The following is a 57993-nucleotide window of genomic DNA, read 5'->3' as shown; positions in this document are numbered from 1 at the left end:
TGCGACTGAGCCCGAACGTGCGGAAAAAGAGGGCTTTGAGGCCTTCGTATTTACCGAGTGCCAGCGGGTCTTGAAGGAACGGCAGCAGCCGCGAAGCTGTCTCCTGTGTGAGCGTGCTGATGACATGGAACTATTTGGTGTAATCTACCACGATGTTGCGGAGATGGAATTGCGCTTCTACGTGGGCGAACCAAATCTGTTGCTGTTCGGCCCAGACCACGGGTAGTTTGAGGCCAACGGCATTCTACTGCGTGTTGGGAACGGCGGCAGCTTGCATTCTTGGCGTCCAATATACGAGTGGATGCGTTGGGGTCACCAGTTTGGTGAGTCGAGACAGTGAGTGAATTCAAAGGATTTTATTTTGAAACAGTAAAACAATGAATAAACTCTGGTCGATAAGACAGCCAACAAAAACAATGTTACTTCCACAAGAATGACAGTTATGGACATTTACAGCAAAAACAAGCTGCCAATAGAACACCCGCGCTCATGAGGCTCCTTCAGCCAACCCAGAGGGTTCGATTACCACAAGGCACCACTAGGTGCCCCTACAGTCAGTTTGTCCATTTCCCTCCCCAGATGCTGCCTGACCCGGTGAGTTCCTCCAGAACCTTTTTTTAGGTTAAGGTTCCAACATCTGCAGTTTCTTGGTCTCCCACCCCTTCCCCTTTGAAATAACAACCACTCTCGATATCTTAAATTCCCATTCTTTGATCCTTCCCTCCTATCAGTAGTTCTTCTGGTCTCCACCCCAGCAGTTACACTGCCCCCCTATTTTCTCCAGATTTTCATTGCAGTATATTGTCTGCTCCCAGACGACCTGTTGAAAGTTAACCTCGCCTTAATTAAAATGATTTTAATTGCGATTATACATACATACATATTACAGTTATTGGTGTGTTTTTTGCCCCACCACTTCCTTTCACTTCTCTTTACCAACAGTTTTAACCTAAAGTTTTAAAAGTTTGTCGACTATTGAATTGTCCTTTTCAATCGACAGACTTTTAAAATTTTTGGTTAAAGTGTTGATAATGAGAAGTGGAGGGAAGAGGTGGGGCAAAAACAAACAGGTAATTCCACCTCTCGCATGGCAGTTTGTGCTCCACCCTTCCCCCTCACCTCTCTTTACCAGCTTTCCTCACTCTGTTCGAACAGTCTGAAGAAAGATCCCGACCTTTGTCTCTCCATTCCCTCCACAGATGCTGCCCAACCCGTTGAGTTTCTCCAGCGCTTTGCGTTTTGCTCCAGATCTCCGCATCTACGGCTCCTCGTGTCCCCTCTTTCACTTTGTTGCACACGTAAGTGGATGTTTAAAAAAAAATCTAATCTAACATTCCCGGTGGAGGCTGCGGAGTAGCGGGCGGGCTCCCGTCACTCGGACCAGCTCCAGTAGATACAGATGGTGTAAGCACTTGGACCGGACGAGGTTGGCGAACAGGGGAGTCGCGCTTGTCATGAGAGGCTGAGCAGTCGTTTATTCCAATGTCTGAGGATTGACTCTCGCGTAGACAGGGCTGCTGAAGGAATCACTTGCCTGGGAGCAATAGCGGTGTGGACCTACACATATTTCATGAAAGGGAAATGAGGGCGGGTGAAAGTTTTATAGGGTTAAAGGGGGGCTGGCTGGACAAAAGAGAACTAGACAGGAATAGGGGTTTAAACCAAAGACCCTCGTATCTTTATCTTTGTCCTCTAGTATCTTTGGTTTAAACGGCGCGGTTGGCTTTCCCTGGCAGAGTCAAATCTAATTTTACAACCGGTTAATCAGTCAATTGTTATAAATCCAGGAAAATGGATTCGATGGAAATAAAGTGAAACTGCGGCGATAGAGCGCGATAGGATCCTAGTCGCAACCTCACATTCCGCTTGAGTAGCCCGGAATTTACCAGTTTCAGGTAACCCAGTCCTCCCTGCTCGCAATAATCCATCTCTTTCGAGGCAAAAGTGACTGCGAATGCTGGAATCTGTAGCTAAAAAAAAGCAGAGCAGCTGGTGGAACTCAGTGGGACTGGCGGCATCAGTAGAGGGAATCAGGCAGTGGACATTTCAACTTCAGACATTTCATCTGCACTGGTATTCTTTTGTTTACTCTTTCCATCTCCACGTCCCACCGGCACACTTGTATACATTGGGTATACAAGCAAATCATTTCACTGTGCCTAGTATTCCTATTCCACTTCCACCCACCTATCCATTATCTAGACTCATCACTGTCCCGCACCCGATTACAACTATCCATCACCCAAAAACCTCCCTTGCCGGGCCGGCCCGAGGCCGATTGGACCGATTTTTTCAAATTGGGCCCCGCACCCTAGGGGGGGGGGGGGGGGCGTTAATTTTCCGTATTTCATATGAAAATACAAATTCGCTTTGTTAAATATAGATTTTTTAAAAAATATTTGCCATACGGTTTTGTTACAAAACTTATATGGTTTTGCACATGGAATACAAGCGCTGTACGGCTATCAGACACAAACGATGTGTTAACGACTGTAGCACTTGCGTTAACAGCCAGTTGTGTATGCGTCATCAATGCAGCGATCCACATTCCTCAGTAAATGTATAATTGTGTTTTAGAAGAGGTATTTCTTTACCTGGCATTCCTATTGGGATTACTACTGCCTCCTTCCAGCTTTGCGGTAATTTCCCACCCTCCCACACTTTATTATAAAATTCTAACAACAAATCTTTGGATGTTTCACTGAGATGGTTTAACATGGTGTAACAAATCTGACCTTTACTGCTGACATCTTGGTTTTTCTAAGAGCTCGGTTGAATTCTGTCTTTGTGAATGGTTTGTTGAGTACATCGTTAGTGTCTTCCTCATGTCGTATTAGTCTCCTGCATCCTTCCTGCATCTAGCCTGTCCAACCCCTTAAGAATTTTGTACGTTTCTATAAGATCCCCCCTCAATCTTCTAAGTTCTAGCGAGTACAAGCCGAGTCTATCCAGTCTTTCTTCATATGAAAGTCCTGACAGCCCAGGAATCAGTCTGGTGAACCTTCTCTGTACTGCCTCTAATGGCAAGAATGTCTTTCCTCAGATTAGGAGACCAAAACTGTACCCAATACTTCAGGTGTGGTCTCACCAAGACCCTGTACAATGCAGTAGAACCTCCCTGCTCCTGTACTCAAATCCTTTTGCTATGAATGCTAACTTACCATTCGCTTTCTTCACTGCCTGCTGCACCTCCATGCCTACTTTCAATGACTGGTGTACCATGACACCCAGGTCTCGTTGCATCTCCCCATTTCCTATTCGGCCACCATTCAGATAATCGTCTACTTTCCTGTAACTGATTTATTTATTTTGTAAAGGTCTGCAATTATATTTTGAGCGCTGTTGCTGGTAAAAATTTAAACATTTTTATTTATTTAATGAATACTGGTGACTAAAAAATAAAGATTCGGAGGAACACAAAAATGCTGGAGAAACTCAGCGGGCGCAGCAGCATCTATGGAGCGAAGAAAATAGGCAACGTTTCGGGCCGAAACCCTTCTTCAGACTGATGGGGGGGGGGGGGGGGGGGGGGGAAGAAGAAAGGAAAAAGGAGGAGGAGCCCGAGGGCTGAGGAAGGGGAGGAGACAGCAAGGGCTAACAAAATTGGGAGAATTCAATGTTCAGGATGCAGACTCCCCAAGTGGAATATGAGGTGCTGTTACTCCAATTTCCAGTGTTGCTAGCTCTGGCCATGGAGGAGACCCAGGACAGAGAGGTCGGATACGGAATGGGAGGGGGAGTTGAAGTGCTGAGCCACAGGGAGGTCAGGTTGGTTATTGCGGACCGAGCGGTGGTGTTCGGCGAAACGATCGCCAAGCCTCCGCTTGGTCTCACCAATGTAGATCAGCTGACAACTAGAGCAGCGGATGCAATAGATGAGGTTGGAGGAGATACAGGTGAACCTCTGTCGTGTTTTGTGTACCTCTGTTCTGCGTACCTTCGATTTTCCAGCATCTGCAGTTTCTTCTTAAACAAAGATTTGGAGGACTCTTTTAAAGCTGATTCTTAGCTTTATCACCATTTTATTTTTGCTCTTTATGCCCCTAATTATAAAACCCGGGTGCTGTGTTTTCTGGCATGTGAGTAATATACCTGCATGTGTAAACGATTGGCAAATATATTTTAGGTTGTGAGCAGTAATTGCTGGAGCATCACAGGGATCAGTGCCGGGGCCTCAACTATTTACAATCTTTATTAATGACTTTTGATAAAAGGTCTGAAGGTTATAGTTATAGAACATGGAAATGGCCTTTTTGGCCCAATTCATCCATGACGACCGTATTGTTGATATGACCTTTTGTCAGCATTTGGTCCACATCCCTCTAAATCTTTCCTATACGTGTATCTGTCCAAATCGTTTTTAAACATTGTAATTGTACTAACCTCTACCACTCTACGCTGGATGCTCGCTCCATATATGCACCACTTTCTGTGTGGAAAACTTTGCCCCACAAGTCCCTTTTAAATACTTCCCCTCTCATCTTAAACCTATGTATTCTAGTTTTAGATCCCCTTTCCCTGAGCAAAAAAACATGACTGTTCACGTTATATCTTTCTGTCGTGATTTTATCAACCTCAAAAATATCAGTTTCCTGTCCCAGCTGATCATGACCCTCCTTATAATTCAAACCCTACTGACTTGGTGACATTCTCTTGAATCTTTTCTGCACCCTCTCCACCTTATGGCATCCTTCATTTAGTGGTCATGAGGTCATAAGCGATAGGAGTAGAATTAGGCCATTTGGCCTATCAAGTCTATTCCACCGTTCAATCATGGCTGATCTGTCTCCCCCTCCTAACCCCATTTTCCTGCCTTCTCCCCATAACCCCTGACACCTGTGCTAATCAAAAATCTACCTATCTCTGCCTTAAGAATATCCACTGATGTGACCACTACAGCCTTCTGCAGTAAAGAATTCCACAGATTCGCCACCCTCTGACTAGGTAAATTTCTCCTCATGTCCTTCCTAAAAGGACATTCCTTAATTCTGAGGCTATGACCTCTAGTCCTGGACTCCCATTAGGGTGTTTACCTCTGCATATCCACTCCATCCAACCCTTTCACTAGTCTGTATATTTCATTGAGGTCCCCCACTGAATCTTCTAAACTCCAGCGAGTACAAGGCCAGTGCCAATAAACGCTCATCATAAGATAATCTATCTATTCCTGGGATCATCTTTGTAAACCTCCTCTGGACCCTCTCGAGAGCCAGCACATCCTTCCACAGATATGGTGCCCAAAATTGCTCAAAATATTCCAAATGTGGCCTTACCAGCGCCTTATAGAGAGAGCCTCAGCATTACATTCCTGTTTTTGTATACAAGCCCTCTTGAAATAAATGCGAGCATTGAGTGCTTTCTTTACTACTGATTCGATTTTCAGATTAACTTTTTGGGAATCCTGCATACCAAGTCCCATTGCATCTCCGATTTCTGGATTCTCTCCCCAATTAGAAAATAGTTTACACCTTTATTCCTACTACATTCAAGAGAGCTAAATAGGGTTCTTAAAGATAGCGGAATCAGGGGATATGGGGAGAAGGCAGGAACGGGGTACTGATTAGGGATGATTAGCCATGATCACATTGAATGGCCGAAGGGCCGAATGGTCCACTCCTGCACCTATTGTCTATTGTCTACTACCCAAATGCATGACGCCACACTTTGCAACATTTTATTCCATCTGACACTTCTCTGCCCACACTCCCAACCTCTCCTTCTGAAGGGTCTCTGACTTCTCTACACTACCTGCCCATCCACCTATTTTCATATCTTCTGCAAACTTGGCCACAAAGCCTTTAATCCACTCGGCCAAATCATTTATATACAACGTGAAGAGTAGCGACCCCAGCAACGAATCTTGTGGAACTCCGCAAGTCAGTGACAGCCAACCAGAAAAAGCCTTTCTAAAAACCTTATTGCTTCTCTTTGTCTTCTGCCATCCAGCCAACCTGCCATCCAGCCAACCTGGTATCCATGCTCGTATCTGCCCTTCGATTCCATGGGCTGCCATCTTCTTTTGCAGCGTCATGTGTGTCACCTTATCAAAGGCTTTCTGAAAATCAAAGTAAACATCTGCTGACTCCGATTTGTCAGTCCTGCTATTTAGTTCAAAGATTTCCCGCAAATATGTCAAGTGACATCCACTTCATAAAGCCATGCTGACTTCAGTCCATCAACCCATCCCCACCCCTTTCCGCCTTCTGCAGAGACTGTTCCCTTCACAACTTCCTGGTTAACTCATCCCTTCCCACCCAACCACCCCCTCTCCAGGTACCTTGCCCAGCAACCGCAGAAGACGCAACACCTGTCCCCATTCTTCCTCCCTCGACTCTGTCCAGGGACCCCAACAGTCCTTTCAGGTTAGGCAGAGGTTCACTTGCACTTCCTCAAAACTCATCTATTGTTTTCATTGTTCAAGATGTGATGTAGACTCGCCGATCATTTCGATGAACACCTTCACACAGACCGCCTGAACCTACCTGATCTCCCGGTTGCACAACACTTTAATTCTCCTTCCTATTCCTACACAGACCTTTCTGTTCAACGTCTCCTCCATTGTCAGAGTGAGGCTAAATGCAAATTGGAGGAACAGCATCTCATATTTCGTTTGGGCAGCTTAGTGGTATGATTTTGATTTCTGCGGCACTCCTTCTCTCTCTATCCATCCCCCACCCAAATCGCACTAGCATCTCATTCTCACCTAACAAACAGCTAACAATGACCAGTCACCTTTATCATCATTACTTTTTTGCATATCTTTCGTTCATTGTTCTTTCTATCTCTACATCATCGCCTATATCTCTTGTTTCCCTTATCCCTAACCAGTCTGAAGAAGGGTTTTGACCAAAAATGTCACCCATTCCTTCTCTCCAGAGATGCTGCCTGTCCCGCTGAGTTACTCCAGCTTTTGTGTCTATTTATGGTTTAAACCAGCATCTGCAGTTCCTTCCTACACACAACATTGCCACTGTTGATGTGGTATAATTATAATCAGAATCAGAATCACACTTTATTCACCAAGTATGTTTTGCAACATACGAGGAATTTAATTGGCCAGATCAGTCATATAATTAAAAGTACCAGGTCACTTCAAAAACACATTTTAACATGAACATCCACCACAGTGATTCCTACACATTCCCCACTGTGATGGAAGGCGAAATAAAGTTCAAGTCCTTCCCTTAGTTCTTCCTCGGTCGTGGGCCTCGAGCCCCTGTTGACAGGATGATCTTAACTCCCGTAGCCGGTGGCATTCGGGCCATCTGCGTCGAGGCGATCTGCTCGACGACAGGGCAGCCATCGCCCCGGCGTCCCTGGTGATCAAGTCAATTTTGTAATTGGCAATTGGTAAACTGGTAATTTTGGGGAATGCGGATAAAAGTAGGTTTGTGCCGACACAGAACTATTTCCATCATGACTCCATGCTACAGAGGCATTTAATATGTGCTCTTGGAGCAAGTAGAGCCAGTTTGTCTTGTTTGAATTCTTAAACCCGTCTCAGGTGCGAGTCCACCCACGAGTGATCCCGAGTTTAAAACAAATCAAACTCGTGGTAATCAAGTAGAATTATCGTAGCGGGAACATCGGAACTCGTGGACATAACTTAGCGACTCGTAACGCTAACGCAGGTCCTCGGGAAACTTGTTAACTCGTGAAAATCTTTCAACATGTTGAAAGATTTCCACGAGTCAAATTTACTCTTGAAGTAAAAATTTTTAACTTTTAAACTCGTTGTAAGAATATACTAGCCCGTGAGTTTACCGTAGTGAATCGTGAATCTACCGTGGGCACTCTTTAACTCAGCGGGACAGGCAGCATCTCTGGACAGAAGGAATGGGTGACGGTATGATGTTTCCAAAATTCTGCTACGTCTTTGTGTTACTCCAGCACCGTGTGTTCGCTTTTTGTCAACCAGCATCTGCCCTTTCTTGTGTATGACATTATTTGTATCCGTGGCAGTTTATTGTCGTTCCCTTCAGTTTCCCAGGGGGTCAGGACGGGACTGGAGTTCAGAGGGAAAAGTGGGAGGGGGGGGGGGGGGTGAGGAGGGGGGGGGGTGGGGGGGTGAGGAGGGGGGGGGGGGGGTACGGGGTTGGGATGACTTGGTACGGGAGACAAGTGTAGGAGAGGTGTACTGACTGTGGGCAGACACTTTGGTAGTGATTGCCCACGGGGTTCACTGTCGAGGACTTCATAATGCAGAGAGCATTATAAACAGTGGAGCGATTAACCCTGGAAAGGCAGGAGACATTTCTCAGAGTTGGAAACAGGAAACTGAAGAGGCTCACTTAGACTTAATATTTCCTTGAGGTTATTAACGACAGATACATGGATGGGAAGGGTTTAGAGGGCTCAGGGCCACATGCAGGCAAATAGGACTACCCCAAGACGCCAACTTGGACGGCACGGCCAAGCTGGGCTGAAGGACCTGTTTCCGTGTTGTACAGCAATATGACTAAGGCCTATCCAGGGGGATTGACATGTTTTGTCTTTTTCCTTTCTAAAGATGCAGTGTATTTTGGTGACTATTGCACACTGCAGACCAGAAGCTCCTTCAATACCCAGAGAGAAGGGATGGGCGGGTTAGGTGAACAGGAGAGTGGGGTTGTTTGCAGTTGCAGAGGGAGGGGGCAAGGGCGGTACAGTTCCCAGTCTCAGCTCCTGTTCTACCGAGCGTGTGGACGTGGACGGGTTGCTTGATTGGCCGCGGACCATGGTGTGGTAGAGCCGGCGTACCTGCTGACTCCCACCCCCCCTCTCGGTCTGGGGCTACGCTGGGAGAGAGCCCCCGAGCACCTGCAGGGAATTCCCACATATATGAAGCAGAGAGAAACATGAGTTCTACACGGCTCTGTCCGACTTTTGAGAATGGATTCGGTGGTTTGTACCCACTCCTCCTCCCTGCCGCCCCCCACCAACCAGGCCAGCAAGCCGGACCCCTCCTCGTTACAGCGGCGGAAGCGACATTTCCGAGAATGGGGCAGAGAGCTGGGACAGGGCTGGGATGGGAGCAGGGCAGATGAGGCACACCAAAGGAACAAACAAGTTGATGGCTGCAAGGGGCAGGCGGCAGAGGTCTTGTGCCCCCGCGAGGTAGACCGCTCTTCCCCCTGCTAGTGCACACACAGAAAGAGAGATGAGCAGAGAATGATCCCAGCCTAACCCAAGAGCCTTGTCACACCAGACAGATTAATGATGCCTGCGCATCCCCCCCGCTCCCCCACCCCAACCTCCCTCCACCTCAACTCGTGTCTGGGCACCAAAGCAGCTCAGGAGGCGAACCCTGAGCTTGGTCTCCCAACAATCTGATGTGCAACTGATGTGAAAGAACAGCGGCTGCGGCCGGCCGGCACCCGACATGGACCTCTCACACCCTCACACACGAAAGTTGTGTGCGAATAAACAAAAACAAGGAATAAGACCAAAGCCCGGCTTGAAAGGCAACTAAAAATATATTCCGCTTGGAACGAGCAGGCGCGGAGACATCCGTCCACATTCAAACATTTCATCTCCCGTCTCCTGTGTAGACCTGGCAGTAAATTCAATTAAAATATATTGCAAACCTCCGCCCGCTGGTCTTCTAACTACGTGATGTGTGTTTCAAACAAATCATAAGTATAACTGCTCTGGCACTGGACGGTGCGCATTTTCCCTTTGTAGGTCACATCAATAGATGCGGCCGCACTGAATTCTATATTAAACTCAAAGCCGCAGGATGGAGCTGTCTTCATTAACACTGTTGGTTCGCCGCCACCGCCTCGTTGCTGCACAATGGCAGCGAGTGCGGGGCCGAGATCCTGCTTAGTTTTTTTAAGTTCTGAAATTGAATAACCTTTAATACTGCATCTGAATCTACTTACTGAATGAGATGCTGTCCAGCTCTTCTATTTGATAGTTAAAACAGACCTTCATTCACGGTTGGCTCAACAATACTTCGGGAGAGGAACATGGTACATCGCAGAAATTAGAAGTAAACGGCAAACTTGGACATACACGTGGGAACTCGTTTAAACTCGTGAACATAAACTTGGAATCTCGTAGACAACCACGAGTGTGATTTTTTTTCTTTCACTCGGGATCACTCGTGGGTGGACTTGCACCATGAGACAGGGCCATTACCTGCCCTTTTAAGTAAATGTTAAGCACTTTCTCGACACAGCCAACAAAAAGTAGGAGTTGGCTACGACCCACAAGCCTGCCCAATCATAATTTCTGATTGAATTCAACAAGTAAATGCTACTTTATTGTCACATGTACCAGGTACAGTGAAATAGCTTGTTTTGCATACAAACCGGTAAAATCACACCGCAGCAGATCTCTGCTAGACAGTACACAAGTGTTGCCATGTTTCTGGCACTGACAAATGTTGCAAAGGTTTACGGAATGTTCCTATCTACTGAATGCCGCAGCACATGACACCAGCCTCCAACCCCCCCACACCTGCCATGACCCCCTTCATTCATGGCCACCCCTTCGCCGCGACTCCCCTTCATTCTCGACATGATTTCAACCTAGGGCGTTGTTTACATATGTTTTACATATTAGGTGGAGGTTCCAAAAGCAGGAAACACTTTGCATGATAAAATACTCCCCTTGCAGATGGGTCAAGTCTTTGTTCCTTTTATGAGCTGGTCTCTATTATTAATATTCATCCAACAGATGAAGATAGGCTCTGGAGAAAGTGATGGAGATTGGGACACGTTGAATTGAGTTGAATTCAATTGAAAGATATTTGGAAACATGCCCTTCGACCCACCGGGTCAATGCTGATCATAGATGACCCATTCACACTAGTTCTATGTTTTCAAGAAGGAACTGCAGATGCTGGAAGATCGAAGGTACACAAAATTGCTGGAGAAACTCAGCGGGTGCAGCAGCATCTATGGAGCAAAGAAAATAGGCGACGTTTCGGGCCGAAACCCTTTTTCAGACTGATGGGGGGTGGGAGGGGAGAAGGAAGGAAAAAGGGACGAGGAGGAGCCCGTGGGCAGGGGGATGGGAGGAGACAGCTCGAGGGTTAAGGAAGGGGAGGAGACAGCAAAGGCTAGCAAAATTGGGAGAATTCAACATTCATGCCATCAGGATGCAAGCTGCCCAGGCGGAATATGAGGTGCTGTTCCTCCAATTTCTGGTGTTGCTCACTCTGGCAATGGAGGAGACCCAGGACCGAGAGGTCGGATTCGGAATGGGAGGGGGAGTTGAAGTGCTGAGCCACCGGGAGTTCGGGTAGGTTATTGCGGACTGAGCGGAGGTGCTTAGTCTCACTGATGTAAATCAGCTGACATCTAGAGCAGCGGATGCAGTAGATGAGGTTGGAGGAGATACAGGTGAACCTTTGTCGCACCTGGAACGACTGCTTGGGACCTTGAATGGAGTCGAGGGGGGAGGTGAAGGGACAGGTGTTTTCATTTCTTGCGGTTGCAACAGAAAGTGCCCGGGGAGGGGATGGTACGGGGGGGGAAGGGAAGAATTGACAAGGGAGTTACGGAGGGAGTGGTCTTTGCGGAAGGCAGACATAGGGGGAGATGGGAAGATGTGGCGAGTGGTGGGGTCACGTTGGAGGTGGCGGAAATGGCGGAGGATTGTGTGTTGTATTTGCCGGCTGGTGGGGTGAAAGGTGAGGACCAGGGGGACTCTGCCCTTGTTGCGAGTGCAGGGATGGGGAGAGAGAGCAGTGTTGCGGGATATGGATGAGACCCTGGTGCGAGCCTCATCTATGGTGGCGGAGGGGAATCCCCGTTCCCTGAAGAACGAGGACATTTCCGATGCCCTGGTATGGAATGTCTCATCCTGGGAATAGATGTGGCACAGACGGAGGAATTGGGAGTAGATCGATGGAGTCTTTACAGGGGGCAGGGCGGGAAGACGTGTAATCCAGATAGCCATGTGAGTCAGTTGGTTTGTAGTGTATGTCGGTCAGAAGTCTGTCCCCTGCGATGGAGATGGTGAGGTCAAGGAATGGTAGGGAAGTGTCGGAAATGGTCCAGGTGTATTGGAGTGCCGGATGGAAGTTGGTGGTGAAGTGGATGAAGTCAGTCAGTTGTGTGTAGGTGCAGGAGGTGGCCCCAAAGCAGTCGTCAATGTAACGGAGGTAGAGGTCGGGGATGGGGCCCTGGTACGTATTGAACAAGGATTGTTCAACGTACCCGACAAAGAGGCAGGCGTAGCTGGGGCCCATGCGTGTGCCCATAGCTACGACTTGTGTTTGGAGGAAATGAGAGGAGTCAAACGTAAAGTTGTTGAGGGTGAGGACCAACTCCGCTAGGCAGAGGAGAGGTGTCAGTGGCTGGGTATAGGTTGCTCCTCTGGTCAAGGAAGAACCGGAGGGCTTTGAGGCCATCCTGGTGGGGGATGGAGGTGTAGAGTGACTGGACATCCATGGTGAAGATGAGGGGGTGGGGGCCTAGAGAGTGGAATGCGTGGAGGCAGCGGAGAGTGTCTGAGGTGTCTAGAACATAGGTGGGAAGGGATTTGACCAAGGCGGATAGTATGGAAGATGAGTTCGGTGGGGCACGAACACGCAGAGACAATGGGTCTGCCGGGAGAGCTGGGTTCACACTAGTTCTATGTTTTCCCATTATCTCAACCACTCACTGCATGCAAAGGGCTGATTAACCTATAAACCCGCACATCTTTGGGATGTGGGAGAAAACAGGAGCACCTGGAGGAAACCCACTTGGCCACAGGGAGAACATGCCAACCCAATACAGACAGAACCCTAGATCAGGATTGAACCCAAGGGCTGAGTAAATTGATGTTATTCAAGGCAGTTCGGGGAGCAACTGGAAAGATGTTTCTCTGAAGTCTCAAGCATCAGGGCATCGCTGTCTCACTATCATTTAGTGTATGATCTTGAATAGGATCCTTCTGGGTCATATATCTGTGCTAGCCGAACATGTGGTGAGCGCAGAGTCTCCTGCACTCGCCTAAAAAGTTGCCTAAGTGGGACAGGCCCATAAACCTATGTCCCCTGGTCCTTGACTCCTCTACTTTTGGTACATTTACCCTATCGATTCCCCCTCATGAACGTATATACCTCTATAGGAACATACATCATCTGCCTGCAATCCAAGAAATTAAATCCTAGTCTGCCCAACATCTCCCTGTAGCTCAGGCCCTCAAGTCCTGACAATATCCACATGAATCTTCTCTGTGCTCTTTCCAGCTTAACAACATCTTTCCTATAGCAGGGTGACCAAAACTGAACACAATACTCCAAATCCAAATCCCAACTTTTACTCAATACCCTGATTGATTTAGACCAATGTACCAAAACCCTTCATGACCACCCCATTGTTCTTTAAGTGTGCCACATTTAAAGAACTATGTACCTGCACTCCTAGATCCCTCTGCTCAACAACACTCCCCAGGGCCACTGTGAGTCGTGCCCTGGTTTGACTTCCCAAATTAAAACATCTCGCAGTTATTGCGTTAAATTCCATTAACAATTCCTAAATTCACTTTGCCCAACTGCTAAAGATACAGCTGTAATTTTTAATAATTATCTTCGCAATCTATGATACCACGCACTTGTTAGTTAGTAAGCTCTTCAAAATTACTACTTATGCCTTCTACATTCTTATCCAAATCATTGATTGACAAACAACAAAGGGCCCAGCACCAATCTCTGAACCACACCACTAGTCACAGGAAGTTACAAGAAACCACAAAATACTGGAAATACTCAGCAGGTTAGGCAGCATCCTGGAGAGAAAAGAGAACTTTCCGAGTCACTGATATGTCATTCAGAATGCCAACCTTAGTACAATGTGCATTGTAAGTTTTTGAAATGTTCCTTCCTTGCTTTAAACGCCAAGACTAGACTCGACATGAGCTACATTTTTGACCATATTCGTGTTTGTCTTGGGTTTAAGAAGATATGATCTTATTAAGGATTTAAGTGCTGATGTAAATGCAGGTCACTAAGTTAGACCTTCCACAGAGATATGAATGCACGTACAACACAACAGGATGTCTCTTTTTAGAAATATTTTTGACACAACCTGTGCACATGGAAATATTCCCTTCGAAGCACCATCTGGTGTAATAATTCTTTGCCTAGTTTATTGTTAATATTTGTGAATGTACCTATAATGATGTGTCACAATCTACCTGCAATCTATTTGTAAAACATGTTTTCTCTTCTTCCCTAGATGATTACAACTTGAAAATGGCAGGCAAACGATCAGTAATATGTGTGGTCAAGTTTCTCTGTGGAGTTGGATTAGGATATTATATCTGCTATGTCCTGATTAATGGAATTGGCACACTATTAATTCAGTTCTTGAATGATGCACATGGAGCCATAAGTGATTCTGACAACCACCAACGCCGATATCTTGAAGGAACGATTTCATTTAACACCAGGCAACACAAAGGTGCCTTTTTCATATGGCAATGTGGTTATAAAGTTATATTGTTCTATCATGATGCATAATGGTGAATTATAAAGTAGTTGATGGCTTCAGGTAACAATATAAATTAGAGTAATAAACGTCACCCATTCCTTCTACCCAGAGATGCTGCCTGTCCCGTTGAGTTACTCCAGCTTTTTGAGTCAATCTCTTTTGATCTCATTGATCAACCTTAATGTATTTTTGTTTATTCTTTTAAGCAATGTTGGAGCCTGTAACAAGTCCAATCGCTCCCTAGATGCTGCCTCACCCGCTGAGTTTCTCCAGCATTTTTGTCTACCTACTCCTTATTCTTAAATTGTGATCTCTGGTTCTGGACTCTCCCAACATTGGTAACATTTTTCCTGCATCTAGCCTTTCCAATCCAAGAATTTACAAGAAACCTTTCCCTCTCATCTTTCTAAGTTCCAATGAATACAAGCCCATCATACAGTGTATTCAGAAAGTATTCAGACCCCTTCACTTTTTCCACATTTTGTTACATTACAGCATTATTAAATGGATTAAATTCATTTTTTATCATCAATCTACACACAATACGCCAGAATGAAGAGCAAAAACAGGTGTTTAGAATTGTTTGCACATGGTATTGTCTCTTGTGTGGGACCATGTCAAAGGCTTTCTAAAAGTCCAGGTTAACCACATCCACTGGCTCTCCCTTATCCATTCTACTTGTTACATCCTCAAAAAATTCCTAAAGATTAGTCAAGCATGAATCCATGGTGACTTTGACCGATGTTTTCCAAATGCGCTGCTATAACAATCGACTCCAGCATCTTTCCCACTACCGATGTAAGGCTAACTGATTTATAATTCCCTGTTTTCTCTCTCCTTCCTTTCTTAAAAAGTAGGGTAACATTGGCTACTCTCCAGTCCACAGGAACTGATCCAGAATCGAGAGAACATTGGAAAATGATCACCAATGCATCCATGATTTCTAGGGCCACCTCTTTGAGTACTCTGGGATGCAGACCATCAGGCCCTGGAGATTTATCTGCCTTCAGTCCCAACAGTTTACCTAACACCATTTCCTGACTAATGTGGATTCCCTTAATTTCCCTCTCCCACTAGGTCCTGGGTCCCATAGTATTTCTGGGAAATTGTTTCTTTTTTATTTATCTAAAGAAGCTTATAGAGTCAGGTTTTATATTCCCCACAAGCTTTCTTTCATGCTCTTTTTTCACCCTCTTAATTAATCCCTTTATCCTCCTCTGCTGAGTTCCAAATTTCTCCCTGTCCTCCGGTTTGCTACTTCCTCTGGACAAGTTATACACCTTTTCCTTAGATTTAGCATTATCCTTGATTTTCCTTGTTTGCCATGGTTGAGCCGCATTCTGTTTAATTTTTTTGCAGACAAAAATGAACAATTTTTGGAGTTCATCTTTAAATCTTTGCCATTGCATCTCCACCGTCAACCCTTTAGGTATAATTTGCCCGTCTATCCTAGCTAATTTCCGTCTCATAGCTTCAAAGTCTCCTTTCTTTAAGTTCAGGACATTAGCCTCTGAACTAACCATGTCACTTTCTATCCTAATGCAGAATTCCACCATGTTATGGTCCCAGTTTCCCAAGGGGCCTTGCACAACAAGATCCCTAACTAATCCATCCTCATTACACAAGACCCAGTCTCAGATGGCCTGTCCTCTAGTCAGTTCTTGTACATATTGGTTTAAACAACCATCCCGTATACATTCCAGGAAATTCTCCTCATCAGGGCTGGTTGGTCCAAACTATATGTAGATTAAATATGTAGATTAAAGGTCCAATCTATATGTAGATTAAGAAAAAAGTCACTCATGATAACTGCAATATCTTTGCTAAATGCATCTCTGCATCGATTTCCTGCTTGATGCTCTCCCCAACCTCCCTGCTGCTATTTAGTGGTCTGTATACAGCTCTGCACTTGGCTATTTGGCAGTTCTACCCATACTGATTCTACAGCATCCAAGCTAATGTCTCTCCTTGCTATTGCATCAATCTCCTCTTTAACCAGCAATGCCACCCCACCTCTTCATCCTTTCTGTATATTCTTCCTGAATATCGAATACCCCTGCATGTTTAGCTCCCAGCCTTGGTCAACCTGGAGCCATGTCTGTAATTCCAACTATATCATTTTCCTTAACTACTAACTGCATATTCAATTCATCCTCCTTATTACAAATTCTCCTCACATTAAGACACAAAGCTTTCAGGTTTGTTTTTCTCATCTTCCTTCTCCCTTTTGCTTCTGTCCCTTAATGACCATGTGTCTCATTGCATTGGGTCCCATCCCCCTGCCCTGTTTGTTTAAACGTGACCTTTCCTACACTCTCTTTCCCGTTAACTGCACGCATACGCTTCCACGTTGTTGACTGTTCAGTTTAAACCCACCCGTGTAGCACTAGCAAACCTGCCTGCCAGAATGTCGGTCCCTCTCCACTGAAGGTGCAACCAGTCTCTTTTGTACAGATCACTCTTGCCCCAGAAGAGATCACAGTGATCTAGAAATCTCAATCCCTGCCCCCTGCACAAACTACTCGCCATACATTCTCTCTGTTCCTAATCTCACTAGCACGAGGTACTGGAAGCAACCCAGAGATAACCACCCTAGAAGTCCTGCTTTTTAGCCTCCCTAGTTCTCTATACTAGCGTTGCAGAACCTCCTTCCTCTACCGTGTAATCAGTGCATTGACTACAGATGTGTTTTTCCAAAGTAACCTATTTTACGGATATTTTAAGTGAAGTAGTATGGGCACTGAATGTAGAAGCCCAGCTGATAACTTTAGACTGTTCGTCAATAATATTTTGTCATTGTTTTTAAATGAAATGCATGAATCTTCTCTCTCCAGATGAAAGCAGAAGCCTTGCTGATGATTTGTATAAGAGAGTGCGAATCCTGTGCTGGGTGATGACTCGGCCCCAGAATCTGGAAAATAAGACCAAACATGTCAAAGCCACCTGGGTTAAACATTGTAACTCTGTGCTTTATATGAGTTCTGAAGAAAACAAAGATTTTCCTACAGTGGGACTGGATGTTATAGAAGGCAGAGATGAGCTGAACTGGAAAACTGTCAAAGCATTCAGATATATTTCTGACCATCACTTGAATGAAGCTGATTGGTTCTTGAAAGCAGATGATGACACATACGTTATAGTTGAAAATCTGCGTTGGCTATTATCAAAGTACTCTCCAGATCAACCCATATTCTTTGGAAGAAAATTTAAGCCATTTGTGAAGCAAGGATTCATGAGTGGTGGAGCTGGATATGTACTGAGCAAGGAAGCAGTGAAAAGATATGTTGATATCTGCAAGACTGGTAAATGCAGTTATTCTACAGTTCAAGAAGATGTGGCCATTTCAAAGTGTTTGGCGGGTCTTAATGTATCAGCTGGCGACTCCAGGGACACAAATAAAAGGGAAACCTTTCATCCTCTTCCGCCAGAACATCATTTGATAAAAAAATATATACCACGATCATCCTGGTACAGAAAGTATTGCTTTTATCCCATTACAGAGGTGAGACATTAAATATGTGAACTTAAAATATTCTTTTTAGTCTTTTGTCTGTAATCCTAAAAGATCTCTCAGACCATTTCCCTTTCCCAACCTCCAAATTGACCTCCAAGGCATGCCCACACATTGCCTCCTATTTAATTGACTAGAAGAATTTTACACTGAGGAAATGGTTGACATATAAAGTTTCTATGGGGATAAGAAGCAATTAGGAATTCAAATCCTTGGCAAAAATGTTGAAGTGTACACAGATTATTGAGAGTTGAAATCTGCAGGGTGAGATGGCTTTTGCTCCATTACCTTTCACCATCATGGGAACGTTAGCCCTGAAAATTCATTATCTTTCTATTTTTTTAAATCTCCCACTTATTGGCTATGCAAATAGTTATTCCTTGCCGGTTTTCATGAAGTCCTGTCCTGTGTGTTGAAAATGTTCCTCTCTCAATTTACGTCCCAATTTGCATATCATCTTTATCCCTCTCCATAACCACCTAGAAACATGCAGAATTATGATCAGTGTTCCCAAATGTTGAATCACTGAGACTTCCACCTCTTGTCCAGCTTCATTCCCTGAGATTATATCCAGTAGAGCCTTTTGTCCAGTATGACAATCTACTTATTGCCCTAAATACTCTTCTGGATGCACTTCACAAACTCCTCTCTATCAAAGCCCTTTGCACGAGACACGACCACTAAATCTTTGGTAGGTTCAAGTTCCTCACAACTATCACCCTATTGCTCTTGCATCTTTCTGTGATTTATCCACATATCTGTTCCTCTATTCCCCACTTATGTTTGGAAAGCATTTAATTAACCCAAGCAAAGTACTCACACTCCTCTTATTTCAAAGTTCTACCCATGTACCCTCGCTGGAAGAACCAGGTATTCTTAGTATATGAACTACATTTTGTGAAGAGCCCGGCTACATGCACAACTAGATGAACCAATTTATATCTTGGAAAAAAAGATTTTGTCCAAGATGTTGGTAAGAAGAGTTTTGTGCCCTTCTTTTGCTACATTGATGACTGCATTGAGGCTGCCTCCTGCATCCATGCAGAACATCAATGTCATCAACTCCACCACCATCTTCAATACTGCCCTCAAATCTCCTTGGGTCATCTTTTACAGATCTGTCGTCTTTCTTGACCTCTCTGTCTCCTTTTTGGGATACACCATACCCACAGATATATATTACAAACCCACTAACTAGACAACACCTTCTCCCACCCTGTCTCTTCTCTGGAAGCAGGCCTTTCTCAGAGATTCTCTGTCCATGGAGTCTTCTCTCAAGGTAAGATTTTCTACTCAAGACATCTGAAATGTGCTCTGTCATCGGGAAACGTTTCCCCCACCACCGGCCCCCACAGTTGTGGATGGAGCCCTCACCTATCTCCTCCATTCCCAATAGTTCTGTTCTTTCACCCCTCACTCCTGACGCAGAAAAGGGATGGAGTTCCTCTGTTCCCACCCTTCACCCCACCAGCCTCCGAATCCAACACATCATTCTCTGACATGTCCACCAGCATCAATGCAATCCCACCACCAAACACATCTATCTCTCCTCCTATCCACTGAGTCTTTCTCTCCATAACTCCCTGGTTTGCTCATCCTCCTCCACACACCTCTCTCAAGCACTTTCCCCTGCAACTGTAGGAAGAACATGTCTCCCTACACAACTTCTCTCACCCCCATTTGGAGATCTCACCAGTCGCTCCAGGTGAGGCAGTGGTTTACATGCCTCCTCCCTTGCACCAACCCTATTTGTCACGTATCCATGTTCTCTAGAGATGCTGCCTGACACACTGAGTTACTCCCACACTTTGCTTTCTATGAAGTGCTAGCCACCCAAAATCCATAATTCATAATTCTTATGGGAATAATGTGGGGATCGACTGTACTTGGCATGAGACTTGCATAAATTTGGATGTTTCTTTAATGCAGTTTATTTTCTCTTTAGGGGCCTGGATGTTGTTCTGATCTGACAGTGTCATTCCACTATGTCGATCCTGTGAACATGTATCTTTTAGAGTACTTGACTTATTGTCTCCGACCATACGGCTACAAGTATAGATATTATCCAGAGTCTGCAGCAAAGGAATTGAAGGAGACATAGATTTCTGTGAAACGTCTGTTCAAATTTATGTGTTAGAAATGAATGGTCATCAAAAATGTTTTGGAGATTTGAGTTTTGCGCAAATTACACTGGAAAACACAGCAACAGAAATAATTATATGGCATAGTTGTAAACAATTACATATGGATATCAGTGGGATTTTTCTTTCTTTTACTACTGGCGAAAACAAGCAATTACATTTGTATCATGATAAATAAAATATGTGTGTATTCATTCATGACTCCATGGGAACAACTGTACATAGTCTTGGCTGCATTGATGTTTAAATGAGGATAAGAAGGGCCTGTATTAAAGCTTTATTTTTGGATTTGCTGCATTCTTTCAGCAACAGCCTGACAACATTATATCTGGTCTCATTGATGCTTGTTAGAAGTAAAACTATTTAAAGTTGTTGCTTACTATCTTGCTGAAAGATATGATTATTGGGTACAAACATGATTCGACTTTCCTGTAAGCCTTTACTGTATGGATTCACACTCTAGACACTTCCGCCCCCCCCCCCCAAAATGAATGGAGACCTGTAACAGTTACAGAATGGGACCACAAGCAGATATTGCAATACATATTAGGAGAGCAACTTGTTTTAAGAACCATAAAAAAATTGTTGCCATTGCACGAGTGGCCCAAGGAGATAAAGAAATCCATGGTATACATAAAACAATTTGATTTAAAGTTTAGGATTAATTATGGGGGAAGATGTAATTTGTGGAATATAAAGGTGAATTTAAGTAAGGGAAGTGTAAATTGGGGAGATATCTGCAGTGAGTTTCTCATTCACTGTCATTCATTTCACACTATTGGGCGAAGTGATTACAGTTTGCTATTCCTAACAATACAACACCAGGTTATCAATTTTATTAATACTCATGGTTGATCTTTATGATAACTAAATCATGAACTCATTTTTATCCATTATGTATCTAGATTTGGTATGGAATTTTTCTTTCCAAAGAAATAAGACTTGGGGAAATGCAATAGCAAGAATTGTACATTTATATAAATATACTAGACTAAGTGGGACCCATTGGGTCCCATGTTCACACGGGAGGGCTGGTCCCCTGACGCTATATTCAACATCTCCACCAATTCCAATATTGGTGGCAGGTGTGGGGGCTTTCTGGAGCGCTGGTATGGGTTCTTGGGGTGGGAGCTCAGTCCCTCAAGCCTGATCTGCTGGCAGCTCACGGCTGGTGGGCTGGCAGTTGACTCATGGCTAATCCTTGAAATTCCATTTCAAGGAGGGTGCAAGGCCACCAAATTCAAATCCTTTTTCCTACCATTTCAAGCAGGGTGCAAGGCCACTGAATTCAAGTGCAGTTTCATACCACTTTGAGCAGGGTGCAAGGCCACTAAATTCAAGTGCAGTTTCCTACCATTTAATGAAACCACCATAAAACCACACAAAATTCCAAACTCACAGTTCAGTAGCCATTCAGTGGGTTCAGTTGATTCACAGCTCAGACAGATTGATGACCTCTCCCTCCCCCATCATGTAGAGACTGAGCCACACCCACACTTCCATTTTATAACCCCTCCCCCTCCCACTGGAAAAGGTGTGGCCTTCATGGCGTGATAGACAGGAGAGAGATTCTCAACATTTTTTAAACACTAATAATACTTTTATTTTTCATTGATGGGAAGAATTCTCTGTACCTGCTGAGCAGAGGGGGACTGAGTAAGATGGCCAAAAATCACAGCCGCAAGTGGTAGCGTTTTATCTAAAATCAATATACAGTGCAAACAGGAAGTAAGTGCATTTGCAGTAGTGCCTTTTAACCTCAAGCCAAAGCACCCAAGCCACCATTTGCAGTAAGTAGTGCCTTTCAATTTCAAGCCAAAGCACCCAAGCCACCATTTGCAGTAAGTAGTGCCTTTCAACTTCAAGCCAAAGCACCCAAGCCACCATTTGCAGTGTAGTGACTTTCAACTTCAAGAGAAAGCACCGAAGCCACCATTTGCAGTAAGTAGTGTCTTTCAACTTCAAGCCAAACCACCCAAGCCACCATTTGCAGTAAGTAGTGCCTTTCAACTTCAAGCCAAAGCACCCAAGCCACCATTTGCAGTAATAGTGCCTTTTAACTTCAAGCCAAAGCACCCAAGCCACCATTTGCAGTAAGTAGTGTATTTTAACATCGCCAAAACTCCCAAACAACCATTTGCAGGCAGTGCCTTTTACTTCAAACAAACCATATTTTTATTTTCAAACTACATTACGGGGACTCACAGTTGAGTAGACATGTGTTCAGTGTTATTCAGAGCTCAGAGAGATGTGACCCTTTGGCTTCATCCATCTTGCAGAGACTGAGTGAGGCACACCACTTCCTGGTTTTATAGTCCCTCCCCCTCCCTCCAGCAGGGGCAGCAGAGAGAATGGTGAATTTAAAATAAACATTAATATCTCTCTGATTTGTCATTGATGGGAAAAATCCTCCAGTCCAGGAAGGCGGAGGGGGGCTCTGAGCGAGGTGGCCAAAAATGACAGCCGTAGTTGGCGGCGTTCTCTCGGAAATCACACACAGTGGGCCAAAAGCGGTCAAGATCAGACTTTTAGTAATATAGATTATTAGAAACATAGAAATTAGGTGCAGGAGTAGGCCATTCGGCCCTTCGAGCCTGCACCGCCATTCAATATGATCATGGCTGATCATCCAACTCAGTATCCCGTACCTGCCTTCTCTCCATACCCCCTGATCCCCTTAGCCGCAAGGGCCACATCTAACTCCCTCTTAAATATAGCCATATTGAATATCTTGTGCCATGTAAACCTATTTACTTGGTTTGAATAAAATAAACAAGTCCATGGTTACAGCATTTATTGATGATATATTTTTTAGTATAGGTTCACTATCCAATTTCCTGCATCCTTGGTTCCAGAGCTTTGCTGTATTATCAGTTTTGCCAGGCCTTCCGAGGTCACAAAGGCAGGGATGGGGAGGGGCCAATATGCCGGCTCTCATAGTCAGCAAGCATGTCAGCTATGTGAACAGCTGGTTCCAGAACCCCGGCCGCAGCCAGCAAAACAACCTGCCAAACCCGCAGAAGTTGGCTCTAGCTGGGCTGGAGTTCCACAGCCCTGGCTGCCCTGGGGCAAATTCAACACACCATTTGGGCCTTACCATTGTCTGTACCCGAATACTTAAGTGATTCCTTTACAGCAAAATCAAAGAAGGATCTTGTTTAAAGTACACGGCCTCACCCGACCTAGGCACCACATTTTCCACAGATTAAAGTAGAGAGATTGGTGCTGGACCTGTATATACTCTCTGCCTTTGAATCACCATGTAAATAGATGGCTGAAGTGGAAAATTAACACTCAAGTCTCACGGATAAAAGAGACCATTTTGTACAAGTGCACCACATAAGTTCTCTTTTTTAATGAAAAAATAATAATTTTATTAGAAGCAATGTACATACATAATAATCATGGTATATAACATAATACATTTCATGTACAACTTCTTTATTTTTTATTTTGTTATTTTTGATAGAAAAGAAAGAATGAAAAGAGAGAAGCTTTTAAATAGCTTGCGGCCTTAGAAGTGTAGAAAAAAAAAAGCCCCGAGAATAAAAGGGTCTTAAGAAAAGAAAGGAAGTTAGAAGAAATACAAAAAAGATAGAACTAAACAGAAAAGAAAGGGAATGTGCCTAAATGGCCTGTCCCACGAGCATGCGACCTGCATGAGGCAAGCGCGACCAAACCAGAAGCGGGGGCCTCACGGAGGTCGAGTGATCCCCATACAGGGCAGGTCCCATCAGCATGCGCCTGCATTAGATTAGATTAGATTAGATGAGCATGCGGCGAGCGCGACCAAACTGGAAGCGGGGGCTGCGCGGAGGCCGAGTGAGTGACGTGAAGTTCGAGCGATGTCCGGTGTCTATCTTCAGTGTAAACCAGCACCTGCACTTCCATCCTACACACCATTGACTGACTCTTGGCAAACCTGTGCTGAAATCAGATTTAAAATAAACAGTGAATAATTTTTGGTACATTGCAGAATCTTTAAAGAGGAGACCCTTTGGTTGGATAAATCATACCATCTCTCCAGTTAGTCCATCATCCTTTCAGATACTAATTCAGCTCCTTTTTGAATGCTAAAGTTGAATTTCCCTCCATTGTTACAGCAGGACAGTGGAATACAAATAAGGTGCACTTATTTCAAAAGATTTTTCTTCTTCATTTTTGGGTAAATTTGCGAATCATAATTCTATGGCTCACCAATGGGAACTGATTTCCTCTATCTGCTCTGTCTGTACCATTCATGATTTTAAATATCTCAATGCGATCCCGTTGCACCCTCATGTTACAATATGAATAGTCTCAGCGTCTCCATTCTATCAATATAATGAGTCGCCCATCCCTGGAATCATTTGGTAAATCACTTCTGTACCCCTGCCCAAGCCTTTACCCATTTCACTTAATATAACACTCCAAATGTGGATAAAACAGTGTTTCATGAACGTTCACCTCTTTAAGTAATTTAGACATAAATCCAGGGTCATAATTTATTTACCTCATTCTCAACATTCTCTACAATTTTCACGTTTGTTTTTCACGCATGTATCCAAATCTCTGTTCTTGCACCCTGTTTAGAATTCTGCCCTCTAATTTATGTTGTATCTTAATCTTTCAACCAGTGTGTAATTCTTCACGTTTCTTAGCATGAAATTCAACAACACTTATTTGTTCTTCAACCAGCCTATCCAAATCTTCTTGACATCTATCACTATCCTCCTCACAGTGCACTACATCTCCATTTTTTTTTGTCATCTGCATATTTGGAAATAGTGCCCTTTGATCCTTAATCCGTCACTGTATTATGAAAGGCGGTCTCAGCACCAACCCCTGGGGAACTCCACCATATGTTTCTTGCATGTACAAAAACACAAGTTTCACTCCTGGAGATACAGTAGGTATCTTCTCCAATCTTGTCTATTGCATTCGGTGCTCTTGATGTGCCTCCTCCATATCGGTCTTGTGAGAATTTTACAAAATTGAGAACCAGTAACTGGTTACCAATTTTACCAAATTGAGAACCAGTAACCAGTAGAGATCAGGATGGTTATAGATTGATGAAATGTTTCCAACATTATTTGAATTGCTTATTTCTGTAAGGATAAAATTATATATTGCTTTCAATCTGTGGCAAAATACCGATAAAATTGGGTAATTTTAACTTTTTGATTTATGTAATGATTGTACATTCTTTATCATGAATCTTTCTGTGAATCACTATAAAAGTTTCAATTCTAATAAAATGAAGCAATATTTAGCAATTATGATTTGCTTCAGAGTCATTACTCTCTCTGATGGAGCTGTTTATTCCAGGATTTCCAGTTATTTGTGAAGGTTCTAAGGAAGGAGAAGGGAAATCATAGAAACCATCTTGCCCTATCTGTGTTTTTTATTATTTCTTCCTTTGAAATTATTTTGGGAGAGAGATCTGGATTCTGCACTGGCCAAGTGGAATCCAGGTGTTAGACACAAAACACTGGAGTAACTCAGCGGGACAGACAGCATCTCTGGAGAGAAGGAATGTGATGTATCGGGTCGAGACCCTTCTTCAAACTGGTTAGGGATAAGGAAAACAAGAGATATAGACGATGATGTAGAGAGATAAAGAACAATGAATAAAAGATGTGCAAAAAAGTAATGTTTAAGAAAGAATTGCGGATTCTGGAAAAATCAAAGGTAGACTAAAATGCTGGAGACTCAGCAGGTGAGGCAGCATCTACGGTGAGAGGAAATAGGTGACATTACAGGTTGAGACCCTTCTTCCGACTGATGTCGGGGGGATGCGGGAAAAAGAAAAGAAGACAGTAGGCTATGGGAGAGCTGGGAAGGGGAGGGGAAGGAGGAAGAAAGCAAGGATTATCTGAAATTGGAGAAGTCAATGGTCATACCGCTGGGGTGTAAACTAACCAAGCAAAATATGAGGTGCTGTTCCACCAATTTGCCCTGGGCCTCACTCTGGCAATGGAGGAGGCCCAGGACAGAAAGGTCAGGTTTGGCATGGGAGGGGGAGTTGAAGTGCTGAGCCACAGGGAGATCAGGTTGGTTATTGCAAACTGAGCGGAGGTGTTGGGCGAAGCGATCGCCAAACCTGTGCTTGATCTCGCCGATGTGGAGAAGTTGACACCTGGAACAGCGGATGTAGTAGATGAGGTTGGAGGAGGTGCAGGTGAACCTCTGCCTCACCTGGAAAGACTGATTGGGTCCTTGGATGGAGTCAAGGGGGGAGGTAAAGCAACAAGTGTAGCATTTCCTGCAGTACTTCCCCTGCTTATCAGTGCTTATTCCCTGCATATTACTTTCCCAACTTATTTCCTGCCAGTCTTTGTCCTACCCCTCCTTACTTCCAACTTCCTTTCCCCCCCTCTACAATCACTGAAGAATGGTTCTGTGCTGACATCATCTATCCAAATTATTCAGAAATGTTGTCTGACCTGCTGAGCTATTTTGTGTCTTATCTCTCATGTGTGATCTGATCAATTACATCTACATCCCGCTGTTTCCATGACAAGTGTAAACTTGGAAACCATACAGTCAAGTCAAGTCACCTTTATTTGTCACATACACATACAAGATGTACAATGAAATGAATGTGGCAATGCTTGAGTGATTGTGCAAAACAACAGAACAGAACAGAACCAGTATTTACATTAAAAAATGAAGACACACCCTGGTGAGATCAGACTTTACAGTCCTGATGGCCTGTGGGAAGAAATTCCGTCTCATCTTCTCTGTTTTCGCAGCACTTGCCTGACTGTAGCAGCTGGAACAGTCTGTTGCTGGTGTGGGAGGGGTCCTTCATGATCTTGCTGGCTCTGGATCTGCACCTCCTGGTGTATAGGTCCTGCAGTGGGGCGAGTGTAGTTCGGCCGAACGCACTACTCTCTGCAGAGCCTCCTGTCCTGGGCAGAGCTGTTGCCAAACCAGAAGGAGATGTTTCCGGTCAGGATACTTTCCATAGCACCAGAGTAGGATTGAAGGATCCTCAGAGAGACTCTGAATTTCCTCAGCTGCCTGAGGTGGTAAAGGCACTGCCTTGCCTTTCTCACCAGTGCGGCAGTGTGTGTTGTCCATGTCAGGTCCTCTGTGATGTGGACTCTCAGGTATTTAAAGCTGCTCACCCTATCCACAATAGTCCCATTTATTGCCAGTGGTGTGTACATCCTCGGTTGTTGTGCCCTTCTAAAGTCAACAATCAGCTCCATAGTTTTAGTGACATTCAAGAGGAGGCTGTTGTTCTGACACCAGAGTGCCAGATCAGCCACCTCCTCCAGGTAGGCCTTCTCATCATTGTCTGAGATCAAGCCCACCACCACAGTGTCATCAGCAAACTTGATGATGGAGTTGGAGCTGAACCTGGCCACACAGTCTTGTGTGTACAGGGAGTACAGTAGGGGGCTGAGGACGCAACCCTTGGGCGATCCTGTGTTCTGGGTGAGGGGGCTGGAGGTATGTCTCCCCATCTTGACCACCTGGGGTCTGGCGATGAGAAAGTCCAGGACCCAGGCACAGAGGGGGGTGTTCAGTCCCAGTTCCAGCAGCTTATCAGCAATTCTGGTGGGGACTATTGTGTTGAAAGCTGAACTGAAATCAATGAACAGCATCCTCACATTGCCTCCCTTCTGGCTGTCAAGGTGAGAGGGAGTGGTGTGCAAAACCTGGGAGGCCACATCATCTGAGGATCGTATTGGACGGTATGTGAACTGCAGCGGAACCAGAGTGTGTGGGAGGATGGCGCATACAGTTTCAACAATGCCCTATTAATTAGTAGCATAAGTAACACCCAGTTCTTATGTGTGCTAACTGGGAATATTTGATAATGTACCAACATCATATATAATTGCTTGTTATAAGTGCATGTTCAGTTTCATAAACCAGCACTCTCAGGTGCCATTGCATCATTTTGTAAATTCTTAATTAACTAATGTTAAAGTAGAATAGGATCCACAACAAAACGGCCATATTATCACACACAACCTGGACAGACAGCATGATGGCTAACAATGTTGATCAAGATTGAAGTCCTTGGATACATCCTGGCCAGGCTTGGCAGGAATCGTCCCTGATTTGTAAGAGATCAAGCTCGAGCCATCACTGATCCATCCTTAATCTGATATTAAAAAGTTAGGCATAGCAAATTCAGGCTCCTCTTAGTTTCAAATATCTAATTCCTCGCCACAGATGTGGCCCCAGAGGATTGGAGAATAGCCAATGTTGTTCGTCTACTTATAAAGGAAAGTAGGACTCATTCAGGAAATCATTAGCTGGTGAGCTTCACATCTGCAGTAGGGAAGCTATAGGAGAGGATTCATGGGATTAAGATTTACTCATGTTTGGAAGAGAATGGGTCTTTTAGAAACCAACCATGTCAAGTCGTACAAACTTGATTGAGCTTTTTGAAGAGGTGTGAAAAGTGATTGGTGAGGAGCCTAAACTTGTTTAGGTTGCATTTGGAGTAATGTGTGCAGTTCAGGTCACCCCATTGCTGGAAGATGTGAAGGTTTTGGTGAGGGTGTAGAAGAGGTTTACCAGACTCTGCCAGGATTAGAGGGTATTGGATATAAGGAAGGTTGGATTGTTTTTTCTGGAACACCGCAGGCTGAAAGGAGGCCTCAGGGACGTGTACAAAAATTATGAGACACATGGATAGGGTAGACGGTCAGAACCTTTTCCCAGGCTGGGAAGGTCAAATTCTAGAGAGAAATAGCTTTAAGATCAGAGGGGAAAGTTTATAGAAGATGTACAGAGGCTGCAAGTGTGCAGGTGGAAGCAGTTGGTATAATGCAGTTGTAGAGGTTTTTAGATAAACACATGGATATGCAGAATATATAGTGGTATGGAGCATGTGCAGGCAGAAGTGATTCATTTAAAATGGTAACATGATTGGTACAGACATTGTGGGCTGAGCAGCCTGTCCTTTGTACTGTTGTATATACTGCTCTGTTCTCAACGCCCAATCGTTTTACACCTATCAGCGAACATTGTTTCCCCCTCACAGTCATGAGATTTTACTTCGGAGTCACGTGAGTGACTACGTGAAGAGCCCGCTCAGCACGCATGCGCGGTATTGCGTTCAGCAGTGCAACAGCGGCCGCATCGGGAGTCAGGCGCTCCCGCTACAGGGTGAAAGAACGGACCGTCAGGTAAGTACCCTGAGGTCGTTTTTTCTTTCACAGGGAGCCTTCTGCTTTCAGTCAGAGAAGAAAGGCTCTTGGACAAACCTGTCCCCCGCTCGACTCCAACGGAGGAGCGTTCCATCTGGGGGGGGGGGCAGCAACAGGCAGTAGGACAGCTTACCCGGCGCTCCGCTATTCCCCGACACCGCGCTGAGCCCAGCCCGCTAGCGCCTGAAAGTAAAGCTGCCGAAGAAGCGTCCGGCCGGTGGTTTCCGACTTATCGGACGGGGACGTCTCTCCACCCGCACGGGGAGGGGAGACAGCCGCCTGAGCCGCATGGAGCGGCTCCTGGAGCAGGAGCTCCAGCGAGACGCGCTTCGTGAGGGGCGCTCTCGCAGGGGGAGTGCAGGCACTCCCTCCACAGTGTCTTGTGCACTGTCCATTGCTTCCTCCTTATCCGAGGGTAGCTTTGGTGACCAGGACTGGGCTGGTCAAGAAGAGGGGATGTTGGCTGAAGATGTCAGGAGTATGCAAGGGGTGCAGGAACAGGAAGAGCTGCTGGGTGTGGTGGACCGCTACGTGGCAACCCCACGTGCAGGAGGCCATTAAAGGCCAAACTAGCGGCCAGCATTAACCACCTCTCCAACAGGCCCCTACAGGAGCAGGTGGTCAATGAGGCCTTAGAAACGTATACAGCTCCAGAGAACTGTGAGTCCCTTAAAGTGCCGGCTGTAAACAGCCAAAACTGGGGGCACGTTGGGGCAAACATTAGGAACCAGGAGCTAAAACTGCAGCGGATCCTCAGGCTCCTGGCGTCAGCCATCACATCGTTTGCTTGTTCCGTGGACAAATACGGAGATGACCACAACCTTCGTAAACAAATCATAAGACCTGCCATAAAATCCAAAATTTGCGGGGTTGTGCAAAACCCCAGCCACTGTGCCAGACCCACTGCTCTTTGGCAAAAACCTCACAAAGCATATGAAGGATATGGAAGAGGCCTTAAAAAACTTTCGGTCTCATGAGGGCAGGCCCCGGGACGAGCAAACCAAAAACAATAATTCCCAAGCAGCAGCACCCCATCGCGTCCATCAGTCGACGTCCACCATATGGGACTGGTGAAAGCTCGGGGTCCGCATTCTATCACCGGAAGTCTTCATTAGACCAGGGCCCAGAGCGGACCCCATGGAAAATGCGCCACCCCCCAACATCACCGCCATGTCAGACAACGTGCAAGACTCGTTGGACTGGCAGGAAACAGAAGAAATACCCATAACCATGGAGGTAGGTGGGTCTGGTTCCTACCAGCATATAGAGAATAGGGGCTTAATACTAACAGGGGGGAGATTACACCTGTTTAAAGAAGCACGGGAGTCTATCACTAGTGATCAGTATATACTCAATGGCATTAGTGGATATAAAATACAATTCATACTAGAAAAATTGCCACCAGTTCAGCATTCACCCCAGAGGGTATTTTCCCTCTCAGTTAAAGAAAAACGAGAGGGACAAGCTGAACTGGTGAGACTAATTACAAAGGGTATCATTGGGAAAAACAAAACATGAACCCTTGGAATTCGTAGCAAATATATTCACTAAACCCAAAAAAGATGGTGGATGTCGCATCATCATTGACTTAACTTCACTAAATATGTTTGTTAAGTATATACATTTCAAAATGGAAACGGTTGTTACTGCCAAACAACTAATTTACAAAGGATACTTCATGGCAAGCATTGATCTTAAAGATGTTTACTATTCAGTACCATTAATAAGGATCATTGCAGATACCTGAAATTTACCTGGATGGGGCAGCAATGGCAGTTTAAAGCGTTTCCCAATGTATTCACATCAGCCCAAGATTATTTACCAAGATACCAAAACCAGCTCTGGCAATATTAAGAAGACAAAAACATATTGTCATGGCATATCTTGATGATATCTTAATAGTAGGCAAGACCATGGAATTGACTATGTCAGCTGTATCAGCTACCAAACAGTTGTTCGAAACCCTGGGATTGTCTTACATCCGGATAAATCTGTTGAAGCCATCCACTATCATGGACTACTTGGGCTTCACAATTAATTCAGTCTACGTGACTGTAACATTGCCAAGCGACAAAACAGTTGAATAGGCACAATCATGCAACAATTTAATGGTCAACGAACGGCCAACTATTTGACAAGTAGCTAATCGGGAAAATGGTAGCAGCATTTCCGGCTACACAATTCGGACCTTTGCACTATCAAAACTTACAAAGAGCAAAGGTACAGGTACCAAAACGACATAAAGTTACCCACTGAAGCAATATCAGAACTACAGTGGTGGGCAAAAAACGTTTGGCATAGTTTCAGCCCTATTATCATCACTAACCCTACGTTAGTTATCCAAACAGATGCCAGTACTCAAGGCTGGGGAGCAACTAACTCCATATCCAGCACAGGTGGTAGATGGACTAACCCAGAGTCACCATTACCACTTACACTGGGCATTAATTATCTAGAGATGTTGGGTGACTTTTATGGTTTAAAAGCATATGCATCAAATATGCATCACTTGCATGTACGGTTACAAATAGATAATACTACGGTGGTGGCCTACATTAACCATATGGGCGGCATAAAATCGTTATCATGCGACAAGTTGGTCAACACAATTTGGCAATGGTGTGTCGAAAGACATATTTGGCAACCAGCAACTTACCTGCCAGGTAAGCTAAATACAGTGGCAGACACCAGGTCACGTAAATTTAATGACAACATCGAATAGATGTTAAACCCAAAGAATTTGCAAAAGTTATCAAGCAATATGGCACGCCAGATATCGATTTATTTGCATCAAGGCTAAATCACCAGGTACCTATGTATGTTGCTTGGGAACCAGACCCTGAGGCAGCAGCGGTAGATACGTTCGCGCTGGATTGGGGAAATTCTTCTTCTATGCATTTCCTCCCTTCTGCCTCATCAGTCAGGTACTACGCACAATACAAATGGACTCTGCTTCAGGCATTTTGATAGTACCCGACTGGCCTACGCAGCCATGGTTCCCAATACTCCATGACATGGTTGTTGAAACTCCGATGGTATTCCCCAGTGACCCAGAGTTATTAACACCCAGTGTCGGGCACAAGCCACCCATGCCATGAAAAAAAAATAAAAAAATAAACTCCTGGGTTGCAGATTCTGCACAAACCACTTCTGGGACTGGGATTATCAGAACAAAGAACAAACCGTCGACACCATGTCAGCATCCCTCCGAACATCCACTAAAAAACAGCACTTGTCCAGCATCAAAAAATGGGAGAAGTACTGCTTGGATACAGGGACCACCTACTCAACCGCTACAGTTACCAACGTACTGGAATTCCTGGCGAACCTTCACCACGATGAAGGACTCAGCTACAGAGCCATCAACACAGCTAGAAGTGCCCTGACTGTCTATTTAAAACAAGCTCCAGGACAACAGGCCATGGGGTCCCACCCGCTGGTGGTCAAACTAATGAAGGGTATTTACAACTCTAACCCCCTAGACCAAGGTACACCCATATATGGGATGTCAGTGTGGTCCTGACATACCTCAGGGGATGGCCACCAGCCAGATCCCTCAATCTGGAACAATCTATGCTCAAAACACTCATGTTGATGGCACTTGTATCTGCACAGAGGGTCCAATCACTACACCTATTGCGACTGGACAGCATGCTCACAGCTCCAGATCAGATCTCTGTCGTTATCCAGGGACTGATCAAACAGAGCAGACCAGGAACACCTAATCCAGTCGTGGAATTCCGGTCTTACCCGCCAGAACCACGGTTATGTGCCATGACCCACCTACTGTCCTACATAGACACAACCAAAAATATTCGAGGGAGATGAAAAGCCTTGTGGGTCAGTCATAAAAAACCTTATGGTCGGGTGACTAGCCAAACCATTTAGAGATGGCTCAAGCAGGTGCTAAAAGCTGCTGGGATAAACACTAACATGTACAAATCTCACTCCACCAGGGCAGCATCCACGTCAATGGCCAAAAGAATGGACGTGCCTATAGACCACATCCTGACTACAGCAGGATGGTCGGGGGAAAGACCGTTCATGAATTTTATAATAAGCCGTTTGGCAAAACCTGCTTTATTTGCAGAAAATTTATTACAGACTGCAAATATTTAATTTAAGCCCAGGGGAGCAATTTAATTTCTTTGTTGTTATTGTTAAAAAATACCATTGTGTTTTTCTACAAACAAATTCATTGGTTGATCATGATAACATAGAAACATAGAAACATAGAAATTAGGTGCAGGAGTAGGCCATTCGGCCCTTCGAGCCTGCACCGCCATTCAATATGATCATGGCTGATCATCCAACTCAGATCATAACACACTTCCTCCCTCAAGGACTTCGGCAGTGAGTGAAGTAATAACTGTTACAATGTTTGAAATCACAGAGCTTTGAAGTCTTCACGTAGTTACTCACGTGACTCCGAAGTAAAATAGTAAGATTAAATGAGAACTTACCAGTTTGAAGTTTGATCTGTATTTTATGAGGAGTTACGATGAGGGATTACGTGCCCTCCGCTCCCACCCTCAATAATATGGGTCAAACTGATAACTGATGTCTCCTTTTCTTTACTATGTTTATTTGAATAACAGTGTCTATCATTGCTTCCACACCGCTGCTTTGAAGTATGCCGCACATGCGTGCTGAGCGGGCTCTTCACGTAATCCCTCATCGTAACTCCTCATAAAATGCAGGTCAAACTTCAAACTGGTAAGTTCTCGTTTAATCTTACTATTTGACTACATTGTCAACAATTATGTTCTGAGATACTGAAAAATATATATTTGCAGCAACTGGCACCAGATTGCACAAGCGTTTCTTCATCTATGGATTGTCATAGAGCAACCTGCATTCCCACAATTTGTCTGAAAGTTTGGATTTGATTGAAATGAGTGTCCTCGCTCTTGGACAACTTGATTACAACTTAGTTAAAGCTGACAAATTAATTGATGCTCACCAATCTGGAGCGCAGCAACCCGGTGATATCGGCAGAAACTGTATGAAGCTGTTCGTGCCAGGATTAGGCTGAGAAGAAACCCAGGCATTTCAGGACTTCTCGTACGCGACTATTCAATGAATTTTGAACTCTGCCTGAAACTCCCGACTTGTGTTCCCACCAACAAATGATCTTGGTCAAAATTGTAAGAGATGTTTACACGTGGCTGTTCTCAAACAAAGACGATGAATTATTTGATGACGGTGATGAAGAAGTTAATGATCAAGCTGAGCCCACGTTTCTGTAAGTGTTTCAAACCTGTCTATAGTCCTTCTCTTATGATGCACAAAATAGTGCGAAGATCGTCCTCTGACAAAGTTGCCATTCCTCTCTGCCCCCTGGCTTTATTGGTGACCACTGATCAGTGGTCCTGCAGCAACTCTCTGTTCAGCTCATCTCTGGACTCCATTCTGATGTGGGTCCTCATCTTCTCCAGTGTGGGCGCTGCCTCGATCAGTGTCTTGAAGGCCTTAACTCCGGAATCTAGGAAGATCCTGAGCTGCGCCGGGAATGGAGACTTGGCTCTGATATTCTTCTCCCGCAGTTGCTGTCATACCTCCTTGCGCCTTCTCTGGACATCTGGCGAGTAATCTTGGTCAAAATAAACTCTGTCCCCCTCGTATGTTATCTTTCGTTGCTTCCAAGCCTGTTGCAACACAACATCTCTCGTGTAATAGTCCAAAAATCTGACTATTATGGATCTTGGTGGGGCTTGCTCCGCTCTCGGTCTGTCTGCGATGGACCAGTGTGCTCTCTCAATATGGATAGTTAAATCTTCTGGGAGTTCTAGGGAGTTCCTCAGCAGTTCAGTTACAAACCGGAGCATGTCCTTTTTTTCCTTTCCCTCCGTATATCCGCAAATTCTTACGTCTCGCTCGATTTTCCAGGTCCGAGCATTTCTCCGCTAGCTTAGCGTCTCTGTGTAGCAGGTATTTGATAGCCCTCTCATGTCGCATTCCACTGTCTTCTGTTGAACTTACTCTGTCCTCCATTTCCTTCAATTTCCCCTCCAGCTTTTCAATTCGAACCGTTAAGTCCTTCATATTATCCTCCACTCTTGCAAGTCTCTGTTTAGTGTCTTCTGAAGCCTCTTTGCGTTCTTTTCTCAGCTCTCGCAGTTCACAGAGAATTAGCGAGCCTTCCTTGTCAGACTCACCATCATCATGCGGGGAGTCAGTCAACTTTTGTCCTTTATTTTTTCCTTTTCCCCTGCGCTCGGACGTTTTATGTCGGCCCATCATGGTCGGGTAGTCGCTGACACACCTATATCAGCATATGCCTCAATATTTGTTTTATTTATGGCTGGTTTGAAGAGGGCCTCTCAGAGAGCAAGTCGGCTACACAGCCCTCGTTATCATGGTGTCACCGGAAGTTGACTACATGAGGTTTAACAGCCTGATAGATATAGGGAAGAACCTGTTCCTGAACCTGGACGTTGTGGTTTTCAGGCTCCTCTACCTTGTTCTTTACTCCTGTACTCAAATCTTCTCGTTATACTGCATTCCTATTCCCATTGCAGCATCTATGGCGGGAATGGGGAGACGATGTTTTGGGTAGGGACCCTGCTCGAGTCTGAAAGATTAGTGGAGAAAGCTGTGGGGCAAAAACATGCAGGTAATTCCACCTTGACAGTTTGTGCTCCACCCTTCCCCCTCACCTCTCTTTACCAGCTTTCCTCACTCTGTTCTAACAGTCTGAACAAAGATCCCGACCTTTGTCTCTCCATTCCCTCCACAGATGCTGCCCAACCCGTTGAGTTTCTCCAGCGCTTTGCGTTTTGCTCCAGATCTCCGCATCTACGGCTCCTCATGTCCCCTCTTTCACTTTGTTGCACACGTAAGTGGATGTTTAAAAAATCTAATCTAACATTCCCGGTGGAGGCTGCGGAGTAGCGGGCGGGCGGGCTCCCGTCACTCGGACCAGCTGCAGTAGATACAGATGGTGTAAGCACTTGGACCGGATGAGGTTGGCGAACAGGGGAGTCGCGCTTGTCATGAGAGGCCGAGCAGTTGTTTATTCCAATGTCTGAGCATTGACTGTTGCGTAGACAGGGCTGCTGAAGGAATCAATAGACTATAGACAATAGACAATACACAATAAACAATAGGTACAGGAGTAGGCCATTCGGCCCTTCGAGCCAGCACCGCCATTCAATGTGACCATGGCTGATCATCCCCAATCAGTACCCCGTTCCTGCCTTCTCCCCATATCCCCTGACTGCACTATTTTTAAGAGCCCTATAAGCTCTCTCTTGAAAGCATCCATAGAACCTGCCTCCACTGCCCTGAGGCAGAGAATTCCACACTCACCACTCTCTGTGAGAAAAAGTGTTTCCTCGTCTCAGTTCTAAATGGCTTACTCCTTATTCTTAAACTGTGGCCCCTGGTTCTGGACTCCCCCAACATCGGGAACATGTTTCATGCCTCTAGCGTGTCCAAACCCTTAACAATCTTACATGTTTCAATGAGCCCCTCTCGTCCTTCTAAACTCCAGAGTGTACATGCCCAGCTGCTCCATTCTCTCAGCATTTGACAGTCCCGGGAATTAACCTTGTAAACCTACGCTGCACTCCCTCAATAGCAAGAATGTCCTTCCTCAAATTAGGGGACCAAAACTGTACACAATACTCCAGGTGTGATCTCACTAAGGCTCTGTACAACTGCAGAAGGACCTCTTTGCTCCTATATTCGATTCCTCTTGTTATAAAGGCCAACATGCCATTTGCTTTCTTCACTGCCTGCTGTACCTGCATGCATACTTTCATAGACTGATGTACAAGGACCCCCAGATCCCGTTGTACTTCCCCTTTTCCCAACGTGACACCATTTAGATACTAATCGGCCTTTCTGTTTTTGCTACCAAATTGGATAACCTCACATTTATCCGTATTAAACTTCATCTGCCATGCATCTGCCCACTCCCCAACATGTCCAAGTCAACCTGCATTCTCATAGCATCCTTCTCACAGTTCACATTGCCACCCAGCTTTGTGTCATCTGCAAATTTGCTAATGTTACTTTGAATCCCTTCATTCAAATCATTGATGTATATGTAAATAACTGCAGTCCCAGCACTGAGCCTTGCCCCACCCCATACCCCACCGACCGTACCCCACTAGTCGCTGCCTGCCATTCTGAAAGGGACCCATTAATCCCTACTCTGTTTCCTGTCTGCTAACCGCTTCTCTATCCACATCAGGACTCTACCCCCAATACCTTGTGCCCTAATTTTGCCCACTAATCTCATATGTGGGACCTTATCAAATGCTTTCTGAAAGTCCGGGTACACTACATCCACTGGCTCTCCCTTGCCCATTTTCCTAGTTACATCTTCAAAAAATTCCAGACGATTCATCAAGCATGATTTCCCCTTCTTAAATCAATGCTGACTCGGACCGATCCTGTTACTGCTATCCAAATGTTTTGGTCATCTCATCTTTTATAATTGACTCCAGCATGTTCCCCACCACCGATGTCAGGCTAACTGGTCTATAATTCCCTGTTTTCTTTCTCCCGCCTTTCTTAAACAGGCGGATAACATTAGCTACCCTCCAATCCATAGGAACTGATCCTGAGTCTATAGAACATTGGAAAATTATTGATTCCACGATTTCGAGGGCCACTTCCTTAAGTACCCTGGGATGCAGACCATCAGGCCCTGGGGATTTATCAGCCTTGCCTGGGAGCAGACAGGGTCGTGGGAGCAATAGCGGCGTGGACCTAGACATATTGCATTAAAGGGAAATGAGGACGGGTGTAAGTTTTATAGGCTGGATAAAAGAGAACTAGACAGGAATAGGTGTTTAGACGGCACGGTTGTCTTTCCCTGGCACACTGAAATCTAATTTTACAACTGGTTGATCAGTCAATTGTTATTAATCCAGGAAAATGGATTAGATGGAAATAAAGTGAACTGCGGTGAAAAAGAGGGCAATAGGATCCTAGTCGCAATCTAGTGTACACAACTTTTGATATATTTCTCTCTCTCTATCCCTCCCCGACCCAAGTCGCACTAGCTTCTCGTTTTCACCTAACAAACAGCTAACAATGGCCTGTTTCTTTTATCATCGTTACTTTTTTGCATATCTTTTAATCATTGTTCTTTATCTCTCTACATCATCGTCTATATCTTTCGTTTCCCTTATCCCTAATGGGGCTGTCCCACTGCGGCGACCTAATTGGCGAGTTTAGAAGAGTTTGCCCTCGATTCATACTGGCAGCATGGTTGACATGAGGTCCTAGGAGGTCTTTGTAACTCTCCTTCATGCTCGAGAGTAATCCCTACATACTCGAGGCCTCGGCTAGGTCACGGCGTATTTTTCAACATGCTGAAAAATGCCCGCAAGTGAAAAAAGGTCGCCATGGAAAAAATCGATATTTATTTTACTTGTAGGTTTAGTCGAAGTTGGTCATAGTAGGTCGGTATGTTATTCATAGGTAATCGAAAGTAGTTGAAGGTAATCGAAAGTAGTCGAGTCGTAGATAGTCTTCAACATAGTCAAAGGGAGATCGAAGGAGGTCGTCTTCACTCTCCACTATTCGGTGACCAATTCTCCCAAAGCTAGTCGAAGCTAGTCTTCAACATAGTTGAAGGAGGTCTTCAAAATGACACTTTTTCAAACTCTCCTAAACTCTCTTAAACAATTAGGTCGCCACAGTGGGACAGCCCCTTAACCTGTCTGAAGAAGTGTCTTAAACCGAAACGTCACCCTTTCTTTCTCTCCAGAGATGCTACCTGTCCCGCTGAGTCCCTCCAGCATTTTGTGTCTATCTTTTGTATTTATTAATTTTGTATACATTTCTTTTTATGTACGAATTGAAGAAGGGTCATGACCCGAAACATTATCTGTCCATGACCTCTCCAGATTCTGCCTGACCCGCTGAGTTACACAAGCGTGTCGCTTTTTGTCAACCAGCATCTGCAGTTCCTTGTGGCTAATTCTTCCTCCAGTACTTTGCAGCATAGGTTCACGAGATTGATCCCTGGGATGGCGGGACTGTCATATGAGGAAAGATTTTGCTTTCCCTTTTGCTTGTCTGTGTGCTATCACACAGCCTAGGGGACGCCGTCCTATGTGGTATGGCTGCCCAGCCTGCAGCTGTTTGTTTTTTCACTCTTTTTTTAATTTTTAGTGAGTTTTAGTGACTATGCACCAGTGGAGGAGTGGTTGAAAGGATCACTCCTGACTCCAATGGAGTCATTTTTAGACTACTAATGCCTCCACAATCTCTAAAGCTACCTCTTTCAAAACCCTGGGTGCAGTCCATCTGGTTCAGGTGATGTATCCACTTTCAGACCTTTGGGCTCTCTAAAGGAGATGTGTGGGGAAGGTAGACAAAAATGCTGGAGAAACTCAGCAGGGGCAGCAGCATCTATGGAGCGAAGGAAATAGGCAACGTTTCAGCCGAAACCCTTCTTTACCTCGTGGGTGCCTGGAATGCGCTGCCTGGGGTGGTAGTAGAAGTTGAGGCATTTAGATGGGCATATGAATATGCAGCAATGGAAGGGTGTGGATCACATGCAGGCAGAAGAGATTAGTTTAACACCGACACTATGTTCAGCACAGACATTGTAGGCCAAACTTTCTTTTCTCCTTCAGTTGCCCAGGACAATAACATCCATCTTGCTTTGAAGAAAAGAACCAAAGCAGAAATTTCGAAAATTATCCAAATTTTTTTCAGGGGTTCAGTTGGTTTACCTGATTATTGCAAACAAATTGTGTTATTACATCATTTGTGCACAGCGTGGGCATATTAGATTACTTTCAGGGGCTTGGGGACCTTTTCCCAACAGATACATGGCCAATGACCTTTAATCTGACACGACAGGCAGTATAGAAATGGTCCTCACCTGCTCAAATAAAATAGGCAGTCAATGAGAATAAATTACGATCTCTGAACTTCTGACATTTAAACACCCACTGGCAGGGATACTTTGTCAGAACAATTGTATGTTTCACACTCATTCCAAGTAGATTTGAAGTAAGCTCTCCAGTTCAGAGGGGCACCTCCAGCAGCAGTCTTATCTTGTCTAAATCAAACCCAAATACAAAAATAAAAAAGATACATTTGCAATGCAGGATATTTAAAAAAGAAACAGAAAATGCAGGTTATTCAGATATATCACTAATTGTAAAACAAGATGCTAATTTGTGTTCTAATGAACGAATAAGTTTGACATTGGTCAGGTCTCTTTATAAAAACTATTTAAACTGCTGTGAATTCTGAACATATTCCATTGTAATTTGATCGAACTATTAGTTGTTTATCTGAGCTGTTTACGACGATTAAACATATTGATCTCCTCAATGTGGCTTAATAAGCTGCTGATTTCTTCCCTAATATCATTCCTCATTATTGCTTTCAAACTGTTTATAAATGCTTACATTACTCTTGTGGATTTTGCAGATTAAATATAGCTAGTTCTATGAAACAATGGATTATTATTTTGGCCTTTAATGCTGCCTCTTTCTATGTATATACTGTATGACTTTAAAGGGAGTAAACATGAGGCTTTCGTGGAGCCATGCTGCACAGAAACTGGCTCTTCAGCTCCTGTCTGTTCCAACTATCAAATGCACTATTCTCATTTAGAGTCATACAGTGTGGAAACGGGCTCTTTGGCCCAACTTGCCCACATCGTTCAACATGTCCCATCTACACTAGGCCCAACTGCCAGTGTTTTGGCCTATATCCCTCTAAACTATCCTGTCAAAATAGTTCTTAAACATTGCGATAGTACCTGCCTCAACCACTTCCACCGGCACCTTGTCCCATACACCCACCTTGTTCCATACTCAGTTACTCATCAGGATCCTATAAAAAATTTCCCCCACTATAAACCTATGTCCTCTGGTTCTCAATTGCCCTACTCTAGGCAAGAGACCGTTCATTTACCCAATCTAGTCCTCTCATGATTTTGTACACATCTATAAGATGACATCTCATCCTCTTGTATTCCAAGGAATATAGTCCTAACCTCTCCCTAGATCTTAGGCACTCAACAGTCCAGGCAACATCCTTGTAAATATGACCTCACCATCTCCATCGCAGGGGATAGACTTCTGACTGACATACACTACAAACCAACTGACTCACATGGCTATCTGGACTACATGTCTTCCCACCCTGCCCCCTGCAAAGACTCCATCCCCTACTCCCAATTCCTCCGCCTACGCCACATCTGCTCCCAGGATGAGGCGTTCCACACCAGGGCATCGGAAATGTCCTCATTCTTCGGGGAACGGGAATTCCCCTCCGCCACCATAGATGAGGCTCGCACCAGGGTCTCATCCATACCCCGCAACACTGCTCTCTCTCCCCATCCCCGCACTCGCAACAAGGGCAGAGTCCCCCTAGTCCTCACCTTTCACCCCACCAGCCGGCAAATACAACAAATAATCCTCCGCCATTTCCGCCACCTCCAACGTGAGCCCACCACTCGCCACATCTTCCCATCTCCCCCTATGTCTGCCTTCCGCAAAGACCGCTCCCTCCACAACTCCCTTGTCAATTCTCCCCTTCCCTCCTGTACCACCTCCTCCCCGGACTCTTTCCGTTGCAACCGCAAGAAATGCAACACCTGTCCCTTCACCTCCCCCCTCGACTCCATTCAAGGACCCAAGCAGTCGTTCCAGGTGCGACAAAGGTTCACCTGTATCTCCTCCAACCTCATCTACTGCATCCGCTGCTCTAGATGTCAGCTGATTTACATCGGGGACACTAAGCAGCAGTTGGGCGATCGTTTCGCCGAACACCTCCGCTCAGTCCACAATAACCTACCCGAACTCCCGGTGGCTCAACACTTCAACTCCCCCTCCCATTCCCAATCCGGCCTCTGTGTCCTGGGTCTCCTCCATTGCCAGAGTGAACAACACCGGAAATTGGAGGAACAGCACCTCATATTCCGCCTGGGTTGCTTGCGTCCGGATGGCATGAACGTTGAATTCTCCCAGTTTTGCTAGCCCTTGCTGTCTCCTCCCTTTCCTTAACCCTCGAGCTGTCTCCTCACATCCCCCCGCCCTCGGGCTCCCGCTCCTCCCTTCTCCCCTCCACCTCCCATCAGTCTGAAGAAGGGTTTCGGCCCGAAACATCACCTATTTCCTTCGCTCCATAGATGCTGCTGCACCCGCTGAGTTTCTCCAGCATTTTTGTGTACCGTCGATCTTCCAGCATCTGCAGTTCCTTCTTGAACATCCTGGTAAATTGTCTCTGCACCCTTTCCAGCTTGACAATATCTTTCGTGTAATATGGTATCCAAAACTGATCGCAATACTCTAAATATGGCCTCACCCCCATCTTATATAACTACATGACCCCCCAACTTCGATATTCACTACTCTGACAAATAAAGGTCAATGTGCCACAAGCCTTTTTGACCACCCTATCTACCCGTGAAGTCACTTTCAACAAGCTATGTTCTATCATCTGCTCGACAACACTCCCCCAGAACCCTATCATCCATTGCCTATGTTAGACTTCTATAAATGCAACACCTCATATTTCTTCGTATTAAATTCCAACACCATTCCTCAGCCCACCTGCCCAATCAAGATCCTGCTGCAATTTTTGACAACCATCTTCACTATCTACAATACCACCCACTTTAGTGTCATCTGCAAACTTGAGGCTTTCATGTCAGGTATGTTCTCATCCAATTCATTGATATAGAAGGCAAACAGCAATGGGCACAGCACCAAACCTTGAGGCCACTAGTCACAGGCTTCCAGTTCAAAAATGAACCTTCCACCATCTCCCCTTGCTTCCTTCCATGAAGCCAATGTTCTGTACATTCCGCCATCTCTCCTTAATCCAATGCAATCTAATCTTCCAGAGCAACCTACCATGTGGAACCCTGTTGAAAGCCTTGCTGAAATCCATTGATACAACATCTATAGCTCTGCGCTCAACAAACTTTTTAGTCACTTTTCAAAAAACACAATCAAATTCGTGAGACACGACCTGCCACATACAAAACCATGTTGACTATCTCCAATTGGCCCTTGTCCATCTAAATGCAAGTATATCTTATCCCTCAGAATACTCTCTAGTAACTTTCCGACCATAGATGTCAGGTTCACTAGCCTATAGTTCCCAGGCTTTTACATTCAGCCCTCTTGAATGGAGGCACATTTACCATGGTCTTGATCCGAAACGTCACCCATTCCTTCTCTCCAGAGATGCTGCCTGTCCCACTGAGTTACTCCAGCATTTTATGTCTACCTGCCATTTACCACCCTCCAGTCTCCAACACCTCACCTGTATTTAATGACGATTTAAGGCCATCCCTATTTACCCATAGTTGTTCCATAGCCTACAAATTATTGGCAATTCAAGTGATTGTTCAGAAGCATCTTAATGCTGTGAGTGTATCTGCTTCCACCACACCTTTAGACAGCACATTTCTAATTTTAATTAACCTCAGGTTAAAGAAAATCTTTCTCAGATCCTCTCTAAACCTCTTAGGTCTCACCTTAAACCTATGTTCTCAGGTCATAGACACTTTGGCCATGGGGAAATGTTTCTTACTATCTACCCTATTTGTGCTTCTCATTGGTCCACCCCTCAACCACCTCGTTCAAAGAAATCAAAGCCAACCTATGCAATCTTGCCACATAACTGAAGCTAAACCCCACAACTGAAGGTTTCACATTACAAATCAAACCTCTACCATCAGCATGCTATTTTTTTTGTTTGCATTCTCATTTACTAAATCACACACAAATAATTCCAGTTTCTGATTGTGAAAGGTCTGATAATTGCATCTTTTTCCTGCATTGTAATTTTCTCACTGTATTGTCCCTCCCTGATTACTCATGAAAATTACTCCCTGCATTACTCATGAAATTCTTCGTAAATGCTGGATTAAAATGCCTTCAACACTCCCATAATATTTTTGTGAAGGAATTTGCTCATGTTTGTGATGTCTAAAAAATAATTGGCGATTTCTATGGTTCCAGTTCATCTATAGGTTGTAGCCGTCCTTGTCCCATGCATGGCCCCATTACCCGGACTTCCACTTAGACTTCAGCAATATCATTTGCTCTTGCAAGTGTCTTCACCCGTTCCATGAATGAAAGCCTCTCATGCTTTTCCAGCTCACTAATATATCCATTGCACTCACGACCTGCCATTGTTAAAGCTTTAAATAGAGAACACTGTTCCACTTCCCTTGCACTCGATTACTGTCTTACTACTTACTTCCTCAGCAGCAATATCCCAAACCAATCTTGAATGTAGCATCAATTGGTCCAACTACATTGCTGTTTAGCAATGCAATAGATCGTTGAACCAAACAAACTTTATTAACTGACAACTAAACTATTGGTAGTGAATGATACAATAAAGTATCAGGCATCATACATAAGGATATGTATGCATTCAATTTACTAGGGTATTTTCTCGGTGTTCACTTTCACTAAAGAACATGGGCAACTGTCCATCAGATCCACAAGATCACAAGAAATTGTAGACAGTGGTTGATGTAACCCAGTCCAACACTCAGATGAGTATAGACTCTATCACAGTGCTTAAAAAAGCAGCCAACATAATGAAAGACCTTTCCCAACCAGGTCATTCCTCCTATGTCCACACCCATTGGGCAGAAGATACATAAACGAGGGTGCAGTCCAATTCTTCTCTACCTCATCGCGGACATTAGGCTTTGTCTCTGGAACTGTTGTTGTGATGTTTGGTGGTCTGTGTGGGGTGGGAGGACCCGTTGCTCCTCCCGTGCAGCATGTGGCGCTGCACATGACAAAGGGAGATGTTTGTATATAGTTTATCCTGTCTGTGAACAGTGTGAGTGTCCAGTCAGATTCTGTGTGTTGCAGCTATTTTGAGTTGTCTTGCTGCCAGCATTGAGTAATGTAATAAAGACTTCTGTTGTACCTTGAAGACTCTCAAGTTTTTGTGCAGACCTAGAAAATGAACACGAAAGTGCTGTCAGGAGTGGGATACTTTGGATTGCGTCCAAAGACCCAGATAAGAGCCTATTGTTTTTATTAAAAAAAAACAGAACTCAAACTAACATGTCTCGGCAATTCGATCGTTTCGATCCCGAGCGAGAAAGGTGGTCGTCGTATTTAATGCGCACTGAGTTTTATTTTGAAAGTATGACAATTACGACTGACAAGAGGAAGAAGGCTCTCGTGTTCATCAATGTCTCCAGAAACTTTTGCACTGCTTCAAAATTTACTTACAGAAAAGTAACTGCTGAAATCCCAAAGGCTTTGCAGCTGCATTTCGAAGAAAGTCAAAATTTCCTTGCAGCTCGCCTTGAGTTTTACAGGACAGTGCAACAGGAAGGGCAATCGATTACCAAATTTCTTGCAGAACTTCACACCATGGCAAAGGCATGTGATTTTAAAACTCAATGCTGCGAAAAATGCCAAGACAATGCGTTGCAGGATAGACTGGTCATAGGCTGCAGGCACGCATTCATCCAGCAGGCGATTCTCAAGGAATCGGATGCCTCATTGAAGAAAGTGCTGCAGTGTGCTAAGATGGCCAAGCTGCTGAGTAAAGAACTGCACAAAATGGCCAGTGAAACAACGTCGAAGCTCCCTCAGGAGGTCCATACAGTTCGTCAGACTCGTCCGCAACGCCAGAAACCCGTTAATCGACCCAGAGCAAATCCGGAGAAGGTGGGACAGTTTCAGAAGAGCCGTTCCCCTGTGGAGGGAGGATCGAAACCCTGATACCGGTGTGGCTCGACTGCTGATCATCACCGTGTGCCCGTATATCAAGTCCGTTTGTTATGTCTGTTACTGAAAAGGTCATTTCCAGGCAGTGTGTCAATCCGTAGGAAAGCTGAGAAAGGGCGAGAAAGCGCAAAACACAGTCGACCAAATCGCGGAGACCATTCCTATTGAAGTGCTCGGTGTGTGTACAATTATCAACAAGCCGAGGATTTCGCTGCAAGTCTCGAACGTCGATCTACAGTTCCAGGTGGACACTGGTGCGGCTGTGTTGCTAGTGGGTCAGGACATCTGGGAAGAGGATCGGATTGCCAAAACTAAAACCGGACAACATCCGCCTTTTCGGATACGGACGACAGCCGATTCACACGAAAGGCAAATGCGGTGTCGCCGTTTCCTGTAATGGTATGACACAGATGTTGCCGCTGATCGTTGTTAGTGGAGAAGGTACATCCCTGTGTGCCATCGACTGGATCCATGCTTTCAAGTTTGACATGAACGCCTTGATCTACGATGGATCAACTATGTCATTGTCATTTACCACGGATTGCAACATGGTCAGCAAGTGCGTGAACAATCTGCGAAAACAGGACGTCGAATGGCACTGGTCCAAAGAGTGTGACCATGCATTCACCAGGTGTAAAGGGATGCTCGACCAGAAAACGCGTTTGGTCCACTATGACCCACTGCGATCTCGATGGCCGCCGATGCATCACCATATGGTCTTGGAGCAGTAATCTCACAAATGGCGCCAAATGGCAAGGAAGAACCAATCATGTTCACATCCAAAACGCTGACGATCGCCAAGAAAAACTACAGCCAAGTGGAGAAAGAACAGCATACAGATAAAGCAAATACTGATATCTCTTCAAAAGAGAACACTGAGGAAAACTCTGTTGATTCTGAGCCTTTAGCAAGAGTTGCGAAATGCAAAAAAGGCTGGAAAAAAGGAGTGAAACGAGGTCCAGCTAAATGGAGACGTTCAAACTGGAAAGGCGGAATGTGATGTTTGGTGGACTATGTGGGATTGGAGGACCCGTTACTCCTCCCGTGCAGCAGGTAGCACTGCACAGGACACATGGAGATGTTTGTATGCAGTTTATCCTGTCTGTAAACAGTGTGAGTGTCCAGTCAGATTCTGTGTGTTGCATCCATTTTGAGTTGTTTTGCTGCCAGCATTGAGCAATGTAATAAAGACTTCTGTTGTACCTTGAAGACTCAAGTTTCTGAGCAGACCTAGAAAACAAACACAAAAGTTATGTTACAATGCTGAGAACTAGATTTTTCCCTCTGTATGTTTCCCTTGCCTTTACCTATGATACTTGAGTTTAGCTTGATTGTATTTATGCATAGTAGTATATAAATCTCTCCCTGCACGGGAGACCCGACCTTTTCTTTGTCGGGTCTCCGTTGTCGTTGGGGCTGCAAAGAGGAGCGGCCTCCAACAGGAGAAGACCGGGGACTCTGGTGCCGACGACTCACCTCACCGTCGCGGAGCTGGCCGAGTCCAGAGCGGGTGGAGCGGTGGTGGAGCGCTGCTGCTGCTGCGGCCCGACCTCCGGAGATTCGGAGGCTGCAACTGCGGGTCTGGCGGATGCGGCACCGGGAGCCCGCGGGTCTTTGGAGGGAGACCGCTTTTCAGGGCTCTCGCAACGGCGACTTCTCCCGCCCGAGTTGCGGGGTTGAAGAGATCCTGGAGCGGGGCCTGACATCACCGCCCCGCGTGGCTTGGAATGGCCGCGGGACTCTGCTGCGCACGCCGGGGGCTCTAACACCAAGACCCGGTGTGCGACCTTGCATCACCCGGCGTGGCTTTAATGGCCGCGGGACGATCGCCATCGCCAGCCGGGGGCTTTGACTTTGACTCTGACATCGGGGGGGGGGGGGGGGAAAGAGTGCAGTGGAGAGATAAGTTTTTTTGGCCTTCCATCACAGCGATGTGATGGATGTTTATGTAAATTATGTTGCGTCTTGGGTCTATTTGTTTGTAATGTATGGCTGCAGAAACGGCATTTCGTTTGGACCTCAAGGGGTCCAAATGACAATTAAATTGAATCTTGAATCTTGATTTACAGTACGAAATAAAACTTTTTACTGTACGCAGTTACACGTGACAATATCAATCTAAACCTGGTTGAGTGGTGCTGCAACAACAACTTCCCACTTAGAATCAATAAAAGCAAGGAACTAATGGTTGAGTTCAGAGAGAGGAGGTCAGGAGGCCATGTGACAGTATTTATTGGGGAGTTGGGAAAGGAAAAAATTAGCAGATTCAAATTCCTGGGTGTTAACATCTCAAATAATCTCTTAGGCCTAACACATTGATGCAATGACGAAGAAGTTCCACCAGCACCTCTACATTCTTATGTTTAAGAGATTCAGCATGCCGTTGAATATTCTATCCAGCTTCAATTGGCAGCATTACTTGAAATTAAACATAAACAATTTAATAATGCCCTATTTATTCAGAAGCCATGGCAGGTTAAAATGATAAGACAAGTTCCACAGGTACGTATGTTGTCTGCTGTACTTGTTCTGCAACATATCACTGCATTCTATTTTGGGTACGTTTCATACTACCAGGCTCAAGAACTATTCATTTCCATGAGATTCCTAAGCCAACCTGCACAACCCTCATCAGCGGAACATTATGGACTACCTCATGCACTACGTGTAGGAAAGAACTGCAGATGCTGGTTTAAATCAAAGGTAGACACACAATGCTGGTGTAACTCAGCATTCTGGAGAGAAGAAATAGGTGACATTTCGGGTTGGGCCCAGTCTGAAGAAGGGTCTCGAACTGAAACATTACCCATTCCTTCTCCCCATAGATGCTGCCTGTCCCGCTGAGTTAAGGGCCTGTCCCACTTACGTGTTCTTGGCACGCAAATTACACGACCTCGTGGTCGCATTGAGGGCCAACGGTCCCGCGAAGGTCGGGCGCAATTTCATGCGTACGCACAGTCATCTGGAGTGCGTGATGTCATTTGAAGATGAGCACAAAGCTGGAGTAACTCAGTGGGACTGGCAGCATCTCCGGAGAGAAGCAATGGGTGACTTTTCGTGTCGAGACTCTTCTTCAGTCTGAAAAGAAGGGTCTTGACCTGAAACGTCACCCATTGCTTCTCTCCAGAGATGCTGCTGGTCCCGCTGAGTTACTCCAGCATTTTGTGTCTACCTTCAATCTTTTTGGCCCCGCTCTTGGAGTAGAAGCGGGGGCGGATTCGGACCGCAACGGCCGTGAGCCCCAGGCCAAGTTCGGCGATCGTTTGCCTGCTTCTGCTGCTGTTGAAAGTGAGACGTTGCGTCGCGCCAGGGTCTTGGGCCTGTCCCACTTTGGCCGTCAGTTACATAACAGGCTGTTGGCGTGCAAAGATTTTCGTTCAATAACAAAATTTTGGAGCCCCGCACAATGTCACGCACAACTACATACCCCCCTCCACGCTTCTAAGTGGGACCGGCCCCGCGCGGCCATACGATGCCCATGCGCCTCAACGCGACCATGAGGTCGCGTAATTTGCGTGCCAAGGATACGTAAGTGGGACAGGCCCTTTACTACTACATGTTGTATCTTGCACTACCATGGACATTTGCTAATTGTATTGTTGTGCTAATGTCTTCTTTATACAGTCCTTCTTTTTACTCCCTTGTGTAATTTATATATAATTTCTGTTTGTGTGTGTTGCCTGAGGCTATGTGCCTTTGATGCTGATGTGAGCAAGATTTTCATTGCACCTGTACCCCACTATACATAACTGGATTTGATGTGAAGGGTTTCTCAGTTTGGCCATGAGAGTTCTGTGCATTCAGCAGCCTATTCATTTTTATATTTCATATTTTGTCATGCCATTCAGCTGTCAAAGAAATTCCATTAATCCCATTTCCCGTTTATTTACCTGCAACCTAGTCCCGTGCTCTTGCCCATCAACTTCATCTCAATTCTCCTGCCATCAATTTGCCCACCAAACAACACATCTTTAATACGTGGGAGGAAACCAGAGAACCTGAGAGGAACTCATGTGCTAATTCAGAGAACATTCAAACTCCGCACATATATTACCTGAGACAGGATGAAACCCAGATCATTGAACCTCTGAACAGTAGCACTAACTGCTGTGCCACCCAATACTGATGCATTAATTGAGGATGATGTTACAGAAATTTCTGGTCAATGTTTAAATTCCACATGGATTTGGTAGAGTGTGTCATATGAAGTGCCTCACCCAATTAATTCCAGATTTTGGGAAATTAATTAAATTGAAGATATTTCACAATCTGGCAATTCCTAGGAAAGCATAATTTACAAGAAGCATTTGTGAGGAAACCATAGCCAACTAAAATCAATAACCAGAAAATCATGGCTTACATGCCTATGATTTATTGAGATATTGAATCACCCTGGAAGCATTGATGTATTAAACTGAATCTTCACTTTCTCAATTAAATTCTTAATAACTGGAGGCAAATTGTGTTGAATCATTGAATGTTGACACATATAAGCCAGCCAATTGAGGTCACATACTGCTTTCCTCACCAATGCACCGTGACTATTCCCACCTTCCGTCACATTTCTCATACCTGGTAACGTTTATCTTTTTATAGTATCTATTTAATGATATTCTAAGCAATTACAGGGGCTCAGTTTTTCCGGTGAGCCGTGTAGATGGCTGTACTGCCGAGAGCTCCAAGTCAACTCAGCAAACTTGTGTGGATTTACTTTTTACTACTTTCTCTTTTTGCACATACTGTACTATCACACGTTCAGTATGATCGACAAACACTTTTAGCGATACGAACGTCTGCCAACGCAGACTTTAAGCCGGCTATTGATATCTCGGACGACGGCCTCCCTGGGTGTTTTGTTCACCTGCAGAGGAGGAAAGCAAAGAGAGGGAAGCATGCCGGAGCTCTGTGCAGAAGCCGGTGAAGAAGCAACAAACCTCCTCTGCCCAGCAACCTGCTAGCTAATGTGCAATCGCTGGACAATAAACTGGACGAGTTGCGCGCATGGATCGAACACCATCGGGACATTAAGAACTGCTGTGTTCTGGCGTTCACGGAGACGAGGCTGGAGACCAGCGTACCCGATTGTGCCGTCACTCCGGAGAGTTTTTCTGTCTACCAACAAGGCAGAACGAAAGACTCAGGCAAGTCGAGAGGAGGGGATGTGTGCTTTCTGGTTAACTTTTCGTGGGCCACGGATGTGTGCGTTTTAATTACTCACTGCTCCCCGGTTCTGGAGCTGCTGACCATTAAAGCTAGACCTTTCTACCTCCCCAGAGAGTTAAGCACAGTCCTCCTTACAGCTGCTTACAGCCCCTCACAGGCGGATAAATCTCTAGCCCTGGACGAACTGTATAGGACTGTAAATGGGCTGGAGAACTCCCACCCTGAGACTGCGTTCATTGTTCTGGGAGACTTCAACAAAGCCAACATGAAGAAGGTTCTCCCAAAATACTTCCAACACATCACTTTTCCCACTAGGGGAGAGCAGACTCTGGACCATTGTTACACCCCATTTAGGGACTGCTATAAGCCCCTCCCCCACCCTGCTTTTGGTAAGGCAGATCACTGTTCCATTCTACTGCTGCCTGCATACAGGCAGAAACTAAAACAGGAAAATCCGCTTTCCAGGGACATTTACAAATGGAACAATGAGGCTGATGAGGTCTTGCAGGACTGCTTTGACACAACTGACTGGCAGATGTTTGAGGACGCAGCAGAAGTCAAGAGTCAAGAGTCAATTTAATTGTCATTTGGACCCCTGGAGGTCCAAACGAAATGCCGTTTCTGCAGCCATACATTACACACAAATAGACCCCAGACACAACACAATTACATTTAACATAAACATCCATCACATAGCTGTGATGGAAGGCCAAATAAACTTCTCTCTCCACTGCACTCTCCCCCCCCCCCCGATGTCAGAGTCAAAGTCATAGCCCCCGGCTGGCGATGGCGATTGTCCCGCGGCCATTAAAGCCACGCCGGGTGGTGCGAGGTCGCACACCGGGTCTTGATGTTGGAGCCCCCGGTGTGCGCTCGCAGAGTCCGCGGCCATTCCAGCCGCACAGGGCAGTGGTGTCAGGCCCCGCTCCAGGAGCTCTTCGACCCCGTAACTCGGGCGGGAGAAGTCGCCGCCGCAGAAGCCCCGAAAAGCGGTCTCCCCCCAGGGAGCCGTGGGCTCCCGGCGCCGTCGTCCACAGACCTGTAGAGAGCCTCCGACTCTCCGGCAGCAGCAGCAGCAGCAGCAGCAGCAGCAGCAGCAGCAGCAGCAGCAACAGCATCAGCAGCAGCAGCGCTCCTCCACCGCTCCGGACTCGGCCAGCTCCGCGACGGCAATGGTGAGTCGACACCCGAGTCCCCGGTCTATTCCTGTTGGAGGCCGCTCCTCGTTGCGGCCTCAACGACGACTGAGACCCGACGAGAAAAGGTCGGGTCTCCAGTGCAGGGAGAGATTCAAAAAGTTCCCCCCCCCCCTCCCACCCCACCCCACCCCCCCCACACACACACCCCAACATAAAATAACAAACACTACACAAAAACACAGACAAAAATAATAAAAACGCGGACAGGCTGCAGAGGCCGCTGCTGGCCAGAGCCGCGCCGCCTACCGGACTCGGTATCAACATCAACAAATGCACAGACTCTGTCTTAGGCTACATAAGTAAGTGCATCGATGATGTTGTTCCAAAAGCCACCATCTGCACTTACCCAAAGCAGAAACCCTGGGTCGGATGGGAAATTCGTGCTAAACTCAAAGCAGCCAGATACGACCTCCGGAAGTCCATCAGGAAAGCCAAGAGAGACAACAGAAACAAAGTGGAATCTAACTACTACAGCTGTGACCCCAGACTGTGGAATCTAACTACTACAGCTGTGACCCCATGTAGAGTGGATTACGCTACATCACAGACTACAAAGGCACTGTTCCGCCTACTGCATAGCTCCCAGACGAGCTTAACACTTTTTACGCCGGGTTCGATGCAGTCAACACAGCGCCCACCATGAGTTCACAGGCGTGCAGGGGGACTAGCACATTGACCTTACAAACGGCAGATGTGAGGCGGTCCTTCAAAAAAGGTCAACGGCCGCAAAGCTCCAAGGCCGGATGGTATTCCAGGGCGGGATCTCAGGGTATGCGCTGATCAACTGGCAGAGGTGGTCACCAACATCTTCAACCTCTCCCTGAGTCAGTCTGTGGTTCCCACCCCCTTCAAAGCATCCACCATCGTTCCTGTTCCAAAGAAACCAATAACCTCCTGTTTAAATGACTCCCGTCCTGTCGCACTGACATCAGTCATCATGAAGTGCTTCGAGTGGCTAGTCAAAACTCACATTTGCTCCTCTCTCCCTGAACCTTGGGCCCTCTTCAGTTTGCGTCTAGACCAAACAGGGCCACGGACGATGCCATCGCCATGGCAACTCACACTGCGCTCACCCACCTGGACAATGGGAATACATATGTGAGAGTGCTCTTCATTGACTACAGCTCGGCATTCAACACCATCATTCCCTCAAAACTCGTCTCCAAGCTCCTTGATCTTGGACTGGAGACCCCCATCTGCGGCTGGATATTTAACTTCCTGACGGGTAGGCCCCAGGTGGTGAGAATTGGCAGCCACACCTCTTCCTCACTGATCCCCAACACAGGCCCGCACCACAGGGCAGTGTTCTCAGTCTTCTCCTGTACTCCCTGTTCATGCACGACTGTACTGCCAAGCACAGCTCAGACATCATTATAATGTTTGCTGACGACACAACCATCCTGGGCCTCATCATAGACAACAATGAGACGGCCTACAGAGAGGAGGTAAGGGCACTAAACAGTTGGTGCCAGGAGAATAACCTCTCTCTCAATGTCAGCAAAACTAAAGAGATGATCGTGGACATCAGGAGACAGCAGGGGAGTGGACACCTCCTTATCCACATCGGTGATGCTGAGGTTAAAAAGGGTCAGCGGCTTCAAGTTCCTCGGTGTGCACATCACTGAGGACCTCTCCTGGACACTGTACAAGGCCACAATAACAAAGAAAGCCTTCCCAGCGGCTCTATTTCCTGAGAAGACCGAGGAAGTTTGGCATGAACGCCAGCATCCTCACAAACTTCTACAGTTGCACCATCGAGAGCCTGCTGACGGGCTGCATCACAGTCTGGTACGGGAACTGTTCTGCTCACAGCCACAAATCACTACAGAGAGTGGTGAAGGTGGCACAGCACATCACTGGCAACTGTCTCCCAGCCATTCAGGACATTTTCCACCGGCGGAGCCTATGGATCGCACACAGCATCATTAAGGACAACAGCCACCCAGCACGCAGACTGTTCTCCTTGTTACCATCAGGCAGATGATACAGGAGCATGGCTGCACGTCCCACCAGACTTAAGAACAATTTTTACCATCAGGCTTCTGAACTCATAAACACATTTCACATCATACATGTTAATTCCTTTGCTCCATAGATGCTGCTGCACCCGCTGAGTTTCTCCAGCACTTTTGTCTACCTTCAAATTACCAGCATCTGCAGTTCCTTCTTAAACAATATATGTTGATTATTTTATTATTGTCTTTTTACGTTACCAATGTCATTTTAATTTTATTTTATCCTTGTAATATTATTGCCGAGGTGACCCATTGTGTTGTCAAACACATTTCATTGTACCGTTGACACAGTGTTAACCTACATATGACAAATAAAACTGAATTAATTAATTATTTTTTTGCAACAGCCTTCCAAATGAAAATTATGTAAAATGGCATCTTTTGAAATTGGAATATATGTAACGGGTATAGCTTGGACCCAATAGCAGCACAGAATCAGACAGGTATAATTGGTAATGAACCTTATAATAATACTGTAACACAGAGTAGTAACACCGGAATGGGTACACCGTACTCACACAGAGGCTCAGGATTGAGCGAGGGTTCCGAAGAGGGGCAGGCAGGAGACGTAGTCGGGGTAGCGGAAGATCCGGTAACTAGGAGTTCCAACACACGATGCAAACAAACCAGCGAGGGACAGACGAAAGGAGAGTCAAAGTCAGGCAGGTAGTCCAGGAGCCATTGCAGGGATACACCAAACAGCCCAGGAGAGAGGCAGACAGAAACCAGGAGGTCGGGGACAGAAGTCTGAGGTGCTATCCGGGAAGATGACAGGATGGAATGGTCAGGGGCAGGCCGGTTTCAATCAGTGTAGGCAGTCGGGAAATCGCTGGAGAGTCTTGCATGAATGCTGAGAACAATCTGGCACTTTGTAAACGGTGAGGAGAGTCTATATACTGAGTTAATAAGTGATCAGAGGCAACTGAGTGCAACAGGTGAGGAGAGTTAGGCTGATGAGAGGTGAGTGGCAGGCGAGGAGAAGGAGGAAAAGTGGAAAAGTACTGGGAGGTGAAGTGGATGAGAATGAGGAGAGGGCAGACTCTGACAATATATGCCAATCAGTACCCAAATCCTGCTCCAACATTCAATTCTTAATCAATTCCATTCACCTTCATTTATATCATATTCCTTGCATCCTTAGCCTACAAATATCTATCAGTCTTAGCAAACGGAGCATGATTGAATTACCTCTTAACACATAGTGAAGACATATTTCAGAAAATTCAGAATCAAGGTTAAATGCATAACTCCAGGGGAAACATTAGTTTCTCACTGTGAATTCCAGCTAATCCTATATTACTAAAAGTCTGATCTTGACCGCTTTTGGCCCACTGTGCTGCGATTTCCGAGAGAACGCCGTCACCTACAGCCGTCATTTTTGGCCGCCTCACCCAGAGCTCACCTCCGCCTTCCGGGACCAGAGGATTTTTCCCATCGATAAAAAATAAGAGAGATATTAATGTTTTTTTTTTATTGCCATTCTCTCTGCTGCCCCTGCTGGAGGGAGGGGGAGGGACTGTAAAACCAGGAAGTGGTGTGCCTCACTCAGTCTCTGCAAGATGGAGGAAGCCATCTCTCTGAGCTCTGAATAACACTGAACACATGTCTACTCAACTGTGAGTGCCCTTAATGTGGTTTGAAAATGAAAATATGGTTGGTTTGAAGTAAAAAGGCACTGCCTGTACATGGTTGTTTGGGGGGTTTGGGTTGAAGTAAAAAGGCACTGCCTGCAAAGGTTGTTTGGGGGGTTTGGGTTGAAGTAAAAAGGCACTGCCTGCAAATGGTTGTTTGGGGGGGTTTGGGTTGAAGTAAAATGGCACTGCCTGCAAATGGTTGTTTGGGTTGAAGTAAAAATACACTGCCTGCAAATGGTTGTTTGGGGGGTTTGGGTTGAAGTGAAAAGGCACTGCCTGCAAATGGTTGTTTGGGGGGTTTGGGTTGAAGTGAAAAGGCACTGCCTGCAAATGGTTGTTTGTCTAAACTTGACAACTTTCTGTTTGCACTATATTGATTTTAGATAAAACGCTACCACTTACGGCTGTGATTTTTGGCCATCTTACTCAGTTCCCCTCCTCTCATCAGATGCAGAGGATTCTTCCCATCAATGAAAAACAAAAGCGTTATTAGTGTTTTAAAAATGTTGAGAATCTCCCTCCTGTCAATCATGCCATGAAGGCCACACCTTTTTCCGGATGGGAGGGGGAGGGGTTATAAAACCCGGAATTGTGGGTGTGGCTCAGTCTCTGCATGATGGGGGAGGGAGAGGTCACAACTCTGTCTGAGCTGTGAATCAACTGAACACAATGGATGTCTACTGTGTGGTTTTATGGTGGTTTTTATGGTGGTTTCACCCTGCTTGAAATAGTATGAAGCTGCATTTAAATGTGGTGGCCTTGCACAAAATGGTTTGAAACTGCATTTGGATGTGGTGTTGTTGCACCCTGCATGGAATGGTATGAAACTGCACTTGAATTTGGTGGCCTAGCACCCTGCTTGAAGTGGTATGAAACTGCACTTGAATTTTGTGGCCTTGCACCCTGCTCGGAGAAGTAAGAAACTGCAATTGAATTTGGTGGCCTTGCACCCTGCATGAAATGGTAGGAAAATGGATTTGAATTTGGTGGCTTAGTACTCTGCTTGAAATGGAATTTCAAGGAATAGCCGTGTCAACTGCCAGCCCACCAACTGCGAGCACATCAGGCTTGAGGGACTGAGCTGCCACCCCAAGAATCCATTTGGCCCACAATGTTCACACTAGCCCTCTGGAGACCAGTAGTCCCTGCAGCCAACAACACCCATACCAGCGCTCCAGAAAGCCCCCCCCCCCCACTGGCCACCAATATTGGAATTGGTGGAGAGGTGGAATATTGCGTCGCGGGACCAGCCCTCCCGTGTGAACATGGGACCCAACGGGTCCCACTTTGTCTAGTAATTTCTATATTTAGAATGAAAAGCTGCAGTGCCCGATCGTACAAAGATGAAATAATAGAAAGGTATCTCAATTTCGGAGTAAATTATTAAAGTAAATGGAATTAAGTTATCAGTAGCTGAAAGAAGAAGACATTAGGAGAAATTTATTTAAAGAATCAGTTGGTGGATTATGCAATTGCTTCGCATGTGGAGAGATGAAATATATAATTGAAACAGAGGAAAAAACCCAATAGGTTATGGGCCAACAGGTAAAAAACGAACAATAGATTAAGGGCCAACGCATTCAATTTGTAATTGTTTGGCAACTATCTCACACTGACACGATAGACCAAGTTGCCTCTTATTTGTCATCTTTGACAATTCAAAATAGTTGGGAAACTATACACATGTCCATCATCATTAGAGGATGAATCAGTCCTGCTGGAGCATATAGTCATAGAGTCATACAGCATGGAAACAGGACTTTTAGCTTTTCACTGTACCTTGGTACACGTGACAATAAACTAAACTTTGGCCCAACTTATCCCATGCTTACCTTCTTCTTCTTCTTGCATATGGCGTGCACAGCCTAACGTTGTAGGACAACTTGTTCTATTTGATCTTATTTGGTTGTACACGCCGGGTTGATTGCATTCGTCGAAACAGGGTGGACCATGTGAAGGTTGCAAACTTCCACCCCCCATACTTACCAAGGGCAGCCAATTAAAAATTAAAAATCCCAAAGAGTAGGATGCCGCATCAGAATGACACACTCTATACAA

At 45.4% G+C, this 57993-nt stretch overlaps 1 protein-coding gene and 1 pseudogene across 2 annotated transcripts; one reads left to right on the top strand and one right to left on the bottom strand.

The window, feature by feature from the left end:
* Window positions 1-1072: 1072 nt before the first annotated feature.
* On the top strand, window positions 1073-25321 carry LOC129713253 (glycoprotein-N-acetylgalactosamine 3-beta-galactosyltransferase 1-like). Of its 2 annotated transcripts, XM_055662200.1 has the most exons (5): window positions 1120-1298; window positions 10813-10903; window positions 14157-14381; window positions 17246-17913; window positions 19868-25321. In XM_055662200.1, exons 1-5 carry the CDS (start codon window positions 1200-1202, stop codon window positions 20021-20023), a joined length of 1239 nt encoding a protein of 412 aa, XP_055518175.1. In that variant the 5' UTR covers window positions 1120-1199; the 3' UTR covers window positions 20024-25321. The 2 variants fall into 2 exon arrangements, with proteins under 2 accessions (XP_055518167.1, XP_055518175.1); XM_055662192.1 differs by lacking the exon at window positions 10813-10903 and having other exon boundaries at window positions 1073-1298.
* A 27671-nt stretch (window positions 25322-52992) lies between these two features.
* Window positions 52993-57993, bottom strand: part of LOC129705961 (basic proline-rich protein-like) — a 10486-nt pseudogene continuing 5485 nt past the window's right edge.

This window comes from Leucoraja erinacea, chromosome 2, assembly GCF_028641065.1.
Source record: "Leucoraja erinacea ecotype New England chromosome 2, Leri_hhj_1, whole genome shotgun sequence".
In the NCBI taxonomy this organism is placed as follows: Eukaryota; Metazoa; Chordata; class Chondrichthyes; order Rajiformes; family Rajidae; genus Leucoraja; species Leucoraja erinaceus.
The sequence above is the reverse complement of the archived record's forward strand: the minus strand, read 5'-3'. Positions and strand labels throughout refer to the sequence as shown.

Bases quoted from the DNA above. Each gene is read 5' to 3' on its own strand.
- LOC129713253 (XM_055662192.1), top strand. From the start codon at position 1,088: ATGGCAGTTTGTGCTCCACCCTTCCCCCTCACCTCTCTTTACCAGCTT. The intron at 1,299-14,156 runs GTAAGTGGATGT...CTTCTTCCCTAG, and splicing joins TCTTTCACTTTGTTGCACAC to ATGATTACAACTTGAAAATG. The intron at 14,382-17,245 runs GTGCCTTTTTCA...TTCTCTCTCCAG, and splicing joins TAACACCAGGCAACACAAAG to ATGAAAGCAGAAGCCTTGCT.